Source organism: Arachis ipaensis, chromosome B3 (assembly GCF_059453495.1).
Source record: "Arachis ipaensis isolate K30076 ecotype BB chromosome B3, ASM5945349v1, whole genome shotgun sequence".
In the NCBI taxonomy this organism is placed as follows: domain Eukaryota; kingdom Viridiplantae; phylum Streptophyta; class Magnoliopsida; order Fabales; family Fabaceae; genus Arachis; species Arachis ipaensis.
This window is the reverse complement of record NC_142438.1, coordinates 60908927-60981015: the sequence shown is the minus strand read 5'-3', so window position 1 is coordinate 60981015 and position 72089 is coordinate 60908927. Positions and strand designations below refer to the sequence as shown.

General features: G+C 39.0%; 2 non-coding genes across 2 annotated transcripts; one reads left to right on the top strand and one right to left on the bottom strand.

Moving 5' to 3' along the window:
- Window positions 1-23254: 23254 nt before the first annotated feature.
- LOC148570817 (small nucleolar RNA R71) lies at window positions 23255-23358 on the top strand. The gene has a single exon (XR_015908729.1). It is a non-coding gene; the product is annotated as a small nucleolar RNA R71 (small nucleolar RNA).
- Window positions 23359-62470: 39112 nt separating this feature from the next.
- On the bottom strand, window positions 62471-62578 carry LOC148570816 (small nucleolar RNA R71). The gene has a single exon (XR_015907956.1). It is a non-coding gene; the product is annotated as a small nucleolar RNA R71 (small nucleolar RNA).
- Window positions 62579-72089: the final 9511 nt, after the last annotated feature.

The window sequence follows — 72089 nt, the reverse complement described above, 5'->3', positions numbered from 1 at the left end:
ATGGAACTTGCAGTTCTGTTGCATCAGAGAAACTAATTGAGGTTTAAGCTCAAAGTTGTTTGCTCCAATGGCAGGAATTGAGATGCTTCTTCCATGTAAATTGGAATTTGGTGCAGTAAAGTCACCAAGCATCTTCCTTGCGTTGTTATTATTTTCGGCCATGTCTCCTTCTTTTTCGAAAATTTCTGTTAGATTTTCTCCAGAGAGTTAGGCTTAAGCTTCCCTTAGCTTCCTCTTCAGAGTCCTTTCAGGTTCAGGATCAGCTTCAACAAGAATGTTCTTATCCTTGTTCCTGCTCATATAAAAAAGAAGAGAACAGAAAATATGGAATCCTCTATGTCACAGTATAGAGATTTCTTATGCAAGTATAAGAAGAGAAAAATGTAAGAAGGAGAAAAGGAAAAACTCGAACACAGAGAGGAAGATGGGGTTCAAATTTTTGGGTGGAAGAGAAGTGTTAGTAGATGAATAAATAAATAGAAGGAGATGAGAGAGAGGGAATTTCGAAAATCAATTAAAATAAAAATAAAATTTAAAGTTAAATTTCGAAAATTGAAATTGAAATCAAATTAAATTGAAATTAAAATAATTAGTTAATTAAAAAGGAAATTTGAAACAGAGGGAAGGGATTTTCAAAAAATTAGAGAGGGAGTTAGTTAGGTAGTTTTGAAAAAGATAAGAATCAAACAAAAAGTAAAGTGGTTAATTGAAAAAGATTTGAAAATCAAATTTGAAAAGATAAAAAGTTAGAAAAGATTTTGAAATTAAATTTTTGAAAAAGATGTGATTGAAATTTATTTTGAAAAAGATTTGAAAAAGAATTTTAAAAGGATTTGATTTTGAAAATTAAAGTTGATTACTTGACTAACAAGAAACAAAAAGATTTGATTTTAAAATTTAAAGATTGAACCTTTCTTATTAGGCAAGTAACAAACTTAATATTTTTGAATCAATCACATTAATGGCTAGCATTGAATTCGAAAATATGGAATAAAAATAAGAAAAAGATTTTTGAAAATCAATTTGAAATTTTCGAAAATCATAAAAGAAAAATGAAAAAGATTTGATTTTTGAAAAAGATTTAAAAAAGATAGAATTTTTAAATTGAAAATTTGATTTGACTCATAAGAAACACCAAGAACACTTTGAATGTCAAGATGAATACCAAGAACTTATTTTTGAAAAATTTTTAAGAAAAGAAAACATACAAGACACCAAACTTAGAAATTTTTAATATTTAGACTCTAAGAATTCAAGAATGCATATTAAAAACAAGAAAAGACACAAAACAAGAAAATATGAAGATCAAACAAGAAGACTTGTCAAGAACAACTTGAAGATAATGAAGAATGCAATGCATGAATTTTTTGAAAAAAAATGCACAAATTTTAAAAACATGAAATTGACACCAAGTTTAAAAATTGACACTAGACTCAAACAAGAAACACAAAAATTATTTTTGATTTTATGATTTTATTCATTTTTTTCTTGGATTTTTCGAAAATTATTTTGGGAAGAACAAAAAAGAAGAAAATTTTTTTGTATTTTTCGAAAATAAGAAATAAAAGCTTAAAACTAAAATAAAATTACCTAATCTGAGCAACAAGATGAACCGTCAGTTGTCCAAACTCGAACAATCCCCGGCAACGGCGCCAAAAACTTGGTGCACGAAATTGTGATCATCAATGGCGCCAACAACTTGGTACGCACAATTGTAATCTCAACTCTTTATCACAACTTCGCACAACTAACCAGCAAGTGCACTGGGTCGTCCAAGTAATAAACCTTACGTGAGTAAGGGTCGATCCCACAGAGATTGTCGGCCTGAAGCAAGCTATGGTCACCTTGTAAATCTCAGTTAGGCGGATTCAAATGGGTATGGTGAATTGATAATAAAAGCATAAATAAAATATAAACTGCGATAGAGATACTTATGTAATTCATTGGTGAGAATTTTAGATAAGCGTATAGAGATGCTTTCGTTCCTCCTGAACCTCTGCTTTCCTGCTGTCTTCATCCAATCATTCCTACTCCTTTCCATGGCAAGCTTTATGTAGGGCATCACCGTTGTCAATGGCTACATCCCATCCTCTCTGTGAAAATGGTCCAATGCGCTGTCACTGGAATAGGATTTATTATCCTTTTGCGTCTGTCACTACGCCCAGCACTCACGTGTTTGAAGCTCGTCACAGCCATCCCTTCCCAAATCCTACTCGAAATACTGCAGACAAGGTTTAGACTTTCCGGATCTTAGGAATGGCCGTCCATGGGTTCTAACTTATACCACGAAGATTCTAATATCTCGGACTCGGTCCTCTGTATTAGATATCTAAGAGATATTCATTCTAGCTTGTTTGCATGTAGAACGGAAGTGTTTGTCAGGCACGCATTCATAAGTGAGAATGATGATGAGCGTCACATATTCATCACATTCATCATGTTCTTGGGTGCGAATGGATATCTTAGAATAGGAACAAGCTTGAATTGAATAGAAAAACAATAGTACTTTGTATTAATTCATGAGGAACAGCAGAGCTCCACACCTTAATTTATGGTGTGTAGAAAATCTACCGTTGAAAATACATAAGTGATGAAGGTCCAGGCATGGCCAAATGGCCAGCCCCCATAAAGGTCTAAGATAGCATAAAACTGATCAAAGATCTGATCCGAAGATGTAAATACAATAGTAAAAAGTCCTATTTATACTAAACTAGTTACTAGGGTTTACAGAAATGAGTAAATGATGCAGAAAACCACTTTTGGGGCCCACTTGGTGTGTGCTTGGGCTGAGCATTGAGCTTTACATGTGTAGAGGCTTCTCTTGGAATTGAACGCCAGTTTGTAACCTGTTTCTGGCGTTTAACTCCACTTTGCAACCTGTTTCTGGCGTTGAACGCCAGTTTGCACGCCATTTGGAGTTCTGTAGCTCCAGAAAATCCACTTTGAGTGCAGGGAGGTCAGAATCCAACAGCATCTGCAGTCCTTCTTCAACCTCTGAATTTGATTTTTGCTCAAGTCCCTCAATTTCAGCCAGAAATTACCTGAAATCACAGAAAAACACACAAACTCATAGTAAAGTCCAGAAATGTGAATTTTATTTAAAAACTAATAAAATATACTAAAAACTAACTAAATCATACTAAAAATTATGTAAAAATAATTCCAAAAAGTGTATAAATTATCCGCTCATCAATACACACCCTCACTAGCCTAAGCTAATCAAAGATCCAAATTAAGGACGTTTATTGTTTTTCACTTAGGGGTAGTGATGTGCTATAATTAAGAACAAAAGGGATTCAATAGGCTCAAATTTGGCTACCAATGGTTGATGAAGGGTATGCTATTTGGGTAAGTGAGCTAAATGAAATGATGGCCTCAATCATATAAATGCATGTATACATGGAACAATGGACATAACGAATCAAACAAATCAAATATTACAATTATAGAAAAAGAATAATGCACACAAGAATGAAAATAAGTGGTTATATGATGTAACCACACAATTGGGCTCAAAACTCACATGCTTGTGTTCTTAACTCAAAAACCATGTTCCAAAATAAATTCTTCAAGCAAGTTCAACAAGAAAAAAAATTTTCAAATTGGTAGGGTGCCCTAAAAACAGTTTCTTGGAAAAGAAATCATCACCCTAACCAAGTAGTCCTAACATAAAAAGAAGTGGTAAAATATATACAAATTCTAACTAGCATGCAACCTATCATGCAATGCAAAAACTAACTAACAAGGACAAAATTTGAAAAATTGGTGTTGGAAAAGAAAATGGTTACCCATGGAGATCGGTCGGACGACCTCCCCACACTTAGAAATTTGCACCGTCCTCGGTGCATGCAAAGAATAGCAAGGTGGATGGGTTGCTACAATTGATGACCTCCTTCAAAAGGTTGTGTGTATGGACTTGTTTGTTGCCCCATTTGAAGCTTATCCTTTCCCTCTTGGTGGCCAACCTAAAAGGAAAGAAAAAAGAAAGAGAATTACGCTTACAACAAAGATATCAAGGCAATAAAACATAGGCGGGGGCTAATGCCAAATAAGAGTGAGGTTCTCAACTATATGGTAGCTACAACATATAAGTGAGAAGGCAATATAAGCTAAGGCATATTAACTAATACTTGATGCAAGAGTAAAGTCAAAGCATGAAGAGAACACTCAAAAGCATCACGTTCAAATAAGAAAGAGTTGACACAAACAAGATTAGTGATAAGCATGAGAGCAATTGGTCCTATCCCAACTCAATGATAATGAGGTACAAAAACAAAGAATAATGAGTTAGGAAGGACTAAAGCACTAATCTTGTGTGTGGAACAATTATTACAATTAATGCTAAACAAGTCACGAAGCACCAAAATAATCCAAGGAATTCTAAACAATTGAGTAAGAGTAATCTAACACCAATGTTAAAACAAGAAACCTAGAAAAGAAAATAAGAACAAGCTATGAAAACAAAATTAAAATGCAAGGAATGAAAATAAGCAAATGCAATAAAAGAAAATGGAAGAAAAGAAAATTTGTTTTTTTTGTTTTTGGTGCGACGCGGACGCGCACAGTGCGCGGGCGTTTGTCTGATGAAGGTGGCGATCGGCGCGGACGCATGAAATGCGCTTGCGCGTCAGGTCACGGACACAGAGTAGGCACAACTTTGGCACAACTCTCTGGAACATGTACCAGGAAGGCAGGTGGTGCTATCGGCGCGCGCGCGCACAGCGTGCGTGCGCGTGCATTGCGCAATTAGCTTCAGCGGCGCGTACGCGCCAGGTGCGTGCACGCGCGGGTGATTTTTGCTTCAGGCATGATGCTGGCACAGTGTAGGCGCAATTCTCGGGTCAATGTATAGAGGGGTGAGATTTTTCAATCCATGCGTCCGCGCACATGGCGCGCCCGCGTGGATGGTCGAAAATGCTTAAGGCGCGCCCGCGTGGATGGTCGAAAATGCTTAAGGCGCGCGTATGCGCCAGGTGCGCACACGCGCGTGTTGGTGCTTTGTTTTTCAAAATTTTTCCATGTTCTTGCACCAATCCAAGCATTCCAAACCTCCAAACATCTACCCAAACACCAATAAACCTTATTTAACATATTAGACTACCAAATGGACTCAACAAACTACTCTAAATCTGAATTTAAACTAATTTTATCAATATTTACAAAAGAGAAAATGAAAAGATATTACCATGGTGGGGTGTCTCCCACCTAGCACTTTTGTTTATTGTCCTTAAGTTGGACTTATGGGGAGCTCCTCATCAAGGTGGCTTGTGCTTGTATCCATCTTGGAACAATCACCAATGCTTGAATCTCCAATAAGCTCCATTCTTCAATGTTAATACCTTCAAGCGTTGATGGAGTTCTTCACAAACCATGAGCTCCCAAAGTTGATTTTCCTTGTGCGATCCGGGATCCCACACGTTGTTTTGACACCCATCTTTAAATTGATCATCATGATTCCAATTAGGTGGCAGAAACTTAGAATTCTCAATTAAGCACCCAAACATTCTCCTAGACCCATGTAATTTGGTTCTACACCAACCATTGCCATTCAACTTTAAGCATGCAACCATCATGAATTTAGAGTGATGCTTCCAATCACTACACAACTCTCTCTTACTCTTAATTCCACAAAGAGCTCTAAGTTGACCATCATTTTAAATCAAACCATATTCAAGTGGGAAAGTAAAGAATAGAGATAAGAGTTTTACCCACTTGAATGTTGTGTAGGATGGTGACTTAGAAAGGGGTGGTCCCAATGATCTTGTAAGCTCCACTCCCTTGTGCTCTTCCTTGATTACCTCCACCTCTTTACAACTTTCCTCAACTTCAACCTCTTCCTCTTGGTGGCTCACTTCCAATTCAATTTCTTCTTCATTACTCATCAAGGGCATGAGAGATTGTGCATCTTCCTCTTTGATCTCCATGTCAAGCCCAATGGGAGGGGATTCAATTGTAGATAGGAACTCCTCAATGATTGAATCCATCTTTTGATCAACCTCTTCAAAGTCTTCAATCAAGATATGCCTTGGAGGTTGTACACCCTCCTCAACATCAACATCAAGCATCTTGGAAGAGGGCTCTATAATGCTACATTCCCATGGACTTCCTACATCTCCTAGGTCTTCAACCACTCCTTCCGGCTCAATTGTTTCAACTTTCCCCCCTTGTGGCAATCCTTGTTTCAACCCTTCTTCTACACCTTGAAGCTCTAAACTCACTCCCTCACTATGCTCCTTGATTGCTTCTCCACATTCGTCAATGGGAGTGCCTTGGTTACTTTGGCTTAGTCGGGAGGAGGCCATATTGCTAACGGCTTCCACTAGGATAGCCATCTTGGCTCCTAGCTCTTTAAACTTCTTTTTATCCTCCTCGTGTCACCTTAGGATATGAGATTCAAGATCTCTCAATTCCTGCGTGGGGGCTTCATCGGGAGGTGATGGTGGAAGAGAAGGTCTATTATTTAGGAGGGAAGTTTCATAATTGGAAGGTGGTTCATCTTGGTAAGGGTATGGAGGTGGTGTATATTGAGGTGGTTCTTGAGAGTAATTATGTTGGAATTGTGGTGGTTCTATGTATGGTTCATATGGCTCATAAGGTGGTTGGTAGGGTGGATAAGGATTAGGGTCATATGGAGGTGTTTGGTGGTATGGGGCTTGTGAGTAAGGTGGTTCAAAATTATATTGAGGAGGTGGTTCATAGGCATATGGTGGTGGTTTTTGACAATCATAATAAGGGTCACCATATCCATTAGATTGATATGCATTAGGATTGGAAATATACCCATAAGAATCCGGAGGGGGTTGTTGCCAATAAGGTTGATCAATCCTTTGAGGCTCCTCCCACTTTTGATTGTTCCATCCTTGATGCATATTGTCATTGTAGCTTCCATTCCCTACAACATAATTTGAGCAAAACTCATAGCCAAAGGGGTGAAAATTCATAGTAACAAACAAAAACAAAAACTAACAAAAATAAGCAACAAAGTTCTAAGACTAACAAAAACTAACAAATAAGCAAAAAGCAAACATATTCACAATATTCACAATAGCCTACAATATATAACACCATTGCAACTCCCCGGCAACAGCGCCATTTTGACGAACGAATTCTTGACGGTTTAGAATTTAGCTAATGGAGTCTCATTGTAAAGTATAGTTTCCAAACCAATCAATAATCCTTTCATGCAAAAATATTGGTTGTCACAAGTAACAAACCCCAAATAAGAATTAACCGAAGTATTTGAACTCCGGGTCGTCTCACAAGGAATTGCAATGAAATGCTCAATTATTGGCTATAAAGAGGTTTTGATTTTTTTGTTTTGGCAAGAAAATAAATGGCAAGAAAAGTAAATGAACGATAAACTAACAAAAGAAATGGAAAAGAACTCTTGGCTAGACATAGGTAAATTAAGATCACCATTCTTGTCCACAAACCATATATTGACAACTATGAGAGGCCAAGCTCATTAAGTCTACCTCCAAAAGTCTTAAGTACATAATATCTACTCTTAGACTTGAAGTACGTCAAATGGCTTTGATCACATCAACCCATAAGTCCCAACCTACCTACTAATTAGATTAGTAGTGGGTTGGCATCAATGAGTATCAAATTGATCACCAAGGGTTCTCAAACCACCAATTCAATGAGACCCAATGACTCAAGGTCACTCAATTCCCTTAGCCTAGGCCAAGAGTCAAGAGAACTACTCAAAAAGTAGAGGAAACATTTTATCAAACACCTAGAATGCAAGAAAAATAAACATAACAAAATGCAAGAATGAAAGGAAACCCATAACTATCAATAGCAAGAAATCAATAATAGTAAGCAAGATTAACATAAAAGAACATGGAAACATAAAATTGCATTAAAGAAAATTAAGATCCAACAATTGTTCATAAACATAAAAATGGCAAAATAAAGGAAATGACAAGTAAAACTAGAAGAATAGAGATGTAATAACAAGAAATTAAAAGGAAGAACTAAATCAAAACAAGAATTATAACTTGGATCCAAGAGGAAATTAAACCTAAACTACCCTAAATTCTAGAGAGAAGAGAGAGCTTCTCTCTCTAGAATTCTAACCTAAAACATGGTGAAAACTAAACTATGACTACTTGGTTCATTCCCCCCTGAATCCTTGGGTTCAATAGCATCAGAAATGAGTTGGATTGGGCCCAAAATGCTTCAGAAATCGCTGGGGGCGATTTCACTAAAGTGGACCCACGAGCAGCATCGGCGCGCACGCGTACATGGCGTGTGCGCGCCCCTGAACGCAAAGTAACGTATAGAAAATTTTATATCATTTCGAAGCCCCAGATGTTAGCTTTCCAACGCAACTGGAACCGCCTCATTTGGACTTTTGTAGCTCAAGTTATGGTCATTTGAGTGCGAAGAGGTCAGGCTTGACAGCTTTACGGTTCCTTCATTTCTTCATGAGTTCTCCCACTTGCATGCTTTTCTCCTCACTTCTTCCACCCAATACTTGCCTTATGAACCTGAAATCACTTAACAAACATATCAAGGTATCGAATGGAATTAAAGTGAATTAAAATCACCAATTTTAGGGCCTAAAAAGCATGTTTTCACATTTAAGCACAATTCAAGGGAGAATTACAAAAGCATGCTATTTCATTGAATAAATATGGGAAAAGGTGATAAAATCCCCCAAAATAAGCACAAGATAAACCACAAAATTGGGGTTTATCACTTATCAATAAGAAAAGGAGTTGGAAGGAGAAAGAGACAGTGATCTTAACCCAAGAATGTAGTGCAGTGATTCAAGAAGGCCTCCCACCATAACTTAAAGACCCGGGGAGCTTCTACTTGCCTTGTACCATTGGTAACACAGTCATTGACAAGGCACTGTGTGATTTGGGTTCCAGTATCAACCTCATGACTCTATCTACGATGAGAAGGCTATCTATGGAAGAAGTGAAGCCTACATAGATGTCATTGGAGCTAGTGGATAAATCTCTGGTAATTCCCGAGGGGGTGATTGAAATTCTCTTGGTTAGAGTGGGAAAATTCATATTTCCAGTAGACTTTGTAATTTTGGACTTAGGAGAAGAGGGGAATAACTCTCTGATATTAGGAAGACCTTTCCTGGCCACAACAAAGGCCATTATTGATGTGGAACAAGGAGAATTGACTTTGAGAGTAAATGATGAGAATATCACTTTGAATGTTTTCCAAGAAGTACAGCATACTGTTGAGGAGAAAAGCTACATGAGGGTTGAAGAAGAAGAAGATTTACAATGGAAAGAAAAACCCAATTAAGAGATCATCAGCTCACCTGTAGAGCTAGAAATGAAGAGTGGAGAAGAAAAAAGGGTAAGGAACATGTGAAGGTTGAAGAGAGAAGGCAGAAAGGGATTGAAGAATTGATTATTGAGAAGGAGGCCCCTAACATAAAACATGCTGCAAAGAAAGAAGGACAAGTGAAGAAAGGAAAGAAGAGTAAGAAAAAGGTTCCAAAAGGGTGGAAGAACAAGAAGATACCAACTGAAGGATTCTCAAACGGGGACAGAGTAAGATTGATATAAAAGTAGTTGGAGACAGATCCACAAACTGATGATTACTACACCATCAACAAGATACTCTCACTGGAGCATGTGGAGATTGACCATCAATGTACAGGAAGAAGGCTTACAGTAAGAGGAGACAAACTGAGGCACCACAATCATCAGCCACCCTAACAAGGGACCAATGTCAAGCTAGTGACAATAAAAGAGCGCTCCATGGGAGGCAGCCCATGATTTAATATTCTTACTGTTATTTTAATTTTAATAATTAATGGTTTTTCTAGCATAAGTTTGAGCTCTCATGAGTGAATTTGATAACTGCACACATCATTTTGAAGCATATGTTTGACTCCTAAGTTTGGTGTGCCTAAAGGCACTTCAAATTAGCCTTTCATGCATAAATGGTCATAAAACCAACTTAGGATATATACTCATCCATTTTGTTTAAGTATATAGCCAAACCTTAAGTTTGGTGTCTATATATGCTATGAACTTCAAGAAAATCATTTTTACTCAAAGGGTCAAATTCATGAATAGATAAACCATACACTGCATCATTTTATGAGTTTATGGTAGCATGGTAGCAAATAAAGTGTTCCTTACAATGAATACACTAATCATGATAGATATTCATTAGATTTCATATAAAGCATATAGCAGAGAGAAAGTTTGGTGTTCACCAAAATTAGGTTCAATTCTTAAGAAGCATAGTTAGTTTTTCATAAATAAGGAACCTATAGAAGATTTTGTTTTTCTTTATTACGTTCTACTTAACAAACACCACCGTACCAAATTTTATTTTTGGCTTACCATTTCCTTGGTTTACGTGGTCAAGTATGAAGAAGGTTGAGAGAAGGACAAAATTCATTGATGCATGATTGTCCCAAAGGGAAAAGCAAGTCACATGTGCATGCTTGGAAAGCTCAATGCTGCAGAAATCAGCACCTAGGAGGCCAAGCCATGCACCCAATGGAGAAGCAATCCTTGTCTTCGACCATCTCGACATGCACACCGTCCACTTCATGGATCCTCAACAATAATTTGTTCAATCCTCACCCTTCATTGCCACATAACCGAACCAATACTTCTCTCCAACAATACCTCCCCTCCTATAAATTGGCAGTAGCACTTCTCAATCTCACATAACCATTGCTTTCTTTATATATTCATCCCACACACGTTATATCATCCTTCTCCAACTCAAAGACACAGCTTACTTCCCATTCCTTCCATTATAACCGTGCCCCAACCTAATTTCATCCTTATTTCTCCTTTCTTCCTTCTTTCCTAACCCATGGCTTCATCAACCTCCAAAAGAAGGAAAGGAAAAGAACCAGCTGTAGCTGAACCACCAACCTATGATACCAAGAGATTTAAATCTCAATTTCATGAATCAAGGTATTATAGGCTAATGGAATCAAAGAAAGTCATTCCAGAGATGGGGTTCAGACTGAAAGATGGAGAGTATCCCATCATGAAAAGAATCACCGCAGAGAGGAGATGGAAATTTTTGTATGAGCCTCTCACAGACATTAGTGCAGTCATGATAAGAGAGTTTTATGCAAATGCTGTGAGGTCAAGCAAGGACAACCCTCCCTATAAGAGTTATGTTAGGGGAGTTGAGGTAGATTTTAGCCCATCATCCATCATGAGAGTCTTGCAGATAAGAGTGACAACTTATGGAGAACTCAGCTTTGATGACAGAATGGAGGATGAAAATGACCCTGATGAGATACTAAGTGGTTTGTGCTTTGAAGGCAAAGACTGAAAAAGGGACTCAGAAGGAAATCCAAGCTGCTTGAAGAGAATGGATGTCATACCTGATGCTAAAGGGTGGTACGAGATAGTGACAAGATCCATCCTCCCCGCTGCAAATACATCTGAGGTTACAATCAAGAGGGCAATTCTGACATATTGCATACTTAGGAGAGGAGAAATCAATATCCCACAGCTCATTGCAGATAGCATTCAAGAGATAGCTGAGGATACCGGTAAATCAAGTAGACTTGGTCATCCAAGCACTATTTTGAGGCTGTGCAAGAGGGCAGGAGTACTCTTTGAGGATGAAGATACAGAGAAGGTAAAAGGAAGCAGAGGGGTCACCAAGCAAAGCATGGAAGGTATCACTGATGACACTGACAATTAGCAAGAGAGAGAGAGCTCAAGGAAGAAGGAGAAGACCACAAGTGGAGGGGGAACAAGCTCCTGGTGCAATGGACCTGAGCCAAATGCAACAAGCCAATGAAGAAATGTCTCAACAATACATGAGAGCATAAGAGCAACAACAGGAGCAATACTAGAGACAACAAGAGCAGTACTTGAAAGCCCAAGAGCAACAAGAGCATTGGCAGCATCAAATGATGGAGAAGCAAGAAAATTTCCAGCTCAAGATGTTGGAACAACAGAGAGACTTTCAACCAAAAATTTTTGAGGGGCAAGGGGAACAATCAGCAAACTTTTAAGAATCATTTAATAGATTGTCCCTACGACAATCCAAGTTTGGGGAGTACACCCAAAATCTCTACCAATGGAAGAATATATATCATACAATTGGAGAGCATAGGAACTTGGACAGAATGGAGTATGATATAGAAACTCAATCAAAGTTGGACTATGTAGTCCATAGCATGCCAGCATTGAACCAACAGATCAAGCCATTTGCTTAATACCAAGAATTGGTAGACCATCAGAGAGCAAAAGCCCAGAAAAATAAAGCACATATGCAACAAGGATTAAAGGATGCTAGGCTCTGGGGTCAAGTAGACCAAATTTGGGATCGTAGGTGCCCTGTTGAAGAACCCCAAGAAAAAAACAAGAAGAAGAAGAAGAAAGGAGAATCAAGCAGAGGGAAAGAGCACGACAACTAGAGGTGGTGGAGTCCCTTTTATAGTTCTAATTAAATAAGGATGATGCATATCTGAAACATGATATGCCTCCAAATGTTTTATGTTCTGCATTTTCATATCTTGGTAGATTATTATTAGGATTTGCATTATGCTTGTTATCACTCATCTACTTTAAAACCATGTCTTGTTTCCCTTTTACATCAATAAGAGAAAATGTTTAAAATAGAAAGTGATTGTCCAATGTTGTAGGAATTAGAATAAAGACTTGTGGTGATAATTGCTTGATTGGATGATAAGCTCAATAATAAAAGCTGCATAATAGAATGTTCTATGTAGTGTGAACTTAGTTGCTGTCATAAAACCTGTTATTAATGAACATCCCTGGGAAATGATGCAAAGTAAGAAAGAAAAAGAAAAGAAAAGCCAAGAATTGGCAAAGAAACAAACAATAAGGCTAGACACCAATAGCTTGGACCTTAGGACATATGTCTATGGTGCTTTTTGTACTAGGATATGCTTGGACAATTAGGTTCTAAGGAGTCTTTTAAAACTTGGTAACTTGGATTAACTAATCCGGGATTACCAACCGAAAGTCCATTATCAAGAGCAACCTAGCTACAAAGCATTTAGTGACCCAAAGAGGTGCTGGGCATCAATGTTCCTAAGAAGAATTGTGAGCCAAGTGTCTGTAGTGAAGAAGTGTTGAGCAAAAATTGAGCCAAAAAGCTGCTGCAACACTTGACACTGAGTTATGATTAAGAAATAAGCTTTCCAAGCAAAAGAAAGAAGGAAAAACCAAAAAGGGATCAATCAAAAAGCAAAGCCATATGACAGCAACTCTAGTGAATCATATAAAAAGGGCATTTCTTATTTATTAGCAAAGAATAATTGAGCTGCATTTTTGTCTGCATAAAATCCCATGGTTCAAATTCTATTATCTGCTAAATAAGGACCTATATACTTCTCTGTTTTATTTCATTTCTTCTCATGTTTAATGCTTGCTTGAGGACAAGCAATGTTTAAGTTTGGTGTTGTGATGACAAGTCATCTTATGCTAGTTTTACAAGCATTTTTCAATTGTTTTATTAGGTTTTATGCACTTTCTTACACAATAAGTAAGTAATTGGAGTGGATTTTCATGATTTTCTTAAATCAATAAAACATCATCTATTTTACACAAAATCATAGGTTTTATGTTAGAATTAATTGATTTTATAAATGATGCAAAGATCTAGTGATTTTGGTGGGACTTTGATTAGTTGTTTGGTTGCTTGTAGGTGAAGAAATGATGAAAAGAGGAAAGAAGAATTTTGGAGCACGCTTTATACCTTAGGCCACACTTTTAAAAGCGTGGCCCATGACAATAAAGCGTTGTGTTCAAAAGGGAGCAAAGGCCAGTGCTCAAAATTGCAAACGGAGTGCTCAACCAAGGAACCAAACTCGCGCACCAAGACATGCCCAGGAGGTAGCGTTCAAAGAAGTGAACGCTACGTTCACTATTTCCACCTTTTTCGAGCTTGGAACCAAGGAAAGCTGGGCACGCACGAAGCAAACCAAGGGAAGCATTCAAGAATTCAAACGCAGCGTTCACTTTTGTGAACTTTATCGCGACCAAGGACGCACCAAGGAGGCAGCGTTTGGAAATTAGAACGTAGCATTCTCTTGTGGCAACATTTTCGTGCTTCAAGCCTTGGGGAGGAATACTTAGCAAGAGCCCCGTTCAAAGAGTGAACGTAGCGTTCACTTATTGAATGCTAGAGAGGCCAAGCGCACACCAAAAATTGGCACAAAGAGAAGTAAACGCCAAGTTTACAAAACCCAACTGAACGCTCCCCTGGGAGCTAACCACATACACCATGACCCATGCCACTTGAACCAAAGCCAACCAGACTGACCTTTCTTCAAATCCAAAAATTAAAAGGCCCATTCCAAGTTTTGAAGACCAAAATAGAAAGTGTATAAATAGGAGTTAATTTGATTTGTAAAGGACCTTTAGCTCAATTTTAGTTTTTCACTTTTGAATTTTCATTTGAATTTGGGAATTGGGATTAGATCTAGATCTAGTTTGATTTCTGTTTTCATTTTCTTTCTTATGCAACTTCTAATTTCTGTTTTGGGTGTTTGGATTGAGATTGAAGAACTCCATTGAATTTCTTGATCTGAGAATCATCTTTGCTTTTCTTTTATATAGTTTTGAGAATTAGAGAATTAGATCTGAATTTCCTTTGGTGTTTTCAATTTTCATTTTTTCTGCAATTTCTTTTCTGATTGATCAAGGGAGTAATTGAGATCTAGATCTGCTTTTTGATCTCATTGCTTTTCTTTGATCTTCAATTTTTCTTTTAGAATTTCACAATTGAGCTAAGTTTTCTTGCTGTTGTTTGTTTCTTCAAGCATTTTCCATTTCTGTTTAGCTACTAAGCTGAATATCTTCATCTCATAGCTCTCTGATTCTTTTTAGCTTGCATTTTCTTATTCAATTCTGAATCCCAGTACCCAAATCCTTTTATTCTTTAAGCAATTTACATTTCTCAGCAATTTAGATTCAGCAATTTACATTTCTTGCACTTTAAGTTTCTGTAATTTACTTTTCTTATAATTTAAGTTTCAGCTCTTTTACTTTCTTGCACTTTAAGTTTTTGCAATTTATCCTTTCTGCACTTTACTTTTCTTCACAATTTACCTTCTGCACTTTTATTTACTTGCAATTTAGCTTCTGTTAATAAAAAATCACTCAAATCACCAAATATTCGCTTAAATAAATTCATCACCTAACTAAAATTGCTCAATCCATCAATCCCTGTGGGATCGACCTCACTCTTGTGAGTTATTACTACTTGATGCGACCCGGTACACTTGCCAGTGAGTTTCGTGTGGAATCGTTTTTCCCTTATCATGTACTTCCCGTATTTAACATTATTAGTTCGTGTGTTTTACTGCTCTTCTCTCTCTGTCTCTTTACTCAGATATGATTACTCTTTTATCTATATCTATATTACTCTTTTTCTCTTTACCACTTTACTCTGGTCTTGTTACTCTATTTTCTGCGTTTCTCTACTCTGCCCTAATTTTTCTGCTTAACGTATGTATTTAAAGCTTATGTAAATTTTGGTATGAATAGTTAGCATGTCTCAAGTATAGGTTCATTAAGTCTATATTGAAATAGTTTAACTTTTCATATTATTCTTAACCTAGGCGCAACTCAAGAACTAACTATGTTGCTCCTAGTTCGTTTACTAATCTCTGTTAGTTTCTGTCACTAAAACCTTACAAACTTTTTCTTCAATTTTTATCTTTTCTTCAACCTTTTATCTTTCCTTTATCTTTTCCTCACAAATATGTTATTACCACTTGATGCACCTCAAGAGACTATGTTGGTATAGAGTTTCTCAATAAAATTCCGTTGCAAGTATAGCTCTTCCCAACAACAATCATCGAGTATCAAATTTAGAAGGAATTTGGTTGTCACAAGTTCAACCCCAATAAAAGTAACCGAAGTATTCAAACCTTGGGTCGTCTCACAAAGAATGGACAAACATGTGCTTCAACATTGGTTAGAAATCCGGGGTTGCAAGTCATGAGCGAGAAATTAAACTAGGTGTCTTAACAAGCAAGTAATCTTGAAATGCAAGAAACTAATTCAATTCACTAAAGCAAGATGTAATCAATCCCAAACTAGTAAAATAACATCTAATGTAATTCTATTCTAAACGAAACAAGTAACTATTACTAAGACAAGCAATTAAGATTTTTGGGTTTTCAAATATGAATGATAAAAACAACTCTTGGCTAGGCACGGGAATTGAGGTCACTATCCTTGTCTAATAACCATATCTTGATAATTATGAGGAACCAAACTCATTAAGTCTACTTCTATACTTGAAATATGTTAAATGGTTTGGTCAACATCAACCCATAAGGTCCAACCTAACTACCAATTAGCTTGGTAGTAGGCTAGTGTCAATGCTATCAAATTGACCACTAAGGGTTCCCAAATAATCAAATCTATTAGACCCAATGACTCAAGCTTATCCAATTCCTTTAGCCTAGGTTAAGAGTAAAGAGAGCTACTCTATAATCAAAGGAAACATTTCATCAAACACATGGTAAGCATCAATAAAAGACCTATTCAAATTTCAATTAAATTGGAACTAACAAGTACCCACTAACAATTATCAACATATAATCACTCAAACAATACAATTAATCATGAAAATCATCAATGCAACAATAACAAATCAAGATCTACAAGATTCATGAAATAGGTATAAAATGACAAACAACAAGGAAATATAAAACTAACACAAAATCTAAACAAAATTATACTAGAGAATTCAAATAAAATAATTAAAACTAGTAATTAACAAGGTCCAATTCATAATTCAACAAGGGAAAATCAAATAAAAGCTAGATCTAGAGAAGAACAAGGGTTTTTCTCTGTAGAAAAACAAAAAACCAAAAACTAGCTAAAATTGTGTCTAAGTGTAAAATGATTGATCCCCCCTTTCCCCCTAGCATCCTTGGGCCTTTTCCATGCAGAAACAGCTTGAATTTGGGCCTGATGAGCCTCAGAAATCGCCAGGCACGATTTCCTTTAATGAGGTCACGTGCAGCTTTCCGCGCGTGCGCGCCATGCGTGCGTGCGCACCATGTACGCTTGCGTACCGGTGGGATTTCTCTGATCTGCGCGGATGCGTCCATCCTTGCGCGCCACTTCTAGCTGCCCTCATCCACGCGTGCGCATGAAGTGTGTGTGCGCGTCGATGCTGAAGTTCCCAAAATCCAAATCTTCATGTTCCTTCCTTTTGTGCATGCTTTCTTTCTCTCTTCTAGGCCATCCTTGCCCTTTAAATTCTGAAATCACTCAACAAATACGTCACGGCATCGAATGGCAATAAAAGAGGATTAAAATATAGCAATTTTAAGGCAAAATAAGCATATTTTTCATCATGAAGCAATATTGGGAAGAAAACACAAAACCATGCAATTCGAGTGAATAAGTGTGAGAAATATTGACAAACCCCCCCCCCCCCAAATTCTACACAATATAAACCACAAAATTGGGTTTTATCAAATCTCCCCACACTTAAACCAAGCATGTCCTCATGCTTAAAATAAAAAGCCCAAAGATCATGGTAAGAAAGGGTTTATGAAATGCAAATTCCTAAATGAATGCATGCAACTAAGGTAAAATCATCTATCTACTTGGTCAAGGGCAAATCTATCCTCCAAGAACACATATAAACATACGGGGTGAAAATGCTATGTAGTTCTTTGGTGCACGAAATTGTGATGTCAGGCAACGGCGCCAAATACTCTGTACGCACGTCTTAATAAATTGTTTTTCATTCACAACTTCGATACAACTAACTAGCAAGTGCACTGGGTCGTCCAAGTAATAAAACCTTACGTGAGTAAGGGTCGATCCCACGGAGATTGTTGGTATGAAGCAAGCTATGGTCATCTTGTAAATCTCAGTCAGGCGGATAATAATTGATTATGGAGTTTTCGAAAATAAATAATAAATAGATAGAAAATAAAAATAGAAATACTTATGTATATCATTGGTGAGAATTTCAGATAAAGGTATAGAGATGCTTTCGTCCCTCTGAACTTCTGCTTTCCTGCTGTCTTCATCCAATCAGTCCTACTCCTTTCTATGGCTGGCTTTATGTAAGGACATCACCATTGTCAATGGCTACTTTTCATCCTCTCTGTGAAAATGATCCGATGCGCTGTCACTGCATGGCTAATCATCTGGAGGCATCACCGTGGTCAATGGCTGCATCCTATCCTCTTGTGAAAATGGTCCAAATGCTCTGTCACAGAACGGCTAATCATCTGAGGTTCTCGATCATACTGGAATAGGATTCACCCTCCTTTTGCGTCTGTCACTACGCCCAGCACTCGCGAGTTTGAAGTTCGTCACAGTCATTCAATCCCAGAATCCTACTTGGAATACCACAGACAAGGTTTAGACTTTCCGGATTCTCATGAATGCCGCCATCAATCTAGCTTACACCACGAAGATTCTGATTAAGAGATCCAAGAGATAATCATTCAATCTAAGGTGGAACGGAAGTGGTTGTCAGGCACACGTTCGTGGGGGAATGATGATGATTGTCACGTTCATCACATTCATATTGAAGCACGAATGAATATCTTAGAAGCGGAATAAGTTGAATTGAATAGAAAAACAGTAGTACTTTGCATTAATTCATGAGGAACAGCAGAGCTCCACATCTTAATCTATGGAGTGTAGAAACTCTACCGTTGAAAAATACATAAGTGAAAGGTTCAGGCATGGCCGAATGGCTAGCCCCCATGATCTAAGAACTAGACATCCCAAGATGTCTAATACAATAGTAAAAAGTCCTATTTATACTAAACTAATTACTAGGGTTTACAGAAGTAAGTAATTGATGCATAAATCCACTTCTGGGGCCCACTTGGTGTGTGCTTGAGCTGAGCTTTAGCTTTCTACGTACAGAGGCTTCTTTTGGAGTTGAACTCCAGTTTGTAACGTATTTCTGGCGTTCAACTCTGGCTTGTGACGTGTTTCTGGCGTTTAACTCCAGACTGCAGCGTAGAACTGGCGTTCAACGCCCATTTACGTCATCTAAACTCGGCCAAAGTATGGACTATTATATATTTCTGGAAAGCCCTGGATGTCTACTTTCCAACGCAATTAGAAGCGCGCCATGTTGAGTTCTTTAACTCCAGAAAATCCACTTTGAGTGCAGGGAGGTCAGAATCCAACAGCATCAGCAGTCCTTCTTCAACCTCTGCATCTGATTTTTGCTCAAGTCCCTCAATTTCAGCCAGAAAATACCTGAAATCACAGAAAAACACACAAACTCATAGTAAAGTCCAGAAATGTGAATTTAACATAAAAACTAATAAAAACATCCCTAAAAGTAACTAGATTCTACTAAAAACATACTAAAAATAATGCCAAAAAGCGTATAAATTATCCGCTCATCACAACACCAAACTTAAATTATTGCTTGTCCCCAAGCAACTGAAAATCAAATAGGATAAAAAGAAGAGAATATACTATAAATTCCAAACTATCAATGAAACATAGCTCCAATCAGATGAGCGGGACTTGTAGCTTTTTGCCTCTTGAATAGTTTTGGCATCTCACTTTATCCATTGAAGTTCAGAATGATTGGCATCTATAGGAACTCAGAGTTCAGATAGTGTTAGTGATTCTCCTAGTTCAGTATGATGATTCTTGAACACAGCTACTTTATGAGTCTTGGCCGTGGCCCTAAGCACTTTGTTTTCCAGTATTACCACCGGATACATAAATGCCACAGACACATAACTGGGTGAACCTTTTCAGATTGTGACTCAGCTTTGCTAAAGTCCCCAATTAGAGGTGTCCAGGGTTCTTAAGCACACTCTTCTTTTGCTTTGGACCTTTACTTTAACCGCTCAGTCTCAAGTTTTCACTTGACACCTTCACGCCACAAGCACATGGTTAGGAACAGCTTGGTTTAGCCGCTTAGGCTAGGATTTTATTCCTTTAGGCCCTCTTATCCACTGATGCTCAAAGCCTTGGGATCCTTTTTATTTACCCTTGCCTCTTGGTTTTAAGGGTTATTGGCTTTTTGCTCTTGCCTTTTGGTTTTAAGAGCTTTTGGCTTTTTCTACTTGCTTTTTCTTTTTCTATTTTTTTTGCTATTTTTTTTCTGCAAGCTTTGTTCTTTGCTGCTTTTTCTTGCTTTAAGAATCATTTTTATGATTTTTCAGATTATCAAATAACATGTCTCCTTATCATCATTCTTTCAAGAACCAACATATTTAACATTCTAAAATAACAACTTCAAAAAAATATGCACTGTTCAAGCATTCATTCAGAAAACAAGAAGCATTGTCACCACATCAATATAATTAAACTAAGTTCAAGGATAAATTCGAAACTCATGTACTTCTTGTTCTTTTGAATTAAAACATTTTTTATTTCAGAGAGGTGATGGATTCATATTCACTTACTTTAACGTATAGACACTTAGACACTAATGATCATGTAATAAGACACAAATATAGATAAGCACTTAACATAAAGAAAATGAAAAACAGAGAAAGTAAGAACAAGGAATGAGTCCACCTTAGTGATGGTGGCGTTTCCTTCTTGAGGAACCAATGATGTCCTTGAGCTCTTCTATGTCTCTTCCTTGCCTTTGTGGCTTGATCCCTAGTGATTTTTGGTATTCCTATCCTCAATTGCTTCCAATAATTATGTGGAGGGAAGTGCATCCCCTGAGGTATCTCAGGGATCTCTTGATTTGCAGCCACATGTTCTACCACTGAGCTATAGACCCTTGAGATGAATCTTTCCATCTCCCATGACTCGGAGGTGGAAGCCTTTGTCTTTCCTTCCCCTTTTCTAGAGGTTTCTCCGGTCTTAGGTGCCATCAATGGTAATGGAAAAACAAAAAGCTTATGCTTTTACCACACCAAACTTAGAATGTTGCTCGCCCTCGAGTAAAAGAAGAAAGAATAGAAGAAGAAGAAGAAGAAGGTATGGAGGAGATGGAGGGATGTGTGTATAGATGTGAGTGGTGAATGGAAAATAGAAGGGATGACCATGAATGGAGAGAGAGAGGGTGAGGTGGGTTGGGATCCTGTAAGATTCACAGATCCTGAGATGATCCTGTGGTGTCCACAGATCCTGAGGTGTCAAGGATTTACATCCCTGCACCCATTGGGCATGTAAAACGCCCTTGCATACAATTCTGGCGTTTAAACGCCGAATTGATGCTTGTTCTGGGCATTCAGCGCCCATAAGCAGCATATATCTGGCGTTGAACGCCAGTTCTATGCTTGTTTCTGGCCTTCAGCTCCAGCTTTCCTCACTGTGCATTTCTGGCGTTTGAACGCCAGGATGCTGCTTGTTTCTGGCGTTCAACGCCAGAAACATGCTCTGTTCTGGCGTTGAATGCCAGACAGATGCTCTTTACTGGTGTTTAAACGCCAGTAAGATCCTCCTCCAGGGTGTGATTTTTCTTCTGCTGTTTTTGATTCCGTTTTCAATTTTTATATTTATTTTGTGACTCCACATGATCATGAACCTAATAAAACATGAAAGAACAATAAAAATAAAATTAGATAAATAAAAATTGGGTTGCCTTCCAACAAGCACTTCTTTAATGTCAATAGCTTGACAGTGGGCTCTCATAGAGCCTCACAGATATTCAGAGCATTGTTGAGACTCCCCAACACCAAACTTAGAGTTTGGATATGGGAGTTCAACACCAAACTTAGAGTTTGGTTGGGGCCTCACAACACCAAATTTAGAGTTTGACTGTGGGGGTTCTGGTTGACTCTGTTTTGAGAGAAGCTTACTGTGCCTCTTTTTCATGTTCACAGAAAGATAACCTTGAGATTGAAACACAAGGGAGTCCTTATTCACTTGAAGGACTAGTTCACCTCTGTCAACATCAATCACAGCTCTTGCTGTGGCTAGGAAGGGTCTTCCAAGGATGATGGATTCATCGTCATCCTTTCCAGTATCTAGGATTATGAAATCAGCAGGGATGTAAAGGCCTTCAACCTTTACTAACATGTCCTCTACTTGTCCATAAGCCTCTTTTCTTGAGTTATCTGCCATCTCTAGTGAGATTCTAGCAGCTTGTACCTCAAAGATTCCCAGCTTCTCCATTACAGAGAGTGGCATGAGGTTTATCCCTGACCCAAGGTCACATAGAGCCTTCTCAAAGGTCATGTGCCTATGGTACAAGGTATTAGGAACTTTCCAGGATCCTATTTCTTCTGAGGCAATCTCAGTTGATCCAATGCATTTAATTCATTGGTAAACAGGGGAGGTTCATTTCCCCAAGTCTCATTACCAAATAAATTGGCATTCAGCTTCATGATAGCACCAAGGAACTTGGCAACTTGCTCTTCAGTAACATCCTCATTCTCTTTAGAAGAAGAATACTCATCAGAGCTCATGAATGGCATAAGGAGGTTCAATGGAATCTCTATGGTCTCTAGATGAGCCTCAGATTCCTTTGGTTCCTCAAAGGGAAACTCTTTATTGATCACTGGACGTCCCAGGAGGTCTTCCTCCTTGGGATTCACATCCTCCCCTTCCTCTTTGGATTCGGCCATGATGGTTATATCAATGGCCTTGCACTCTCCTTTTGGATTTTCTTCTGTATTGCTTGGGAGAGTACTAGGGGGGTTTCAGTGATTCTTTTACTCAGCTGGCCCACTTGTGCTTCCAAATTTCTAATAGAGGACCTTGTTTCATTCATGAAACTCACAGTGGCCTTAGATAGATCAGAGACTAAATTTGCTAAATTAGAGGTATTTTGTTCAGAGTTCTCTGTCTGTTGCTGAGTGGATGATGGAAAAGGCTTCCTATTGCTAAACCTGTTTCTTCCACCATTATTAAAGCCTTGTTGAGGCTTTTGTTGATCCTACCATGAGAGATTTGGGTGATTTCTCCATGAGGGGTTATAGGTATTTCCATAAGGTTCACACATATAATTTACCTCTGCTATTGCAGGGTTCTCAGGATCATAAGCTTCTTCTTCAGCAGATGCCTCTTGAGTACTGTTGGATGCAGCTTGCATTCCATTCAGACTCTGAAAAATCATATTGACTTGCTGAGTCAATATTTTGTTCTGAGACAATATGGCATTCAGAGTATCAATTTCAAGAACTCCCTTCTTTTGAGGCGTCCCATTACTCACAGGATTCCTCTCAGAAGTGTACATGAACTGGTTATTAGCAACCATGTCAATGAGTTCTTGAGCTTCTGCAGGCGTTTTCTTTAGGTGAATGGATCCACCTGCAGAAGTATCCAATGACATCTTAGCTAATTCAGACAGACCATCATAGAATATATCTAGGATGGTCCATTCTGAAAGCATGCCAGAAGGACACTTTTTGGTCAGTTACTTGTATCTCTCCCAAGCTTCATAGAGGGATTCACCTTCTTTCTGTCTGAAGGTTTGAACATCCACTCTAAACTTGCTCAGCTTTTGAGGAGGAAAGAACTTGGCTAAGAAAGCCGTGACCAGCTTATCCCAAGAGTTCAGGCTATCTTTGGGTTGAGAGTCCAACCACACTCTAGCTCTGTTTCTTACAGCAAAAGGGAAAAGCATGAGCCTGTAGACTTCAGGATCTACTCCATTATTCTTAACAGTATCACAGATCTGCAAGAATTCAGTTAAGAACTGAAAAGGATCTTCAGATGGAAGTCCATGAAATTTGCAGTTTTGTTGCATCAGAGAAACTAATTGAGGTTTCAGCTCAAAATTGTTTGCTCCAATGGTAGGGATGGAGATGCTTCTTCCATGTAAATTGGAATTAGGTGCAGTAAAGTCACCAAGCATCCTCCTTGCATTATTATTTTCGGCTGCCATCTCCTCTTCCTGTTTGAAAATTTCTGAAAGGTGCGTACTGCATTGTTGTAATTTAGCTTCTCTTAATTTCCTCTTCAGAGTCCTTTCAGGTTCTGGATCTGCTTCAGCAAGAATATTCTTGTCCTTGCTCCTGCTCATATGAAAAAGAGGGAACAGAAAAATAATAATAATAGGGATCCTTTTTACCCAGGTATAGAGGTTCCCCTGTGTGAGTAGAAGAAGAAAAGAATGTAATGTAAAGAAGGGAGGAAGAAAAACTCGAACACAGAGAGGGAGGTAGTGTTCGAATTTTTGGATGGGAGAGAAGTGTTAGTAGATGAATAAATAAATAGAAGGAGATGAGAGAGAAAGAGGAATTTCGAAAATTACTTTTGAAAAATGGTTAGTGATTTTCGAAAATTAAAATTAAAATTAAAATTTGAAACAATTAGTTAATTAAAAAGAATTTTTGAAAAAGAGGGAAGATATTTTCGAAAATTAGAGAGAGAGTTAGTTAGGTAGTTTTGAAAAAGATAAGAAACAAACAAAAAGTTAGTTAGTTAGTTGAAACAAATTTTGAAAATCAATTTTTGAAAAGATAAGAAGATAATAAGTTGGAAAAGATATTTTAAAATCAAATTTTTGAAAAAGATAAGATAAGAAGATATTTTTGAAAAGATATGATTGAAATTAATTTTTGAAAAAGATTTGATTTTTAGAATCACAATTAATGACTTGATTCACAAGAAATCACAAGATATGATTCTAGAACTTAAAGTTTGAATCTTTCTTAGCAAGCAAGTAACAAACTTGAAATTTTTGAATCAAAACATTAATTGATGATGTTATTTTTGAAAATTAGGAGGTAACGATAAGAAAAAGATTTTTGAAAAATATTTTAAAAATTTTTGAAAATAAATAAGAAAAGTGAAAAAGATATGATTTTTGAAAAAGATTTTGAAAAAGATAAGATTTTTAAATTGAAAATTTGATTTGACTCATAAGAAACAACTAAGTTTTAAAAAGTTTTGAAAAAGTCAACTCAAATTTTCGAAATTTATGACTGAAAAAAGGAAAGATATTTTTTTTTTTGAATTTTTGAATTTTTAATGATGAGAGAGAAAAACATGAAAAATGATGCAATGCATGAAAATTTTGGATCTAAACATGTGATGCATGCAAGAACACTATGAATGTCAAGATGAACACCAAGAACACTTTGAAGATCATGATGAACATCAAGAACATATTTTTGAAAAATTTTTGATGCAAAGAAAACATGCAAGACACCAAACTTAGAAATTTTTTATGTATAGACACTATGAATGCAAGAATGCATATGAAAAACAAGAAAAGACACAAAACAAGAAAATATGAAGATCAAATAAGAAGACTGGCCAAGAACAACTTGAAGATCATGATGAATACTATGAATGCATGAATTTTTTGAAAATTTTATGCAAACTTTAGAACATGCAATTGGCACCAAACTTAAAATTGACTCAAGACTCAAACAAGAAACACAAAATATTTTTTTTTGATTTTTATGATTTTATGATTTTTTTTTGGATTTTTCGAAAATTAATGTGAAAAAGAAAAATAAGGATTCCAAAATTTTTAATATGAATTCCAGGAATCTTGTACTCTTAGTCTAAAGCTCCAATCTGAGGGTTAGGCATGGCTTAATAGCCAACCAAGCTTTAGAATGTAACTCAGATATACTGCTCATTAATTATCAAATTAACTTGCCTCTATGCTGATAGTTGCAAGCCCCTATCCAAAAGAATTAGACCTGGCTTTACAGCCAGCCAGGCTTCAACATGCTTCATAAAACACTAGAATTTCTTAAAGATTCTGAAGAAAAAAAATATTTTTATTTATTTTTTTTTGAAAATATTTATTTTGGAAAAAAACGAAAAAGAGGAAAATTTTTTGAAAAATTTTTGAAAACTTTTTGAAAATAAAATAAGAAGAAAATTACCTAATCTGAGCAACAAGATGAACCGTCAGTTGTCCAAACTCGAACAATCCCCGGAAAAGGTGCCAAAAACTTGGTGCACGAAATTGTGATCTCAGGCAACGGCGCCAAAAACTCTGTACGCACGTCTTAATAAATTGTTTTTCATTCACAACTTCGATACAACTAACCAGCAAGTGCACTGGGTCGTCCAAGTAATAAAACCTTACGTGAGTAAGGGTCGATCCCACAGAGATTGTTGGTATGAAACAAGCTATGATCATCTTGTAAATCTCAGTCAGGCGGATAATAATTGATTATGGAGTTTTCGAAAATAAATAATAAATAGACAGAAAATAAAAATAGAAATACTTATGTATATCATTGGTGAGAATTTCAGATAAAGGTATAGAGATGCTTTCGTCCCTCTGAACTTCTGCTTTCCTGCTGTCTTCATCCAATCAGTCCTACTCCTTTCTATGGCTGGCTTTATGTAAGGACATCACCATTGTCAATGGCTACTTTTCATCCTCTCTGTGAAAATGATCCGATGCGCTGTCACTGCATGGCTAATCATCTGGAGGCATCACCGTGGTCAATGGCTGCATCCTATCCTCTTGTGAAAATGGTCCAAATGCTCTATCACAGAACGGCTAATCATCTGAGGTTCTCGATCATACTGGAATAGGATTCACCCTCCTTTTGCGTCTGTCACTACGCCCAGCACTCGCGAGTTTGAAGTTCGTCACAGTCATTCAATCCCAGAATCCTACTCGGAATACCACAGACAAGGTTTAGACTTTCCGGATTCTCATGAATGCCGCCATCAATCTAGCTTACACCACGAAGATTCTGATTAAGAGATCCAAGAGATAATCATTCAATCTAAGGTGGAACGGAAGTGGTTGTCAGGCATACGTTCGTGGGGGAATGATGATGATTGTCATGTTCATCACATTCATATTGAAGCACGAATGAATATCTTAGAAGCGGAATAAGTTGAATTGAATAGAAAAACAGTAGTACTTTGCATTAATTCATGAGGAACAGCAGAGCTCCACATCTTAATCTATGGAGTGTAGAAACTCTACCGTTGAAAAATACATAAGTGAAAGGTTCAGGCATGGCCGAATGGCCAGCCCCCATGATCTAAGAACTAGACGTCCCAAGATGCCTAATACAATAGTAAAAAGTCCTATTTATACTAAACTAGTTACTAGGGTTTACAGAAGTAAGTAATTGATGCATAAATCCACTTCCGGGGCCCACTTGGTGTGTTCTTGGACTGAGCTTTAGCTTTCTACGTGCAGAGGCTTCTTTTGGAGTTGAATGCCAGTTTGTAACGTATTTCTGGCGTTCAACTCTGGCTTGTGACATGTTTCTGGCGTTTAACTCCAGACTGCAGCGTAGAACTGGCGTTCAACGCCCATTTACGTCATCTAAACTCGGCCAAAGTATGGACTATTATATATTTCTGAAAAGCCCTGGATGTCTACTTTCCAACGCAATTAGAAGCGCACCATGTTGAGTTCTGTAGCTCCAGAAAAGCCACTTTGAGTGCAGGGAGGTCAGAATCCAACAGCATCAGCAGTCCTTCTTCAACCTCTGAATCTGATTTTTGCTCAAGTCCCTCAATTTCAGCCAGAAAATACCTGAAATCACATAAAAACACACAAACTCATAGTAAAGTCCAGAAATGTTAATTTAACATAAAAACTAATAAAAACATCCCTAAAAGTAACTAGATTCTACGAAAAACATACTAAAAACAATGCCAAAAAGCGTATAAATTATCCGCTCAACATTCCTGAATCCTACCAATTTGAACATCAACATGAAGTGCATATACCTTGCTAGATAAATGCTTGTGAGAGCCGAGAACAAAGAGTTGAGCATCAAACGCTCACCGGAAGTGTATCCGCTCTATTCGCTCGAGTGTATAGGGTTCATCGCTCAATCCTCTCCTACTCATGCTTTCCAAGATTTGTCTTTCATCTAACAATCAACAATTACTTAATGCATGCTTACAAGTATCATGAGGTCTTATTCATGGGTTGTAATGGGACTAGGGTGAAGGTAGGGATGTATATGGTCAAGTGAGCTTAAAATTTGAGTCCTTGATTAACTTAGGATCCCATTGGACACATAGAACAACCTATACAACTATAGTATAATACCTAGCTACCCGTACGTTTCACTTTTTGCATACTCATGCATTCTTTTCAATTCACATCCTATATGCATTGTTATTATTACTTTGTCTTGGGGCATTTTTTTGTCCCCTTTCATTGCTTTCTCTTTTTCTATTTATTTATTTATTTATTTGGTCCCCTTTTTCTTGGGGTTTCATGTACAAAAGTTCCAATGCATATGGCTTAATCATTCAATACATGAGTATGTTCCCAGTTCCCAAAATTTCCAATTACAATTACAAATACACACCTTTATATCTACCCAAGTTCCCAAGTACACCCTCCCATTTGAATGACACACACCCTAACTTACCTAAGCTAATCAAGGATCCAAATCTAGGGACATTTATTGTTTTTCACTTAGGGTTGTTGATGTGCTCTATTTAAGAACAAAAATGGTTTATCATAGGCTCAAAATTAGTTAGCAATGGTACATAAAAGGGTTAAGGCCGTTTGGGAAAAGTGCCTATTGGAATGATGGCCTCAATCATGTAAATGCACTCATACACAAAGTAATAGACATATAGAATCAGACAAAGCAAGGATTACAATCATAGAGAGAGAAAAATGCACACAAGAATGGGAAATAGTGGTTAGAAGAGGTAACCACACAATTAGGCTCAAAACTTACATGCTTGTGTTCTTAGCTCAATCACTATGTTCGAAATTTTTTCGCAATTGGTAGGGTACCCCGAAATTATAGTTTCATGGGGAAGAAGTCATTATTTTCACCAAGTAACTCTATAGGGACTAACTATCATGCAAGGAGTATTTACAAGCAAGACTAACTACACATGCAATATACTAATTACTAAGCAAAAGATAAATCCATGGGTGTTGAAAGGAAGAGACTGTTACCCATGAAGATCGGTCGAACGACCTCCCCACACTTAGAAATTAGCACGGTCCTCCGTGCTACTAACAATGTGAAAAGGACGGTCGGGATCGGAACCTTCATTATCCCCTCCATCAGAGCTCCCATCACTTGGGTTTGAGGTAGATGTGAATATTTCGGGTTCCTCTATGCTAGGGTAACACAACGTAGAAGCTTCTTGATATAAGTGTATCGGCGTTGGTTGCGCCGCTCATATCTATCAATCTTCCAGTGTAGATCTTCTATCCTTTGACCGGTGGATCTTTGCGGTGGTGGTGATGATGAGGTAGAAAGAATAGTCGATGGAAGGGCTATGTCAAGGCTTGGGTTGTTCATGGGGAGATGTAAGTATTTTCCACTTGGGACCACATCGCCCTTAGCCGGAATTATGGCCTTCGTGTCCATATCTTCCCTAGGAACACCCGCAGCAGCAACTAAATCAGATACCAAAGTTGGAAATGGCAAATTGCCCCGGGCATGCACTTGACCCGTCGCTTGCTTGACAAGAGGTGGAATGTTCACCGGTCTCTCCATGAGAACACACCAAACAAGCAAAGCAAGATCCGCTGTGAAGAACGACTTGTGAGTGCTAGGTAGCACATAGTGGGATAGGATCTGGCCCAAGCTCTAGCTTCTACCGTGAGGAAGCGAGCGTCAATGCACTTGGGTCTCATCCTGAGTCGACCATGGGTCCAAAAAGCCTTTGGTTCAGCAATGATTCGAAAGATCGAGTCCCAATCAAATCCAAACTTTTCTCGCTGACGTAAGACCTCTTGGTAGCCATCCATGTCACTTGGTACTGGTAAGACATTAAGCACTTGCTGAATAGCCTCTTCTGAAACTGAGACTTGCTTTCGGCGCACGTATACTGATTGAAGAGAGGAAAGACAGTAGTTAGTGTAGAATTCTACCACCCATGAGAGGTTAACCTCTTGTGGTTTTCTCATAAGAAACTTCCATCCTCACCGTTCAATGCGGGGTAGAATACAAGGAGCAACCTTATCCGGCAGAGCGAGTAAATGCTCAGCATGGTAGTTCCTCTCAACCATGGCGGGGAACACAAGTTCACAGAAGCGGTTGGGGAATCTTGAAGAATCCTTTGCCAGTTTGCTCTTCTCATTTTCATCAATAGGAGTGGGTGCATTCGCTTTCTTAGATAGGGGTTTGGCTCCTAATGAAGAGTGCGCCTTAGAGTTTGACCATTGGGGTGCCCTTCTTGCGGCCGATTTCCTTGAAGCTTTCTCCTTGCCTTTCTTGGTGGCCATCCTGAAAAAGGAAGGGAAAAAGGAAAGCATTAAACCCAAAGAATTATCTCAACAAAAACATGCAAGTGAAAGATAGTGCCCAAAAGAAGTATTGTAACAAAGTAATCATAGAGACATAGGTCACAACACTTGGCATGGGATGCAAGAGGGGGTGAAGCATGCAAAATGGTATGAGAAGAATAATCTCAAGAATCCATAACAAAGAGCAAGTCATGTTCAATGAGTATCTAATTAGCAAGTGAGAAGCAAAGTGGACTCAATGCATTTAGAAGACAACAAGTGAGTGAGGAGGAAGCACCATATTGAAGATACATGATTTAAAATAAACCAAAATGGCATTCGTGCATTTCCTCGAACACTTGGTGGGAAATTATCAAGCAATGAGCAATTATGAGATACTCAACCAATTAGAAGCTCAAAATGAAACATCGATCATCACTTAACATTACTCACAAGACAAAGATAATAAAAAACAATCAAGAAGATCTATTGAAGCAAATGAAAACTCAAATTCAGCATCCATGGAAGAACAAGAAAAAGGAAAAGTAAGCAAACAGAAAGCAAGTAGTATAATCATGTAACTAAAAGAGAAAATAAGTAAACAAACAAGAAAAATCCAACTAGAAGAAGAGATTATACAAAGAAAGTAATAGATGAGTCATGGAAGAAGTAGAACCTTGAGAAGTGTAAAAGAATAAGGTAGAGTTTTCTTTGTGAAGATGAGAAAGAGATAGAAGAGATGTAGGGCCACCGGAAGCGGTGGTAGTCGCCGGTAAGTAACCGGAGACGGTGGTGGTGGATTGTGGAAGAAGAAGAGAAGAGAGGTGATGGAGTGGGAAGAAGAAGAAAGAAATAGGAAAGAGAGGTGGGAGAGGGGCAGAACAGGGTGCACCATTTTTAAAACTGGTTCGCGCAACCGGCGCACGTGCACACGGTGTGCTGCCGCGTCGGTGAGGGTTGGGCAAGGGACGCGTACGCGTCAATGGCGCTGACACGCGAGTACATCTATTCCCCTAGCATAGGATTGGCACAAAGTTGGCCTAAGTCTCGGGTAATTTGTACCAGAGTTGGCATGCAGCACAAGCGCACGGACGCGCACAGTGCGCGGACGCGTGCCTGAGTGGATTGGCGACCGGCGCGGACGCGCGCAGTGCGCGGACGCATCTGTATAGGCACAGGCTGGGCACAAGTGTGGCACAACTCTCTGGTCTTTGTACCAGGGAGTTTATGTAGCACCATCAGCGCGCGCACGCGGCACGTACGGTGACGCGTGGGTGCCTAGCACGAAATGGGCACAAGATGGGCATGAGTCTCGGGTTTTTGACCCAAGAGTAAGAAATGCACCACCGGCACGCGTGTGCACAGTGCGCTTGCGCGCGGATGCCCTGTTTTCCTTGTTTCTTTTTTTTTAAACATAGGGAAAAGCTATTCTAACACATCTTTGGCAAGTGTTCAAGCTAGGAGTCAAGAAAACACTCATAAATTCATGCACCATTCAAGACAAGGCATTTTCTCTAACTTCAATAATTCATCCATACCAAAATGATGAAAATATATGAACATCCTATCTATCCAATAAGAACAACAAAACTAGCATTTCTAAGCAATCAACAACATCAAGAAGTCACAAAATTCACAAAAATCTAGAGCTAAAAGCAAGAAGTTATACACAAGGAAGATCTTACCACGGTGGGGTGCCTCCCACCAAGCACTTTTCTTTAACGTCCTTAAGTTGGACGCTCAGTAGCTTAAGCTTTTCCTCCTCTAGGTGCATCCGTTAGCAGGAACACCTCTAGCTCTTTTGGGAGCTTGTAGCCATGGTACTTCTTCACTCTATGTCCATTCACCTTGAAAGTTGCTTCACTTTTAGGATCAAACAATTTCACCACTCCATAGGGCTTTATGTCCTTCACCTTGAAGGGTCCTTCCCATCTAGAACGGAGCTTGCCAGGCATGAATCTAAGCCTCGAGTAGTAGAGGAGAACGTCATCACCTTCTTGAAAATCCTTCCTCCGGATGTGATGGTCATGGAATGCCTTAGTCTTTTCCTTGTAAATCCGAGATTCTCGTATGCTTCGTTCCTCAAACACTCGAGCTCCTCTAACTGTAATTTTCTGGCTACACCCGCCATGGTTGGATCCATGTTGCACTGCTTCATCGCCCAATTGGCTCTATGCTCAATTTCCACCAGAAGGTGGCATGCCTTACCATAGACGATCCGGAAGGGACTCATCCCTAATGGAGTCTTGTAGGCCGTCCTATACTCCTACAGTGCATCTCCAAATCGGAGGCTCCAATCCTTCCTTTGCGGATTGACCACTTTCTCCAAGATTCTCTTGATCTCCCGGTTGGACACTTCCGCTTGTCCATTGGTTTGCGGATGATAAGCAGTGGCAACCTTATACAATACCCATAGCGCTTGAGCAGTGCCTGATGCCAAGGCATCTTAGGCTAGTTTCACTAGCCTTTTTTCTTTTATTTTTAGTTGTTTTATGCATTTTCTTGAGCCTTAAGTAATCATTTGGGCCAAATAGTCATGCTTGTCTTAAATCATTCAAACATGAAGATTTTGATGCAAATTCCATGAGTTTTTAGTTATATTCCTTGAATGCTATGAATGGAAGAATTCTCATGAATTTTAGCAAGACTTTGATGCAGTTGTTTGGATGATTTCAGGGAAGTAGGCAAGGAAGCAACAAAATCAATAAAGGAAGCTTGAATATCACATGTGGAGTTTAAACTCCAGTTTAAGCTTAAACTGGAGCTTAAACGCCAAAATCATGAAAGCTGAAAGTGGCGTTTAACTTCCAGTTTAACCTTAAACTGGAAGTTAAACGCCAGAATTGAGAAATGAACCAGGATGGCTTTCCTCCGTTTCCACGTTTAAGCTTCAGTTTAACCTTAAACTGAAGCTTAAACGTGTTCGACAATTCCACACTCCAGGGTTGCCTTCTTCCATTTCCACGTTTAAGCTTCAGTTTAACCTTAAACTGAAGCTTAAACGTGCTCGAGCTAGTGCCTCCAGGGAGTGCCAGCGTTTAAGCTCCAGTTTAAGCTTAAACTGGAGCTTAAACGTGTTATATGGAACAGCTTGACCATGCCTTCTTCAAACATAAATAACTTGAGCTACAAAACTCCAAATGAGGTGATTCAAAATGCATTGGAAAGAAGACATCTAGAGCTTTCCAAGAATATATGGCATGCATGGTGGATACTAAAAATTGAGGGAGAAAACAGCCCCGTAATGTGCATAGAAGAGCATAGTACCAACATGCAATCAGGCCAGCTGACCTCTTCACCTTCCATGGAGTATAACTCGAGTTGTAGAACTCCAAATGAGGTGCTTCCAGTTGCCTTAGAAAGCTGACATCCATAGCTTTCCAACAAGGTATAATAGTCTATATTTGGCATCAAATTGGCAAGGTTGACAAGAGAACAAAGTGACGACTCAAGAAAGGGGGGTGCAACGTTTGAGTGTAGTTTAATGGATCATTATCCTTTTTGGATCAATTATGTCACTCTACCCTTCAAGCAAGCAAGGCCCATCAACAACACCAAATCAAGGCCACAAGAATCATCTAGAATAGTTTATTTTCATTTGATTGTAATTTGCTTTGAATTTCATTTTCATTTTGTAATTTAGGGAGCCTATTTAAAGGCCTTAGTTTCTGCATTTGAGACACGGGGGGGATTGAGGGGGAATCCAGCCCCTGAGGGGGAAGTTTTTTACACACAGAGAACTTGGGATCATTTTCTTTTAGTTTTGTAATTGAATTCAGAGCTATGACTCACTAAACCCCTTTCATTGGGTTAGGGAGCTCTATTGTAATTCAATGAATCAATAATAGTTTTATCTTCTTCTTCAATCTTTTCTCTTGAATTTTGTTAGAAAGCTTCTCGATCTAATTCCATTGGGTAGTTGTCTTGGGAAAGAAACTACCCATAATTGGAATCCTTCGGAACCTTGGGAAAGGAATGGAGGATTCATGCTAGAGAAGCTTTCTCACAGTGAATTGGATTGGGGTTTGGATGGATATTGTGACATGTAATCCTACCAAATTGTGGTTCATGAAACTGTGTGGTATAATCAGTGATCGAGCATCATCTCTTCTTATGAACATTTAAACCAAGGGATTGGGAATTTGTTCGTTTTTAGAGAGAATTGGTGAGCCAAGGGATTGGGATCCAATCATATAAGATTGCCAAGCAAAATTCAATGAATGCATTGGTTGAGGAAGGAATAAAAATGTTTTGATTCGGAGATCTCAATATCTCCTAACACCCAATGAATTCCCCATTTCTGATCTACCACTTTCTCTTTACATTCTGCAATTAAATTCATGCAATCACCCCATCCCTTTTAATTTCAGCAATTTAGCTTCTCGCTCTTTAATTCATGCAATTTTACATTCCGCAATTCTCATCTAAATTTTGATTCCGCTCAACTAGAACATACTTCTAATCCGAATTGCTCACTCAACCAATCCTTGTGGGATTCGACCTCACTCTATTGTGAGTTTTTACTTGACGATAACCGGTGCACTTGCCGGAAGGAATTTTGCCGATCGTGCAATTTCCTAAATCGTAGCATAACAAGTTTATGCGCATCAGTGCCTCTACTTTCCTGTTACAAAAGTGGGATCCTTGGTCGCTCACGATTGCTCGTGGCAACCCATAACGGCATACAATGTGATTTCTAATAAAAGAAACAACGGTATTGGAATCGTCAAGGCGGGTAGGTATTGCTTCTATCCACTTTGACACGTAGTCAACTGCTAGCAGAATATATAGATACCCACTTGAATTGGGAAACGGTCTCATAAAGTCAATGCCCCATACATCAAATATCTCACAGAACAACATATGTTGTTGAGGCATCTCATCCCTTTGGGACGTGTTTCCCGACTTCTGATACTGATGGCAAGACACACAGAACCGGTTAGCATCCTTGAATAAGGTTGGCCACCAAAATCCACAATCCAACACCTTTTTAGCTGTCCTTTGTGGGCTAAAGTGGCCACCACATTCAGACGAGTGGCAAGCTTCAAGAATGGGTTGAATTTCAGATTCCGGTACACATCTTCGAATTACTTGGTCCACGCCCCTCTTCCACAAGTGAGGGTCATTCCAAATGTAGTATTTGGAATCACTCCTCAACTTGTCCCTTTGGTTTTTAGAAAAGTTGGGAGGAAATATTTTTGCAACCAAGTAGTTCGCCATTGGGGCAAACCAAGGAAAGCTATCCGACACAGCATGCAAACTATCCAATGGGAATGAGTCATTGATCGGAAATGGGTCAAATTTTAAATTTTCAAGGCGGCTTAAATGATCCGCAACCAAGTTTTGAGACCCACTCCGGTCCCTAATCTTAATGTCGAATTCTTGCAAAAGCAAGATCCAACGTATGAATCTAGGCTTTGACTCATTCTTTGTCAATAAGTACTTTAAAGCTACATGATCCATGTATACCACTATCTTGGACCCTATCAGATAAGATCTAAATTTATCTAAAGCGTGAACAATGGCTAGGAGTTCCTTTTCTGTAGTGGTATAGTTGGATTGTGCTGCGTCCAGTGTTTTAAAAGAGTAAGCAATGACATAAGGGAGTTCACCATCGCGCTGTGCAAGCGCGGCACCTACAGCATGGTTTGACGCATCGCACATTATCTCGAATGGTAACGTCCAGTTGGGGCCTCGGACAATCGGTGCTGTGGTAAGAACTCTCCTTAGCTCTTCAAATTCTTTCACACATGCACTGTCAAACTCAAAGTCCACATCTTTTTGGAGTAGGCGCGACAATGGCAAAGCAAAATCGAGCGAACCAAAAACGAGCGAACCTCCTTCACAGATGAAGGGTGAGGTAAAGTGGTGATAACATCGACCTTGGCCGGGTCTACAGAAATGCCTTCACTAGATACCACATGTCCTAATACTATACCTTGCCTTACCATAAAGTGACATTTTTCAAAATTTAAGACAAGGTTAGTGTCAACACATCTAGCTAGGACCTTAGCCAAGTTCTCTAAGCAACGATCAAATGAAGTTCCATAAACACTGAAGTCATCCATAAAGACTTCCAGACAATTCTCCATTAGATCGAAAAAGACATTGGTCATACACCGCTGAAAGGTAGCAGGTGGATTACATAGTCCAAATGGCATCCTTTTGTAGGCAAAGGTGCCAAAAGGGTAAGTAAATGTGGTCTTTTCCTGATCTTCAAGAGCAATGTGAATTTGGAAGTAACCAGTGAATCCATCAAGAAAGCAATAATAGGATTTACCCACTAAACGGTCTAATATCTGATCGATAAAGGGCAAAGGGTAGTGGTCCTTTCTTGTAGCGGCGTTCAACCTCCTATAATCGATGCACACTCGCCACGCATTTTGTGCTCTTTTGGTGACCACTTCTCCATCATCCTTTTTGACCGCAGTGATGCCCGATTTCTTAGGAACAACCTGGACCGGGCTCACCCATTCACTGTTAGAAATTGGGTATATGATACCCGCATCAAGTAGCCTAATGACCTCCTTCTTTACCACATAGAGATGGTCGGGTTGAGCCTCCTTTGCGGTTGCCTAACCGGCCTAGCTCCCTCCTGGAGAAATATATGATGCATGCACTTGCGAGGGTCAATCCCCACAATATCAGCTACGCTCCAACCAATTGCCTTCTTGTACCTTCTTAGAACATCTAGGAGCTTTTCTTCTTCTTCACTAGAATGCTCACTAGCAATAATAACTAGAATGTTCACCTTTTGTCTCAAGCTGAGGTTCCTTTTCATCAAGCTCACGGAGTTCATTCTCAATAACTTTCTCATGTTCATCTTCTTGGTCATTGATGAATAAGTTTTGTTGTGTCGGTTTAGATTTTCTTCTTATAGAAAGAATAACTTCGTTGCAAGCATAGCTCCAAACCAGCAAACAACTCTCACATCAAAAATTTGAGTTGTCACAAGTAACAAACCCCAAATAAGAATTAACCGAAGTATTTAGACTCCGGGTCGTCTCACAAGGACTTGCAATGAAGTGGTCAATTATTGGCTATGAGGAACAAAGGGGGGTTTGATTGATAAGGGACAAGAAAGTAAAGGGGCAAGAATTTAAATGACAAGAAGAATAAATCAAGCAAGTAACTAAAGAAAGTAAGTAATAAAGAGAGACATTCATGGCAAGGTTTGAGATCATAGACTTTCTATCCTAGTCACTAATCATAATAATAATCAACAAGAATTTATCTTATTTCGTCATCTACAACCATGAAAGAAGGTGTGAGTTATCTTCCATGAGAGAAAGTCAAACAAGACTAGCTAACTTCAATCCAAATGTCCTAATCAACTCACTAATGGAATTAGCAAAAGATTAGAGTCATTGAAAATCATATTAACTAACAACTCTAGATCACCAATCTAAATTGGGTATTAATGACTCAAGATTGCCCAATTACCCTTCCCAAGCCAAGAATGCTCAAAATCTACTCTAAAACCCAACCAAGCATTTTATCAAACACTTGGTGGGTAATAAAGGAAAGCATAATAAATGTACAAGAATAATAAATCTACCAACTACCAATTGCAAAAAAAGTAAATCAACAACTCAAATCATCAATAAAAGAAACATCATCATTAAATTTCATCAAATGTAAACAAGATCCAACATGAGTGTTCATAGACATAAAAGAGACATAAAAGTAAAATTGACAAAAGAACTAAGAAGAATAGAGTAGTAGAAACAAGAAATTATAAAGGAAACAAGATGAAATCAAGAAATCATGCCTAGATCTAAGATGGATTAACCTAACCTAATTCTAGAGAGAAAAGGGAGCTTCTCTCTCTAGAAACTAACTTACATGATGCTAAGCTACCAAACAATTGCTCCCCCCTTGCCCAAGCTTTAATTCTGCATAAAATAGCATTGGAAATGAGTTGGATTGGGCCCAAAATGCTCTAGAAATCACTGGCCACGATTTCACTTTAGTGAACCACGTGCTCAATCAGCGCGCACACGTACATGGCAAGTGCGTGCCCCTATACATCAGGCAACTATGGAAAATTTTATGTTATTTCGAAGCCCTAGATGTTATATTTCCAACGCAACTGAAACCACCTTATTTGGACCTTTGTAGCTCAAGTTATGGTCGATTGAGTGCGAAGAGGTCAGGCTTGAGAGCTGATAAACTACTATTTTATGGTTTATATTGTGTTTAATTGTGTGGTTTTATCATGATCTATACCCACTTATTCGTTAAATAAGCATGCATTTATAATTGCTTCCTAAAGTTATTGCATGATTGAAAACTTACTTCCTAGAGACTTTTAATTATGTATTTTATTTCTCCTTTATTCCATTCGATGCCGTGATCTGTGTGTTAAGTGTTTCAGGCTTTATAGGGCATGAATGAGTTGGAGATTGGAGAGGAAGCTTGCAAAAATGGGAGGAACACAAGGAATTGAGGAGATGACCAGCGAGAAGTGACGCGGCCGCATGGATGATGCGACCGCGCGAAAGAGAGGAAATCGCAGTGACGCAGACGTATGGATGACGCGACCGCGTGGCATGGAATAGCACGAGTGACGCGGCCGCATGGATGACGCGACCGCGTGGCAAAGCAGAAAGCCGAATGACGCGGCCGCATGGATGACGCGACCGCGTGACATGCGCGATCTACATAATCTGCAGAATCGCTTGGGGCGATTTCGGGCCTTATTTTGACCCAGTTTTAGGCCCAGAAAAGCAGACTAGAGCCAGAGAACATGCAGAAACCAACAACAACATTCATTCCGCGTAGTTTTAGTTTTTAGATCTAGTTTTCCTCCCCTCTAGGTTTTCTCTCTACACATTCATAGTTTTTAGGATTTGTTATGTTCATTGTTTTTGCATTGGGATATTGAGAAGAGTTATTGCCTCATCAAGACTTTGACATTCTAGTTCGTTCTCTTTACTTGTCTCATACTCTTCCATGTTCCTTAATTTACTTAATTTTACCATTGGATTATTTTAGCATTTATCAATACAAGAACTACTTTTATTTTTAATTAATCGTTTGATCATTATTTATCATGTCTTTCTTTAATTCCCTCTTTTATGTTATGAATTTTATATTTACAATGAATGAGTAGTTCCCTAACTTGATGGGGAGTTGATTGAAAGAAACCCTTGAAGTTGGGATGCTCAAGAGAAAGGTTGTAGTTGGGTTTATTGTTGGATTGCTCTCTAGTCACTAACACCAATCCTCCCAAGAGCGGATTGGAACTTGTGGATAGAGATAGCATTCCAACTTGTTTAACTTTTCCTTACTTAGTGAGGGACAACTAAACAGAATAATCCCCAATTATCAATTAGTCTTGAGAGTACTGCAACAAGAATAGGGCTTCCAACTAATCAACTCCCAGTCAAGGCTTTTATTTAAATTTATATACATTCTCTAATTTAATTTTCTGCCACTCAACTCAAACCTTTTTTAAAACATCTGATTAATAAAATAGCACACCTTTCTGCAACTCATTGGGAGACGACCTGGGATTCTTACTCCCAGTACTTTCATTTTAATTTCTGTGACACCTTTCTAAATTGATAAGCGGATTTCTGGTTGGTTGAAAACTATACTTGCAACGCATATTTTATAATCATTCTTAACTCGCCAATTTCTGCTCGCATCAATTTTTGGCGCCGTTGTCGGGGAGTTGCAATAGAGTGCTAAAGTTATTAATTGGAATTTATTTATTTGCATTTTATTTTATTTTTCTACTATGAGCTGCTTGTTTTTTTCGTTAGATGACACGTTCGCTTCCTGATCCAAGCTTGCTAATATTCGATCCTGATATTGAAAGAACTATTTCACGAATAAGGCAAGCTCGGCGTCGGTTAGTCCTCTCTGAGGACGGATCTGAAACGTCATCTGAGAAAGAAACCAGCCCCCGTTCTACTGATTTGGTTGTTTCACGCGCAGGTAACATGGCAGCAGCCAGGAGAGTTACTATCCAGGAGGCTAGAGCCCCTGATTTTACAATGCAACCATTTCAAGCGCATCACCCAACGGTAGCTGCAGACTTTGAAATAAAGACCGCACTGCTCAATTTGATGCCCAAGTTTCATGGCTTACCTGCTCAAGAGCCTATCAAGCACCTGAGAGATTTTCAGGCAGCCTGTTCTACTGTCAAGCGTGATGGTGCAGATGAAACTTCAATTTTGCTGAAAGCTTTCCCGTTTTCTCTTGAGGGAAAGGCAAGAGAGTGGTACTACACTCAACCAGCAGCAATTGTATCCAACTGGGATACACTGAGGAGAAAATTCTTGGAAAAGTTCTTTCAGCTGAAGTTACTGATAAACTGAGGAAAGATATTTCCATGATTGTTCAGGGTGATTCTGAGACACTTTATGAGTACTGGGAGCGCTTCAATAATCTTCTGGAAGCTTGCCCCTACCATATGATTGACAAGATAGAGTTACTCGGTTATATCACACAGGGAATGAGGCCCCAAGATAAGACCACATTGGAAAGTGCTAGCAATGGGTCTATGAAAAAGTACAAGACCACTAATGAGGCATAGCAATTGATCAGTGACTTAGCTGAATCTACTAGGAATCACAGGTAGAAACAAGGCCGTTCAAAAGCCATTGCAGAAGTATCCTCTAGCAGAGAGACTACTGCTTTAACTCAGAGTATCTGTGAAATGACCAACTTGCTGAAGCAAATGCAATTGAATCAACAACAAGTTTAGCAAGCTCAACCTTCTCCAGCACAACAAAATCAACAGTTAGTCCCACAGAGAGTTTGCGGAATCTGTGCCGATTATAGCCATTATACTGATGAATGTCCGTAGCTCCAGCATGAAGACAACACCGTGGCAGCCACACATAACTTCTATGACCGCCCCAACCAAGGGTACAATCAAGGTGGCAATTACAACCACGGATGGCAAGACAATTCTAACCAGAATTGGAGGGACAGCAACAGCAGAGGAGGTAGAAATAATCAGGGAAATCAGAGGTGGAATAACAACAACAACAGGCAGCAGAATCAGAATCAGCCTTACAGAGCACCTCACCTAAGGCAATCCCAAGGACCACAGAATACCCAACAGTAGACCTCTCAATTTACCTATCCTTCTGCATCTGCCAATGATGACTTACTACAATCTATTGATCGGAGACAGCAGACCATGGAAAATAACATTAATGCCACTCTGAATGGTCTGACCGCTACTTTGCAGGCTCTTGTCTCCCAGATAGGATCAATGAATAACTCCAATAACCAACCTTTGAGCTCCAATGGGATTCCCTCTCAACCATTACCCAATCCCAAGGGTGGTATTAATGCCATCACCCTGAGGTCCGGAACCACACTGCAGGAGAGGAACCAGGAGGAGCCAAACCCACCAGAACACGCCTCAGCTGAAGAGGTAGTGGAAATAGAAGATGTTGAAGAAGAAGAGGACATACAGGACGTGGCTGAAGAAGAAGAAGTGCAACCACAGGAGGAAGCACTAAAAGGCGCAGACACTGCAGAAAATGCCACTCCCATCCCATTTCCACAACTTGCAAGCAAGCCCAGGAAGCAGCTGGAACCTGATCCAAAAATGGTAGAGATATTCAAAAAGGTTGAGGTAACTGTTCCTCTATTTGATGTTATTCAACAGGTACCTAAGTATGCAAAGTTTCTAAAACATTTATGTATACATAAAGACAAAATTAATGAATTAGAAACTATTCCTTTAGGCAGTTTCATATCTGCTTTAATGGGAGGTTTACCTGAAAAGTGTAGTGGCCCAGGTCCTTGTATAGTTAATTATACTATTGGTGGTGTGATAATTTTTGAATGCATGTGTGATTTAGGAGTATGTGTAAGTATAATGCCTTTGTCTATATATGATGTTTTGAGGCTCCCTCCCTTAAAAAGGTTTGCAGCTCGTTTTGTGTTAGCAGATAAAAGCATTATTACAGTGGTTGGAGTTACTGAAGATGTACAAGTAGGCATTAAGGGACTCACGTTCCCCACTGATTTTTATATCCTGGAAATGCCCCAAAATGACTCAGACAAGCCATCATCAATCCTACTCGGAAGGCCATTCTTGAATACCTCAAAGTTTAAATTAGATGCTTTCTCAGGAACATACTCTTTTGAAATAGATGGTAGAGTAATGATCTTCAATCTGAACAGAGTTATGAAGCATCCTCCGGAGGATCACTCTATCCTCAAGTGTGACATTATAGATGAAACCGTGGCTGAAATTCATCAGGAGGAATTTGAAGAGAAGCACACAGGACAAGGTCCAAGTGTGGGGACATTCTCAGAGGACAATGACAGTGCCTTACCACTGTTACTAGCTCCAGACATCCCAGAGCCTGAACATGATCAGAAATTAGAATTAAAAACCCTTCCTCCATACCTCAAATATGCTTACCTTGAAGATAGGCAGAAGTTTTCGGTTATCATTGCAAGGGAATTCACTTCTCAACAGGAAGAGCAGCTACTTGGTGTGCTGAGGAGGCACAAGAAGGCAATTGGTTGGAGTTTGGCAGACATAGTAGGCATCAACCCTCAAGTTTTTGAGCATAGGATATTTTTAGAAGAGGGAGCAAGACCTGTCCATCAACCCCAGAGAAGACTGAACCCCACTATCCTAGAAGTTGTCAAAATGGAAGTGACCAGACTACTAGAGGCAAATATCATCTATCCCATCTCAGATAGTGAAAGGGTAAGCCCAGTACAAGTGGTGCCAAAGAAGTCTAGAGTCACTGTAGTAAAGACTGAGCATGGAGAGCTCCTGACAACCAGAGTTCAGAACACTTGGAGGGTCTGTATTGACTACAGACGCCTCAACCAAGCAACCCGTAAGGATCACTATCCTCTTCCATTCATTGATCAAATGCTGGATCGCCTGTCAGGTAAATCGCATTATTATTTTCTAGATGGTTACACAAGTTATTTCCAGATTCATATAGCTCCTGAGGATCAGGAAAAGACCACTTTTACATGTCCTTTTGGGACTTATGCTTACAAGAGGATGCCCTTTGGCTTGTGCAATGCACCAGCTACTTTCCAGAGGTGCATGATGAGTCTTTTCTCTGATCTTATTGAGGACTGTATGGAGCTTTTTATGGATGATTTTAGTGTTTATGGCGATTCCTTTAGCCTTTGCTTAGATGGATTATCTAGAGTGTTAGATAGATGTGTCAGTACAAACCTGGTATTAAATTTTGAAAAATGTCACTTTATGGTTAAACAAGAGATTGTACTAGGACATGTTGTATCTAATACTGGCATTTCTGTAGATCCAGCAAAGGTGGATGTTATTTCTAGTTTACCTTACCCCTCTTCTGTGAGGGAGGTCCGTTCTTTCCTTGGCCATGCAGGTTTTTACAGGAGATTCATTAAGGACTTCAGTAAGGTAGCACTTCCCTTATCCAAATTACTGCAGAAAGATATTGAGTTTGAGTTTAGTGAAAATTGCAAACAAGCGTTTGATAAGCTGAAGACCGCACTGATCAAGCCCCAATTGTGAGAGGACCAGATTGGAGCCAACCATTTGAAATAATGTGTGATGCTTCCAACCATGCAGTAGGAGCAGCACTGGCTCAGCGTGAAGGTAAGGATCCTTTTGTTATTGCTTACGCGTCTAAAACTTTAGATGCCACCCAGTCGAATTACACTACTACTGAGAAAGAGCTTCTTGCTATTATTTTTGCTCTAGATAAATTCCGAGCCTATTTACTTGGTACTAAAGTAGTAGTGTATTCAGACCACGCAGCTCTAAAGTATTTATTATCTAAAAAGGAGTCCAACCCAAGGCTTATATGTTGGATACTGCTATTACAAGAATTTGATTTAGAAATTAAGGATAGGAGTGGTAACCAGAATTTAGTGGCAGACCACTTGAGTCGCCTTGAACATATTACAGATGACTCTACTCCTATATCTGATAATTTTCCATTTGATAACCTGCAAGTAGTATCTGAGATAGTCCCTTGGTATGCACCTGTAGCTAATTATCTAGTTAGCCGCACCTTTCCTCCAAACTTTTCTAAGCATCAAAGAGACAAGCTGAAAAGTGAGTCTAAATATTATATATGGGATGACCTATATTTATGGAGATGTGGCGCTGACCAGATAATTAGACGGTGTGTGCCTCAATCAGAATTCCAGTCCATCTTAGAGGCCTGTCACTCATCTGAGAGTGGAGGACATTTTGGCCCTTAAAGAACTGCTAGAAAAATCTTAGACTGTGGATTCTGGTGGCCTACTCTTTTTAGGGACGCCGCTGAATTTTGTAGATCTTGTTTCCCATGCCAGAAATTTGGTAATATATCCAGGAGGGATGAGATGCCTCAATAGATTATGCTTTTCTGTGAAATTTTTTATGTTTGGGGCATTGACTTCATGGGTCCATTTCCGAATTCTAATGGTTATTTCTATATATTGTTAGCTGTGGATTACGTTTCCAAATGGGTGGAAGCAATTCCTACCCGCAATGATGATGCTAACACTGTTGTTTCCTTTGCGAGAAACCATATTATTTGTCGCTTTGGATCACCACGAGCAATCGTGAGCGATCAAGGCACCCATTTTCGTAACAGGAGACTAACAGGACTAATGAAGAAGCATGGGATAATTCATAAAGTTGTAACAGCCTACTATCCTCAGACTAATGGGCAAGCCAAGGTGTCAAATAGAGAGATAAAGTGTATCTTGCAGAAGATAGTCAAACCTCATAGAAGAGACTGGAGCACCAGGCTACAAGATGCACTCTGGGTATACAGAACAGCATACAAAACACCCATTGGGATGAGTCCTTTTCGCTTAGTTTATGGAAAAGGTTGTCATCTCCCTATTGAAATAGAGCATAAAGCCTTTTGGGCAGTAAAGGAATGCAACATGGAAATTGAGAGAGCCGGAGCTGAAAGGAAGTTGCAACTACAGGAACTGGAAAGCCTTCGCCTAGAAGCTTATGAGAACTCAAGACTATACAAGGAGAAGATGAAGGTTGTACATGATCAGCACATCAAGAGGAAAGAGTTCTAACCTGGGGACTTAGTCCTCCTCTATAAATCTCGACTAAGGCTCATGCCAGGCAAGTTGAGATCAAGATGGGAAGGTCCATACAAAGTAGAGAAAGCCGAACCGTACGGAGTCTATCACCTGAGTCATCCTTCAAGCTCTAAACCTATCAAAGTTAATGGACATCGTTTAAAGCTGTACCATGGCGAGAAGCTGAAGAAAAACAAGGAGCTCGAGATCTTCCTCTTGGAAGATCCCCACATAGCTGAAGACTGAGCTAGTAGAGCGTCCAACTTACAGACGTTAAAGCAAAGTGCTAGGTGGGAGACAACCCACCATGGTATGATCATTCTTTTCCTTATTTTTAATTTTCTTATTCAATAACTCTTCTCTTCATTATTACATTTCGTGCATCTGCATTCACATATTTTTAATTAAAAAAAAATCACGCGACGCGACTGCCTCATTGAGGCGTCCGAGTCGCAGGGAGTTGGGAGACAATATTAATATGAACAGAGAGTTACGCAGGAGCAGGGCTGGAGGCGTGCCAATGGCACAAATCGTCCCATGCGACCGCGTCGCTGATGCGACCACGTCATATGGAAATAATGGCCTCCCACGCGACCGCGTGCCCCACGCGGCCGCGTGACCTGGATTTCGACGTAACAAGGGTGCACAGCCGAAAGTTGTGCTAGAGTGGTGCTAGACTGGTGCTGGACGCGCAGTCGCTCTCACGCGATCGCGTGCCCCACACGACCGCGTCATTTCCCAATAATTGCCCACTCACGCGATCGCATGCCCCACGCGATCGCGTCACCCAAAATTTGGCACTAATATGATTTTGAACAGAGAGTTGTGCGAGTGAGAGGCTACCCTCGCGCCATTAGCCTAAAACGGGTCACGCGGACGCGATCGCGTTATTGAGTTTAAGCGCAAGGCGCGTGACCGCATGCCCCACGCGACCGCGTCGCTTGCGCCACACAGTTTTCCTAATTTGCCAATTATCATATCTTTTTCTCCCCAAATCCAATTTTCTTTTCCCTCCTTATTTCTTCTCCCTCCCTTCTTCCCTTCTTCCTTCTTTCTCACCTTTTACTCTCTCTCACCCCCATTAACAAGATTTTTCTTTCTCCTTCCCTCCTTACTTTTCTATTATTCTTCTTATTTTTTCTATGTTATCTTCTTTTCTTTTCTTTTTACCTTCATTATTCATATTTTCTTTTTTCTTTCTTTTTCCTTTTTACTTGGTGTTATCAATTTATGTGAGTCTTTATTTATTTTTTTTATGCTTGTGGATTATTGTAAATTTGTTTGACAATTATATATTACTTTTTAAGGGATTACTTGCATGTTCAAATTCTTATTTTCAAGAGCCTCTTCTACATGCATACTATGTGTTTGTGAAAAAGCCCATATGGCATTATGAACTTCTCTACATCTTTCTACTCTAATATTCAATGCTTGCTTTTCACAAATTCCCTTTACTATTTTATTCATTGAATTTCAATGTCAATATAAACGTGATGGTTTGTTACGAGTGATGCTTGATCTATGCTACTCATGCCCTTTGCCGGCATGCTAATAAACACCTTGCATTCACTTGCCATCATATGCACTAGTTATTTTCCATTAATGAGTTTTCACATGTACTCATGAGCGTGTGTTAATATCATTTACCTTTTTATGTGCATTTATAACCATCCTTTCCGTTCCCTTCCTTGCTCTATCTCTTTAAATTTAATTTACTTTCTCTTCCCTTTTTTTCAGGATGGCCACCAAGAAAGGAAAAGAGAAAGCTACTCCCAAACAACCAGCAAGGAGAGGAACGAAGAGAGAATTAGTGGCAGAGCCTTTTTCAACTGCGGTAAAGCCCTCAACAAAGAAAATTAAGAGGATCATAAAGGTTGATGATAAAGAAAGAGCTTTCCCTGCAAAGGACACTGCGCGATTCCCCAATCGCTACTGTGAGCAGATGTTCCCCATCCTGGTAGAAAGGAGTTACAACAACGAATACCTTCTTCTCCTCCCAAACCACATTGCTACCTTTGTTGAGCCGCAAATTGCCCGAAGACAATGGGGTTTCCTACAGAGACAGCCAAGGCAGGTCAATCTTTCTTGGGTAGTCGAGTTCTACTCCAACTACCACCTACCAACCCTGCAGTCTGTCTACGTCCGTAAGAAGCAAGTCCCCATTACAGAAGAGGCCATTCAAAAAGTTCTAAGTCTTCTCCCTATTCCAGAAGGATTGGATGCCTTTCAAGAAGCCGCACTCAAGCGCCATTTCTACCAATTTGACTGGGACGCCGTTCTCAGAGTTATCGCACTACCTGGCAGCCGATGGATCTATGGATACCATCGTACCCGCCCTAAGGGAATTTTGGCTTCAGCACTTACCTTGGAGGCTCGCGTATGGGCAGAGATTATGTCCCATTACGTCTTTCCGAGCACTCACGAGTCCTCCTTCACTGCGGACATGGCCGTTCTACTATGGTGCATCCTTACAGACCAACCTCTGAATCTACCAAGACATATCCGGAATGCCATGGGACACGTACAAATTGTGGGCAACTTACCTTTTCCTGCCTTGGTCTCAGATCTTGTCTCAGCAGCCGGAGTCTCCTACAGAGCTGGGGACACCAAAGCCATGCTTCCACGGGATGATCAGTATGTCCCTAACGGGAAGTACCTTAGACTTCCAGCAGCCACTATCAGCCAGCCCACTGAACCAGTTGAAGATATTCCTTCTTCAACACCACAAGCACCTACAATAGCCCAACTGCTCCAGCAGATACTTGAAAAGTTGGATCGGCAAGAACACAAAGCTAAGATGAGAGAGCGCCGTAATAAGCGCCGATTCACATACCTCAAGGAGCTGATCATGGGAAAATTCAAGGACTCAGATACCCCAGACTCCACTTCCTTTACCAGCACAGGGAGCCATGATGGTCCCAACTGTGGAGATATTGCTACCAGCCCACCTTTGTTCTTGACAAATGGCACCGAGGACGGTGCAAAGCCTTAAGTGTGGGGAGGTCGGTCAGTACCTGATTTCCGAAGGTAATTTCTCTTCCCTAGCACCAATAAATTAGGATATTTAGTTAGATTTTTCTTTTATAGAATAGGATAAATTGCATAGTAATAGGTTAGTTGCATGCATATTCTGCTTGATTAAAAAGACAATAAGTTTCTTCTAAGACCCTATCTTTGGAACAAAATTTCACTAATTTTAATTAAAACTTTTATGTTAAATTTGCTTGAAGTTGTATTTGGAACATGATTTTTGAGCTAAAGAACACACAACATGTGAGAATTGAGCCTTTATGAATGGTTACATTATTTAACCATAATTATTTTGTTCTTGTGTGTTTACTTCTCTATGATTGTAATCTATATTTTGTTTCATCCTATATGTCCAATGTTTATTATATTTATATGTTTGCATATGATTGAGGCCATTATTTGTTTAGCTCACTTATCCAAATAAAGCCTACCCTTTCAATTACCTTTTTTAGCCACTTTTAGCGTTTAAATCCCATTTGTTCTATATTTTACCACATTACTAGCCTTAAGCGGAAAAACAATTATATATCCCAAATTGAATCTTTGGTTAGCTTAAGATAGAATTGTGTGAGTCAATCAAGTATGGGAAATTATGGGAACAAAGGATAATAAGGGAATGAGTCATGATAATATTATGGGAATTTGGATACCTACTCATGTGAAACTATAAGAATTAAAAATCTATGTGCATTGATAAGCTGTGTTATTTTTATGTTTCTATGTTTATAAAAAAAAATCCAAAAATACTCAATAAATAAATAAGGGGACAAAATTACCCCAATGCTAAGTCAAGCATTCAAAGATCAATGCATGTATGATAAAATCAAAATAAAAGGTTGATACATGAGTATGGATGTGAAAGGGATTTCTGGGTAGCTAGGTATGAATTTTAAAAGTTATATAGAATATATATATATATATATATATATATATATATATATATATATGTTATGTTAAAGCTTGAGTTAATTAAAGATTCAATTTATAAGCTTACTTAGCCATATATATATCATCACCCTTACCTTGGCCCCATTACAACCTTGAAAAGACCTCATGATGTATGCATTGGTATATTAAATGTTGTTGATTGGTTAGGAGAAGAACAAAAAAAAATTAGAGAGCATGATTAGAGAAAGATAGAGTGATTACCTTATACACTAGAGAGACTAGAGTGTACATACATCATCAGTGAGGGTTCCATGCTTGAATTTCTATGTTCCCTGCTTTCATGAGCTATCTTCTTGCATTTTTATTTGTTCTTACTGTATAAGAATTGAGTTAGTGGAATTTGATTTGTAATTGTCTTGAAGAGCTTACTTACTTTTGATCAAGTGGACAAAAATCATATAGTTGCATTCATATATATAGGTTGCATTGCATTTCATAGGTTTTACATGTTCTTACTCATTCATTTTATCTCCTTCAACTAAGCATGAGGACATGCTAATGTTTAAGTGTGGGGAGGTTGATAAACCACTATTTTATGGTTTATATTGTGTTTAATTGTGTGGTTTTATCATGATCTTTACCCACTTATTCGTTAAATAAGCATGCATTTATAATTCCTTCCTAAAGTTATTGCATGATTGAAAACTTGCTTCCTAGAGACTTTTAATTATGTATTTTATTTCTCCTTTATTCCATTCGATGCCGTGATATGTGTGTTAAGAGTTTCAGGCTTTATAGGGCATGAATGAGTTGGAGATTGGAGAGGAAGCTTGCAAAAATGGGAGGAACACAAGGAATTAAGGAGATGACCAGCGAGAAGTGACGCGGCCGCATGGATGACGCGACCGCGCAAAAGAGAGGAAATCGCAGTGACGCGGACGCATGGATGACACGACCGCACGGCATGGAATAGCACGAGTGACGCGGCCGCATGGATGACGCGACCACGTGGCAAAGCAGAAAGCCGAATGACGCGGCCTCATGGATGACGCGACCGCGTGACATGCGCGATCTGCATAATCTGCAGAATCGCTGGGGGCGATTTCGGGCCTTATTTTGACCCAGTTTTCGGCCCAGAAAAGCAAACTAGAGCCAGAGAACATGCAGAAACCAACAACAACATTCATTCCGCGTAGTTTTAGTTTTTAGATCTAGTTTTTCTCTCCTCTAGGTTTTCTCTCTACACATTCATAGTTTTTAAGATTTGTTATGTTCATTGTTTTTGCATTGGGATATTGAGAAGAGTTATTGCCTCATCAAGACTTCGACATTCTAGTTCGTTCTCTTTACTTGTCTCTTACTCTTCCATGTTCCTTAATTTACTTAATTTTACCATTGGATTATTTTAGCATTTATCAATACAAGAACTACTTTTATTTTTAATTAATCGTTTGATCATTATTTATCATGTCTTTCTTTAATTCCCTCTTTTATGTTATGAATTTTATATTTACAATAAGCGAGTAGTTTTCTAACTTGATGGGGAGTTGATTGAAAGAAATCCTTGAAGTTGGGATGCTCAAGAGAAAGGTTGTAGTTGGGTTTATTGTTGGATTGCTCTCTAGTCACTAACACCAATCCTCCCAAGAGCGGATTGGAACTTGTGGATAGAGATAGCATTCCAACTTGTTTAACTTTCCCTTACTTAGTGAGGGACAACTAAACAGAATAATCCCCAATTATCAATTAGTCTTGAGAGTACTGCAACAAGAATAGGGCTTCCAACTAATCAACTCCCAGTCAAGGCTTTCATTTAAATTTATATACATTATCTAATTTAATTTTCTGCCATTCAACTCAAACCTTTTTGAAAACATCTGATTAATAAAATAGCACACTTTTCTACAACTCGTTGGGAGACGACCTGGGATTCATACTCCTAGTATTTTCATTTTAATTTCTGTGACACCTTTCTAAATTGATAAGCGGATTTCTGGTTGGTTGAGAACTATACATGCAACGCATATTTTATAATCATTCTTAACTCGCCGATTTCCGCTCGCATCAACAGCTTTACGGTTCCTTCATTTCTTCATGAGTTCTCCTACTATGCATGCTTTTCTCCTCACTTCTTCCATCCAATACTTGCCTTCTAAACCTGAAATTACTCAACAAACATATCGAGGCATCAAATGGAATTAAAGTGAATTAAAATCACCAATTTTAGGGCCTAAAAAACATGTTTTCATATTTAAGCACAAATCAAGGGAGAATTGCAAAACCATGCTATTTCATTGAATAAATGTGAGAAAAGGTTATAAAATTTCCCAAATTAAGCACAAGATAAACCACAAAATCGAGGTTTATCAAATCTCCCCACACTTAAACCAAGCATGTCCTCATGCTAAGAATAAAGAAGGACAAGAAAAGGGATATGAACATTTATTCAATGCAAATAAACTATATACATCTATCTATATGAATGTAACTAAATGCAAACTGATTCTACCTACTTGGTTAAAAATGAATCAATCTCCAAAAACATATATATGCAAGTAGGGCAAAGGTCATATGACGACTCACAAACTCTACCAATTCAAATATCAAAATGAAGTTCAAATAGACTTGCAAGAAGAACGCTCATGAAATCCGGGAACAAGGAATTGAGCATGGAACCCTCACCGGAAGTGTATCCGCTCTAGTCGCTCAAGTGTATAGGGTCGATTCACTCAATTCTCCTCTAATCATGCATTCCAAGATTTGTTTTTCTTCTAACAATCAACAATTATTCAATGCATGCATACATTCATCATGAGGACTTATTCATAGGTTGTATGGGGCTAGGGTAAAGGTAAAGATGCATATGGTCAAGTGAGCTTGAAATTTGTATATTTTATTAGCCTAAGCTCTCACCTAACACATGTAACAACCTATACAATTCTAGCTGCCCATGATTCCCACTTTTTTTCACATACTCATGGGGCATTTTTGTCCCCTTTTTATTTCTTATATATATATATATATATGTGTGTGTGTTCTTTTTTTTTCTTTTTCTTTATCATTTTTTTTCTAAAGTATATACAAACGTATCAATGCATATGGTTTTACATATAGTGCATGAATATGTACCCAATTCCCAATATTTTCAAAAAAATAAAAATTACACTTTTACCTCAACCATTGTCCCAAGTTTCCCATACCCAAATGATACACACCCTCACTAGCCTAAGCTAATCAAAAATCCAAATCAAGGACATTTATTATTTTTCACTTAGGGGTAGTGATGTGCTAAAATTAAGAATAAAAGGGATTAAATAGGCTCAAATTTGGCTAACAATGGTTGATGAAAGGTAGGCTATTTGGGTAAGTGAGCTAAATGAAATGATGGCCTCAATCATACAAATGCATATATACATGGAATAATGGACATATAGAATCAAACAAATCAAAGATTACAATCATAGAAAGAGAATAATGCACACAAGAATGAAAATAAGTGGTTATAAGATGTAACCACACAATTGGGCTCAAAACTCACATGCTTGTGTTCTTAGCTCAAAAACCATGTTCCAAAACACATACTTCAAGGAAGTTTGTCACATAATTTTTTTTCAAATTGGTAGGGTGCCCTAAAAATAATTTTTCTTGGAAAAGAAATCATCACCCTAACCAAGTAGTCCTAACATAAAAAGAAATGGTGAAATATGTACAAATTCTAACTAACATGCAACCTATCATGCAATGAAACAACTAACTGACAAAGACAAAAATTGAAAAAAATTGGTGTTGAAAGGGAAATTGTTACCCATGGAGATCGGTCGAACGACCTCCCCACACTTAGAAATTTGCACCGTCCTCGGTGCATGCAAAGAAGAGTAAGGTAGACGGGTTGCTACAATTAATGAGCTCCTTCAAAAGGTTGTGCGGGTGAACTTGTTTGTTGCCCCCATTGAGAAGCTTTTTCAATCCTTTCCTTCTTGGTGGCCAACCTAAAAGGAAAGAAAGAGAAAGAAAATTGAGCCTATAACAAAGATACGAAAGCAATTAGAACATAGGCGGGGGCTAATGCCAAATAAAAGTAAAATTTTCACTACATGTTAGCTACGCAAGCAAGTGAGAAACCAATATAGGCACAGGGCATATTAACTAATACTTGATGCAAGAACAAGTTAAAGCATGAAGAGCACTCAAAAGCATCAAGTTCAACATGAAAGAGTGGGTCATGAAGGACATGCAAGTTCATATCAATGCACAAAGAATATAAGAGTCATACAAGATTAAGCATTGATTTAAGAGTTTCATCACCCAACAATATCAAACAAGTCAAGAAGCACCAAGATTAACTAAGAAATTGAGTAAGAGAATTCAACACTATTATTGAAAGAAGAGACTTAGAAAAAAATCGAAAATAGGCTATAGAAACAAAATTGAAATGTAAAGAATAGAAGTATACGAACGCGATAAACAAAAGAAATTGGCAGAGTGAGAAAAAAATCTTTTTTTTGCGACGCGGACGCGTGAAGTGCGCCTGTGCGTCAGTCGCAGGCACGAAATAGGCACGAAATTGGCATAACTTTCTGGTTTTTGTACTAGAGGGGTAGGTGGCACCATCGGCGCGTGCGCGCGCAGCATGCGTGCGCGTGCATTGTGCAAATAGGGTCAACGGCGCATACGCGCCAGGTGCACGTACGCGCGGGTTGGTTCGTGCCTTAGGCCCAATGTTCACGTAGTGCAGGCCTAACTCTCGGGTTTTTGGATGGAGGTTGAATTTTTGCATCCATGCGTACGCGTACATGGCGCCTCCACGTGGATGGTCGAAAATGCTTGAGGCTCGCGTACACGCAGGTTGGTGCTCTGTTTTCAAAAATTTTTCCAAGTTCTTGCACCAAACCAAGCCTTCCAAACCTCCAAACAGCTACCAAAACACCCTAAAACCTTATTTAACATATTATACTACCAAATATACTCAACAAACTAAACAAAATATGAAATCAAACCTATTCTACCAATATTTACAAACGAGAAATTAAAAAGAGTTTACCATGGTGGGGTGTCTCCCACCTAGCACTTTTAGTTTAAGTCCTTAAGTTGGACCATCGGTGGGGTCCTTGCTATGGTGGCTTACGCTTGAATTCATCTTTGAATCCCCACCATTGTTTGCATCTCCAATGTCCACCGGGATCCCAAACTAGGCGCACAAGGCCTTCAAGTAAGCTTAGGTAGATGACAAGGTCCCAAGAATATGGAATGTTGAAATGGATTCTGGGGTCCCAAACCTTGTTCTTGCACCCATCTTCTCGTTGACTACCATAGTTAAATTTGGGTGACAAGGCTTGTGAATTCTCATATGAGCACCAAAGCATTCTCCTAGACCCATGCAATTTGGTTCTACACCAACCATTGCTATTCAACTTTGAGCATGCAACCATCATGAACTTAAAGTGATGTTTCCAACCACTACACAACTCTCTCCTACTCTTAACTCCACAAAGAACTCTAAGTTGACCATCATTTTCAATCAAACCATATTCAAGTGCGAAAGTGAAGCTTAAGGATAGAAATTTTACCCACTTGAATGTTGTGTTGGATGATGGTGACTTAGGAAGGGGGACCTCCCCATGCTTAGCCAATGTAAGGTCTACGCCCTTGTGCTCTTTCTTGACTATCTCCACCTCTTTACAACTTTCCTCAACTTCAACCTCTTCCTCTTGGTGGCTTGCTTCCAATTTAATTTCTTCTTCATTGCTCACCAAGGGCATGAGAGGTTGTTCATCTTCTTCTTCGACCCCAATTTCAAGCCCAATGGGAGAGGATTCAATTGTAGATAGGAACTCCTCAATGATTGAATCCATCTCTTGATCAACCTCTTCAAAGTCTTCAATCAAGATATGCTTTGGAGGTTGTACACCCTCCTCAACATCAACATCAAGCATCTTTGAAGAGGGCTCTCTAATTCCTCATTCCCATGGACTTCCAACATCTCCTAGGTCTTCAACAACTCCTTCCTGCTCAATTATCTTATTTTCCTCCTCTTGTGGCAATTCTTGTTTCAACTTCTCTTCTTCACCTTGAAGCTCTAAACTCACTCCCTCACTAAGCTCCTTGATTGCTTCTCCGCATTCAATAATGGGAGTGCCCTGATCACATAAGCTTAGGTGGGATGAGGCCATATTACTAACGGCTTTCGCTATGATAGCCATCTTGGCTCCTACCTCCTTAAACTCCTTTTCTGTCCCCTCTTGTTGCCTTAGGATATGAGATTCAAGGTCCCTTAGTTCTTGCATGAGGGCTTCATCGGGGGGCAGTGGTGGAAGAGAGGGTTCATTGTTTGAGGAGAAGGCATTATAGTTGGAAGGTGGTTCATGTTGGTGAGGGTATGGAGATGACGTATATTAAGGTGGTTCTTGAGAGTAATTGTGTTGGAATGGTGGTGGTTCCATGTATGGTTCATATAGTTCATAAGGTGGTTGATGTGGTGAATAAGGATTAGGATCATAATAAGGTGTTTGGTGGTAGGGGGCTTGTGAGTAAGGTGGTTCAAAGTCATGTTGAGGGGGTGGTTCATAGGCATGTGGTGGTGGTTGTTGACAATCACAATAAGCGTTACCACATCCATTAGATTGATATGCATTGTGATTAGAATTATACCCATAAGAAACCGGAGGTTGTTGTTGCCAAGAAGGGTGATCAATCCTTTGAGTCTCCCTCCATCTTTGATTGTTCCATCCTTGATGCATATTGTCATTATAGCTCTCATTCCCTACAACATAATTTGAGCCAAACTCATAGCCAAAGTGAGGATGAGAATTCATAATAGCAAAAGAGAATAAAAACTAATACTAATAAGAACTAATAAAAACTAACCCCTAAAGCAAGAAAAACTAACAAAGAGACCTATTAACATATATACAATAGCAAATAACATAACACCATTGCAACTCTCCGGCAACGGCGCCATTTTGATTAATGAGTTTTGTCGTGTCGGTTTAGATTTTCTTCTTATAGAAAGAATAACTTTGTTGCGAGCATAGCTCCAAACCAACAAACAACTCTCACATAAAAAATTTGAGTTGTCACAAGTAACAAACCCCAAATAAGAATTAACCGAAGTATTTAGACTCCGGGTCGTCTCACAAGGAATTGCAATGAAGTGGTCAATTATTGGCTATGAGGAATAAATGGGGGTTTGATTGATAAGGGACAAGAAAGTAAAGGGGCAAGAATTTAAATGACAAGAAGAATAAATCAAGCAAGTAACTAAAGAAAGCAAGTAATAAAGAGAGACATTCATGGCAAGGTTTGAGATCGTAGGCTTTCTATCCTAGTCACTAATCATAACAATAATCAACAAGAATTTATCTTATTTCGTCATCTCCAACATTGGAAGAAGGTGTGAGTTATCTTCCATGAGAGAAAGTCAAACAAGACTAGCTAACCTCAATCCAAATGTCCTAATCAACTCACTAATGGAATTAGCAAAAGATTAGAGTCAATGGAAATCATATTAACTAACAACTCTAGATCACCAATCTAAATTGGGTATTAATGACTCAAGATTACCCAATTACCCTTCCCAAGCCAAGAATGCTCAAAATCTACTCTAAATCCCAACCAAGCATTTTATCAAACACTTGGTGGGTAATAAAGGAAAGCATAATAAATGTGCAAGAAAAATAAATCTACCAACTACCAATTGCAAGAAAAGTAAATTAACAACTCAAATCATCAATAAAAGAAACATCATCATTAAATTTCATCAAATGTAAACAAGATCCAACATGAGTGTTCATAGACATAAAAAAGACATAAAAGTAAAAATGACAAAAGAACTAAGAAGAATAGAGTAGTAAAAACAAGAAGTTGTAAAGGAAATAAGATGAAATCAAGAAATCATGCCTAGATCTAAGATGGATTAACCTAACCTAATTCTAGAGAGAAGAGGGAGCTTCTCTCTCTAGAAACTAACCTACATGATGCTAAGCTACCAAACAATTGCTCCCCCCTTGCCCAAGCTTGAATTCTTCATGAAATAGCATTGGAAAAGAGTTGGATTGGGCCCAAAATGCTCTAGAAATCGCTGGCCACGATTTCACTTTAGCGAACCACGTGCTCAATCGGCGCGCACATGTACATGGCACGTGTGCGCCCCTATACGTCAGGCAACTATGGCAAATTTTATATCATTTTGAATCCCCGGATGTTAGCTTTCCAACGCAATTAGAACTGCCTCATTTGGACCTCTGTAGCTCATGTTATGGTCGATTGAGTGTGAAAAGGTCAGGCTTGACAGCTTTACGGTTCCTTCATTTCTTCATGAGTTCTCCCACTTTGCATGCTTTTCTCCTCACTTCTTCTATCCAATACTTGCCATCTAAACCTAAAATTACTCAACAAACATATCAAGGCATCGAATGGAATTAAAGTGAATTAAAATCACCAATTTTAGGGTCTAAAAAACATGTTTTTACATTTAAGCACAAATCATGGGAGAATTGCAAAACCATGCTATTTCATTGAATAAATGTGAGAAAAGGTGATAAAATCTCCCAAATTAAGCACAAGATAAACCATAAAATCGAGGTTTATCAGTCATCTGTCTCTTCAACAACATGGTAGCACTCTTCTTGCACTTCCGCTACCACTTCATCGATTACATCATATCGGAGAATGGAATGCTCTTCGGGAGGATGCTTCATGGCCTCTTCTAAATTGAACTTGATATTCTTGTCTCTAACCTCAAAAGAATATGTGCCGGTGAAGGCATCTAATTTATAGGTCTTGAAGAAGGGTCTACGAAGTAGAACAGAGGATGAGCTTCTATTTTCTGTTGAAGGCATTTCAAGGATGTAAAAGACAATCGGAAAGACCAAATCCTTGATCACCACAAGTACATCTTCTGCTATTCCCATCACAATGATCACACTTTTATTGGCTAAGGAAAACTTCACCGTCGACTTCTTTAATAGAGCTAAATTCAACCGCACAAAAATAGAAAGTGGCATGATGCTTACACAAGCTCCTAGATCACACATGCAGTCATGAAAAGTGCGTCCACCAATACAACAAGACACCAAACAAGGTCCAGGGACACCACATTTCTTTGGAATAGGTTCCATCAAGGAAGAAATTGAACTACCCAAGGATAATATCTCCAACTCTCCTATCCTATCCTTATGTGTGCACAAGTCTTTCAGAAATTTTGCATACTTCGGAATTTGTTAGATAGCATCAAGAAGTGGTATGGTTACCTCAACTTTCTTGAATACTTAAAGCATGTTTAAATCGAATTTCAGCGTCTTCTTTGCTTTCTTCACCAAGGAAGGAAATGGGATAGGAATTGACTCATCAACTATAGCTTTCCTCTTCGGTTCCTTAAGGCTTACACCTTCTTCATCATGCTTTTTGTCTACCTCCTCCTCTTCATGTGGGGCTTCAACAACCACTTCTTCCTCATGAAAGTCTTCCATGACCCTAGGAGGTATCTCCTCCAATGTAGTCTCCGACCGTAGAGTGATGGCGTTGAGACCGTGATGAGTGGATAATTTATACGCTTTTTGGCATTGTTTTTAGTATGTTTTTAGTATGATTTAATTAATTTTCATTATATTTTTATTAGTTTTTAATTAAAAATCACATTTATGGACTTTACTATGAGTTTGTGTGTTTTTCTGTGATTTCAGGTATTTTCTGGCAGAAATTGAGGGACTTGAGCAAAAATCAGATTCAGAGGTTGAAGAAGGACTGCAGATGCTGTTAGATTCTGACCTCCCTGCACTCAAAGTGGATTTTCTGTAGCTACAAAACTCCAAATGGCGGGCTTCCAATTGCGTTGGAAAGTAGACATCCAGGGATTTCCTGAAATATATAATAGTTCATACTTTGCCCGAGTTTAGATGACGCAAACTGGCATTAAACGCCAGTTCCATGTTGCAGTCTGGCGTTCAACGCTAGAAACAAGTTGCAAAGTGGAGTTCAACGCCAGAAACACGTTACAAACTGGCGTTCAACTCCAAGAATGACCTCTCCACGTGTAAACTTCAAGCTCAGCCCAAGCACATATCAAGTGGGCCCCGGAAGTGGATTTCTACATCAATTACTTACTTCTGTAAACCCTAGTAGCTAGTCTAGTATAAATAGGACTTTTTACTATTGTATTTACATCTTCGGAACATCTTTGGATTATCTTTTGATCCTTTGATCATGTTTTGGGGGCTGGCCATTCGGCCATGCCTGGACCTTTCACTTATGTATTTTTCAATGGTAGAGTTTTTACACACCATAGACTAAGGTGTGGAGCTCTGCTGTTCCTCAAAGATCAATGCAAAGTACTACTGTTTTTCTATTCAATTCAACTTATTCCGCTTCTAAGATATTCATTTGCACTTCAACATGAATGTGATGATCGTGACAAAGTCATCATCATTCCCCTATGAACGCGTGCCTGACAACCACTTCCGTTCTACCTTTGATTGAATGGATATCTCTTGGATATCTAATACAGGGGACCGAGTCCGAGTTATTAGCATCTTCGTGCTATAAATTAGAACCCATGGATGGCCATTCCTGAGATCCAGAAAGTCTAAACCTTGTCTGTGGTATTCCGAGTAGGATCTGGGAAGGGATGGCTGTGACGAGCTTCAAACTCGCGAGTGTTGGGCGTAGTGACAGACGCAAAAGGATAGTAAATCCTATTCCGATATGATCAAGAACCGACAGATGATTAGCCATGCAGTGACAGCGCATTGGACCATTTTCACAGGAGGATGGGATGTGGCCATTGACAACGGTGATGACCTACATAAAGCTTGCCATGGAAAGGAGTAGGATTGATTGGATGAAGACAGCAGAAAAGCAGAGATCAGAGGAACGAAAGCGTCTCTATATGCTTATCTGAAATTCTCACCAATGATTTACATAAGTATTTCTATCTTTATTTTCTGTTTGTTTATTATTATTATTCGAAAACTCCATAACCATTTGATATCCGCCTGACTGAGATTTACAAGATGACCATAGCTTGCTTCAAGCCGACAATCTCCGTGGGATCGACCCTTACTCACGTAAGGTTTATTACTTGGACGACCCAGTGCACTTGCTGGTTAGTTGTACGAAGTTGGGAAACAGATATAAGATCATGAACGTGCGTATTGAGTTTTTAGCGCCGTTACCAAGGAATGGAATGATCACGATTTCGCACACCAAGTTTTTAGCGCCGTTGCTGGGGATTGTTCGAGTTTGGACAACTGACGGTTCATCTTGTTGCTCAGATTAGGTAATTTTCTTTTTGTTTTATTTTCAAAAAAATTCTTCAAAAATCTTTCAAAAAAAATTTTCCCTTTGTTTTCGAAAATTATTTTAAAATTTTTAAGAATGAATTCTAAATTTTCAAAATGGTATGCTGAAGTTTGGCTGGCCATCAGGCTTTAGACTAACCTGGTATGATTCCTGGAATCTTGATTGAGGACTTTGAATTCATTGCTTCCTTTTCCCTATAGGTTTTAAAAAAAATAAAAATATACAAAAATCCAAAAAAAAATAATAAAATCATAAAATCAAAAATATTTTTTGTTTCTTGTTGGAGTCTAGAGTCAATTTTTAAGTTTGGTGTCAATTGCATTTTTTCTAAAAATTTATGCATTTTTCAAAAATCCATGCATTCATAGTATTCTTCATGATCTTCAAGTTGTTCTTGGTAAGTCTTCTTGTTTGATCTTCATATTTTCTTGTTTTGTGTCTTTTCTAGTTTTTCATATGCATTTTTAATTTGTTAGTGTCTAATTATTGAAAATTTCTATGTTTGGTGTCTTGCATGTTTTTTTTTTCTTAAAATTTTTCAAAAATAAGTTCTTGGTGTTCATCTTGAAACTCATAGTGTTCTTGCATGCATCATTGGTTTTGATCCAAAATTTTCATGTGTTTGGGTCATAATTGCGTTTTTCTCTCTCATCATTAAAAATTCAAAAATAAAAAAATATATTTTCTTTATTTTACTCAAAATTTTCGAAAATATGATTTGATTTAGTCAAAAAGTTTTTAAATTTAATTGTTTCTTATGAATCAAATCAAATTTTCAATTTAAAAATCTTATCTTTTCAAAATCTTTTTCAAAAATCAAATATTTTTCAAAATTTCTTTCTAATATTTTCAAAAATTTTTTGCAAATTAATTTTCAAAAATCTTTTTTTTTTTTAATTTTAGTTCATGATTTTCGAATTTAATGTGATTGATTCAAAAATATTAAGTTGTTACTTGCCTAGTAAGAAAGGTTCAATCTTTAAACTCTAGAATCTTATCTTTTTAGTTTCTTGTTAGTCAAGTAATCAACTTTAGTTTTCAAAATCAAATCTTTTTAATTTTCTTTTCAAATCTTTTTCAAATTAAAATTTCAATCATATCTTTTTCAAATTCAATTTCAAAGTCTTTTCTAACTTCTTATCTTCTTAAAAATTGATTTTCAAATCTTATCTTTTTGTTTCAATCATATCTTTTAAAATTTCAATCATATCTTTTTCAAAAACAAATTTCAAAACTTTTTCAATCAATCTTATCTTTTTGTTTCAATCATATCTTTTTCAAAACTACCAAACTAATCCTCTCTCTCTTATTTTTGAAAATTCCCTCTCTCCTTTTTCAAAATTTCTTTTTAACTGTTTTAAATTTTAATTTTAGTTTTATTCTTCCTTTAATTTTCGAAAATCATCAACTCCTTTTTAAAATTTATTTTTGAAATCTAACTTTCAAATTTAATTTTAATTAAATTTCGAAATTCTCTCTCTCATCTCCTTCTATTTATTTATTCATCTACTAACACTTCTCTCCCATCCAAAAATTCGAACACCACCTTCCTCTCTGTGTTCGAGTTTTTCCTCTTCTCTTCTTTACATTACGTTCTTTTCTTCTTCTACTCACACAAAGGAATCTCTATACTGTGACATAGAGGATTCCATATTTTCTTTGTTATTCCCTTCTTTGTCATATGAGCAGGAGCAAGGACAAGAACATTATTGTTGAAGCAAATCCTGAACCTGAAAGGACTCTAAAAAGGAAACTAAGAGAAGTTAAAATACAACAATCCAGAGACAACCTTACAGGAATTTTCAAACAAGAAGAGGAGATGGCAGCCGAAAATAATAATAATGCAAGGAGGATGCTTGGTGACTTTACTGCACCTAATTCCAATTTACATGGAAGAAGCATCTCCATTCCTGCCATTGGAGCAAACAATTTTAAGCTGAAACCTCAATTAGTTTCTCTGATGCAACAAAACTGCAAGTTTCATAGACTTCCATCTGAAGATCATTTTCAGTTCTTAACTAAATTATTGCAGATCTGTGATACTGTTAAGACTAATGGAGTAGATCCTGAAGTCTACAGGCTCATGCTTTTCGCGTTTGCTGTAAGAGACAGAGCTAGAGTATGGTTGGACTCTCAACCCAAAAATAGCCTGAACTCTTGGGATAAGCTGGTCACGGCTTTCTTAGCCAAGTTCTTTCCTCCTCAAAAGCTGAGTAAGCTTAGAGTGGATGTTCAAACCTTCAGACAGAAAGAAGGTGAATCCCTCTATGAAGCTTGGGAGAGATATAAGAAACTGACCAAAAAGTGTCCTTCTGACATGCTTTCAGAATGGACCATCCTGGATATATTCTATGATGGTCTATCTGAATTAGCCAAGATGTCATTGGATACTTCTGCAGGTGGATCCATTCACCTAAAGAAAATGCCTGCAGAAGCTCAAGAACTCATTGACATGGTTGCTAATAACTAGTTCATGTACACTTCTGATAAGAATCCTATGAGTAATGGGATGCCTCAGAAGAAGGGAGTTCTTGAAATTGATACTCTGAATGCTATATTGGCTCAGAATAAAATATTGACTCAGCAAGTCAATATGATTTCCCAGAGTTTGAATGGAATGCAAGCTGCATCCAACAGTACTCAAGAGGCATCTTCTGAAGAAGAAGCTTATGATCCTGAGAACCCTACAATAGCAGAGGTGAATTACATGGGTGAACCATATGGAAACACCTATAATCCCTCATGGAGAAATCACCCAAATCTCTCATGGAAGGATCAACAAAAGCGTCAACAAGGCTTTAATAATGGAAGAAACAGGTTTAGCAATAGCAAGCCTTTTCCATCATCCACTCAGCAAAAGACAGAGAATTCTGAGCAGAATCCATCTAGCTTAGCAAATTTAGTCTCTGATCTATCTAAGGCCACTCTAAGTTTCATGAATGAAACAAGGTCTTCCATTAGAAATCTGGAAGCACAAGTGGGCCAGCTGAGTAAAAGGATCACTGAAACCCCTCCTAGTACTCTCCCAAGCAATATAGAAGAAAATCCAAAAGGAGAGTGCAAGGCCATTGAAATGACCATCATGGCCGAAACCACAAAAGAGCAGGAGGACATGAATCCCAGTGAGGAAGACCTCCTGGGACGTCGAGAGATCAATAAGGAGTTTCCCTCTGAGGAACCAAAGGACTCTGAGGCTCATCTTGAGACCATAGAGATTCCATTAAACCTCCTTATGCCATTCATGAGCTCTGATGAATATTCTTCTTCTGAAGAAAATGAAGATGTTACTGAAGAGCAAGTTGCCAAGTATCTCGGTGCTATCATGAAGCTGAATACCAAATTATTTGGTAATGAGACTTGGAAAGATGAACCTCCCTTGCTCACCAATGAACTGAGTGATCTGGATCAACTGAGATTGCCTCAGAAGAAACAGGATCCTGGAAAGTTCTTAATACCTTGTACCATAGGCACCATGACCTTTGAGAAAGCTCTATGTGACCTTGGGTCAGGGATAAACCTCATGCCACTCTCTGTAATGGAGAAATTGGGAATCTTTGAGGTGCAAGCTGCTAGAATCTCATTAGAGATGGCAGACAACTCAAGAAAACAGGCTTATGGACAAGTAGAAGACATGTTAGTAAAGGTTGAAGGCCTTTACATCCCTGCTGATTTCATAATCCTAGACACTGTGAAGGATGAGGATGAATCCATCATCCTTGGAAGACCCTTCCTAGCCATAGCAAAAGCTGTGATTGATGTGGACAGAGGAGAGTTAGTCCTTCAACTGAATGTGGACAGCCTTGTGTTTAAAACTCAAGGATCTCCTTCTGTAACCATGGAGAGGAAGCATGAAAAGCTTCTCTCACTGCAGATTCAACCAAAGCCCCCACATTCAAACTCTAAGTTTGGTGATGGGAGGCCTCAGCCAAACTCTAAGTTTGGTGTTAAACTCCCATATCCAAACTCTAAGTTTGGTGTTGGGAGTCTATAAAATTGACCTGATCATCTGTGTGGCTCCATGAGAGCCCACTGTCAAGCTATTGACATTAAAGAAGCGCTTGTTAGGAAGTAACCCAATTTTTATTTATTTAATTCTATTTTTATTTTTATTGTTCTTTTATGTTTTATTAGGTTCGTGATCATGTGGAGTCACAAAATAAATACAAAAATAAAAAATAGAATAAAAAACAGCAGACAAAAAATCACACCCTGGAGGAAGGACTTACTAGCGTTTAAACGCCAGTAAGGAGCATCTGGCTGGCATTCAATGCCAGAACAGAGCATGGATCTGGCGTTGAATGCCAGAAACAAGCAGCATCCTGGCGTTTAGATGCCAGGAATGCACACTGAGGAAAGCTAGCGCTGAACGCCAGAAACAAGCATAGAACTGGCGTTCAACGCCAGAAACATGCTGCATCTGTGCGTTGAACGCCCAGAACAAGCATCAATTCGGCGTTTAAACACCAGAATTGCATGCAAAGGCGTTTTACATGCCTAATTGGTGCAGGAATGCAAATCCTTGACACCTCATGATCTGTGGACCCCACAGGATCATCTCAGCATCTGTGGACCCCACAGGATCCCCACCTACCTCTACTCATACTCTCCCCTCTTCTCATTCATCCTCTCTTCCCAATAAACACCCTTCCCCAAAACCCTTCACCATTCACCTCAATCTCTCTTCCCTATCACCACCTATCACCACTCACATCCATCCACTCTACCCCATAAACCCCACCTACCTTCAAAATTCAAAATCACTTTCCCACCCAAACCCACCCCATATGGCCGAACCTTAACCCCTCTCCCTCCACTATATAAACCTCTCCATTCTTCTTCATTCTCACACAACACAACCCTCTCATCCCCTTCTTGGCCGAAACACAACCCTCTCTCCCTCTCTTCTATATCTTCTTCTTCTTCTTTCCTTTATTCTCTTGCTCGAGGGCGAGCAATATTCTAAGTTTGGTGTGGTAAAAGCATAAGCTTTTTGTTTTTCCATTACCATTGATTGCACCTAAGACCGAAGAATCCTCTAGAAAAGGGAAAGGGAAGACAAAAGCTTCCACCTCCGAGTCATGGGAGATGGAAAGATTCATCTCCAAAGCCCATCAAGACCACTTCTATGCTGTTGTGGCCAAGAAGAAGGTGATCCCCGAGGTCCCTTTCAAACTCAAGAAAAATGAGTATCCAGAGATCCGACATGAGATCCAAATAAGAGGTTGGGAAGTTCTAACAAACTTCATTCAACAAGTTGGGATCTTAATGGTTCAAGAGTTCTATGCAAATGCATGGGTTACTAGGAACCATGATCAAAGTGTGAACCCAAACCCAAAGAATTGGTTCACTATGGTTCGGGGGAAATACTTAGATTTCAGTCCGGAGAATATGAGGCTGGCGTTTAACTTGCCAATGATGGAAGAGAACGCACGCCCCTACACAAGAAGGGTCAACTTTGATCAAAGGTTGGACCAAGTCCTCATGGACATATGTGTGGAAGGAGCTCAATGGAAAATTGACTCAAAAGGCAAGCCGGTTCAACTAAGAAGGCTTGACCTCAAACCAATAGCTAGAGGATGGTTGGAGTTCATTCAACGCTCAATCATTCCTACTAGCAACCGGTCTGAAGTTACTATAGACCGGGCCATCATGATCCATAGTATCATGATTGGGGAGGAAGTGGAAGTTCATGAGATTATACCTCAAGAACTCTACAAGGTAGCTGACAATCCTCCACTATGGCAAGGTTAGCCTTTCCTCACCTCATTTGCCACCTATGCAATTCGGCTGGGATTGACATAGAGGGAGACATCCTCATTGAAGAGGACAAGCCCATCATTAAGAAAAGGATGGAGCAAACAAGAGAGCCTATTCATGGATCTCAAGAGACGCATGAAGAAGCTCATCACCAAGAAATCCCTGAGATGCCTCAAGGGATACACTTCCCTCCACAGAATTTTTGGGAGCAAATCAACACATCCCTAGGAGAATTAAGTTCCAACATGGGACAATTAAGGGTGGAACATCAAGAGCACTCCATCATCCTTCATGAAATTAGAGAAGATCAAAGAGCAATGAGGGAGGAGCAACAAAGACAAGGAAGAGACATAGAAGAGCTCAAGGACATCATTGGTTCCTCAAGAAGGAAACGCCACCATCACTAAGGTGGACTCATTCCTTGTTCTTAAATTTTCTGTTTTTCGTTTTCTTATGTTAAATGTTTATCTATGTTTGTGTCTTTATTACATGATCATTAGTGTCTAAGTGGCTATGCCTTAAAGTAGTGAATATGAATCCATCACCTCTCTCAAATGAAAAATGTTTTAAAAACAAAAGAACAAGAAGTACATGGTTTCAAATTCATCCTTGAAACTAGTTTAATTATTTTGATGTGGTGACAATACTTTTTGTTTTCTGAATGAATGCTTGAACAGTGCATATGTCTTTTGAAGTTGTTGTTTATGAATGTTAAATATGTTGGCTCTTGAAGAATAAGGAAAAAGGAGACATGTTATTTGATAATCTGAAAAATCATAAAAATGATTCTTGAAGCAAGAAAAAGCAGTGAATACAAAAGCTTGCAGAAAAAAATGGCGAAAAAAATTGAAAGAAAAAGAAAAAGCAAGCAGAAAAAGCCAAAAGCTCTTAAAACCAAAAGGCAAGAGCAAAAAGCCAGTAACCCATAAAACCAAAAGGCAAGGGTAATAAAAAAGGATCCAAGGCTTTGAGCATCAGTGGATAGGAGGGCCTAAAGGAATAAAATCCTGGCCTAAGTGGCTAAACCAAGCTGTCCCTAACCATGTGCTTGTGGCGTGAAGGTGTCAAGTGAAAACTTGAGACTGAGCGGTTAAAGTCAAGGTCCAAAGCAAAAGAAGAGTGTGCTTAAGAACCCTGGACACCTCTAATTGGGGACTTTAGCAAAGCTGAGTCACAATCTGAAAAGGTTCACCCAGTTATGTGTCTGTGGCATTTATGTATCCGGTGGTAATACTGGAAAACAAAGTGCTTAGGGCCACAGCTAAGACTCATAAAGTAGCTGTGTTCAAGAATCAACATACTGAACTAGGAGAATTAATAACACTATCTGAATTCTGAGTTCCTATAGATTCCAATCATTCTGAACCTCAATGGATAGAGCGAGATGCCAAAACTATTCAAGAGGCAAAAAGCTACAAGTCCCGCTCATCTGATTGGAGCTAAGTTTCATTGATATTTTGGAATTTATAGTATATTCTCTTCTTTTTATCCTATTTGATTTTCAGTTGCTTGGGGACAAGCAACAATTTAAGTTTGGTGTTGTGATGAGCGGATAATTTATACGCTTTTTGGCATTGTTTTTAGTATGTTTTTAGTATGATTTAATTAATTTTCATTATATTTTTATTAGTTTTTAATTAAAAATCACATTTCTGGACTTTACTATGAGTTTGTGTGTTTTTCTGTGATTTCAGGTATTTTCTGGGTGAAATTGAGGGACTTGAGCAAAAATCAGATTCAGAGGTTGAAGAAGGACTGCAGATGTTGTTAGATTCTGACCTCCCTGCACTCAAAGTGGATTTTCTGGAGCTACAGAACTCCAAATGGCGCGCTTCTAATTGCGTTGGAAAGTAGACATCCAGGACTTTCTAGAAATATATAATAGTTTATACTTTGCCCGCGTTTAGACGACAAAAACTGGCGTTGAACGCCAGTTCCATGTTGCAGTCTGGCGTTCAGCGCCAGAAACAAGTTGCAAAGTGGAGTTCAACGCTCGAAACACGTTACAAACTGGCGTTCAACTCCAAGAATGACCTCTCCACGTGCAAACTTCAAGCTCAGCCCAAGCACATACCAAGTGGGCCCCGGAAGTGGATTTCTACATCAATTACTTACTTCTGTAAACCCTAGTAGCTAGTCTAGTATAAATAGGACTTTTTACTATTGTATTTACATCTTCGGAACATCTTTGGATTATCTTTTGATCCTTTGATCATGTTTTGGAGGCTGGCCATTCAGCCATGCCTGGACCTTTCGCTTATGTATTTTTCAACGGTAGAGTTTCTATACACCATAGATTAAGGTGTGAAGCTCTGCTATTCCTCAAAGATCAATGCAAAGTACTACTATTTTTCTATTCAATTCATCTTATTCCGCTTTTAAGATATTCATTCGCACTTCAACATGAATGTGATGATCGTGACAAAGTCATCATGATTCCCCTATGAACGCGTGCCTTACAACCACTTCCGTTCTACCTTCGATTGAATGGATATCTCTTGGATATCTAATATAGGGGACCGAGTCTGAGTTATTAGCGTCTTCGTGGTATAAGTTGGAACCCATGGATGGCCATTCCTAAGATCCGGAAAGTCTAAACCTTGTCTGTGGTATTCCGAGTAGCATCTGGGAAGGGATAGCTGTGACGAGCTTCAAACTCGCGAGTGCTGGGCGTAGTGACAGAAGCAAAAGGATAGTAAATCCTATTCTAGTATGATCGAGAACCGACAGATGATTAGCCATGCAGTGACAGCGCATTGGACCATTTTCACAGGAGGATGGGATGTAGCCATTGACAATGGTGATGCCCTACATAAAGCTTGCCATGGAAAGGAGTAGGATTGATTGGATGAAGACAGTAGGAAAGCAGAGATCAGAGGAACGAAAGAATCTCTATATGCTTATCTGAAATTCTCACCAATGATTTACATAAGTATTTCTATCTTTATTTTATGTTTGTTTATTATTATTATTCGAAAACTCCATAACCATTTGATATCCGCCTGACTGAGATTTACAAGATGACCATAGCTTGCTTCAAGCCGACAATCTCCGTGGGATCGACCCTTACTCACGTAAGGTTTATTACTTGGACGACCCAGTGCACTTGCTGGTTAGTTGTAGGAAGTTTTGAAACAGATATAAAATCATGAACGTGCGTATTGAGTTTTTAGCGCCATTACCAAGGAATGGAATGATCACGATTTCGCACAGCAGACCGCCCTTGTGGTTTGGTTTGGGTTGGGAAGGAAGGCTAGAAGAGCTTGAGGGTTGTTGGTGTTGTTTGAGGACATGGACATCTTCGAGATCATGTCGGTGAGATTGGCTAATTGAGCGCCCATGGTATCGAATTGAGCCTTGTAGCTCTCGTCCCATTTTTCCATAGCGGTTCTAAGCTCATCAAATTGATTGGTGGAAGATGAAGAGGATTGGTTAGATTGTTGTCTATGGTGTGGTGCTTGGTACTTGGTGTAGTTGCTTTGGTTTTGGTTGTGGTAATTTTGGTTGGCTTGGTAGTTATTGTTGTTATGATGGTATTGAGATGAAGATTGGTTGTTATTGTAATGAGAAGAAGAGTTGTTCCACCTTTGGTTTTGATTTCTACCTTGTGAATTATCCCTCCACCCATGATTTTGATTACTACCATGAGAGTAGTTGTTTTGGCCTTGAGAAGGATAGGGTGGACGGTTGTTGTAATTCACATTGGCCACTACAAGAGCATGCTCCTCTTGAATTTAATGGCATTGATCGGTGTAATGCGTGGTGCTAGAGCACAAACCACAAATTCTAGGAGGGCCTTCAAGTTGAGCAACTTGAGGTGGGGCTTGGATGGCTTGGATGGAGTAGTATTCCTTTTGATCTTTTTGTATTTGAGTGAGGATAGTGGTCATGTCCCCAAGCGCCTTGGTTAAGCTTGCTTCAGGAGGGGATGGTTCTACCACACCCTTGAGAGGATTACTTCTCACCCATACATGTTGTGTAGCCTCGGCAACATCATTTATCAATTTCCAAGCTTCTCCTTCCGTCTTGTTCTTTGAAAGGGAACCGCCACTAGAAGCGGTGAGCAATCTTCTATCTTCTGCACAAAGACCTCCGGTGAAGTAACTAATGAGCAAGTGAGTGTTCAATCCATGGTGTGGACAAGATTCCAATAGCCTCTTGAATCGAGTCCAATACTCATACAAACTCTCTTGGTCTTTTTGCATTATGCCCGAAATCTCCTTCAGGATGTAGTCGGTCTTCTCCGGTGGGAAGAATTTATCTAAAAACTCTCTTCTCAAGAAATCCCAATTGGTCACAATCTCATCCGGTTGCGAATAAAACCACGTCTTTGCTTGCCCTTCAAGAGAGAAAGGGAAGGCAAAAACCATAATAGCCAACTCGTCCGCTCCATGCCTTCGAGCCGTAGAACAAGCAACTTGAAAATCTCTTAGATGTCAGATGGGGTCTTGGCCCGGCAACCCATGATACTTAGGAAGTAGATTTATCAAGCTACTCTTTAACTCAAAGTTTGGATCAAGGTTGGGATACCTTGCTTGCAAAGGTTGAAGTATGATATCCGGAGCTCCTTGCTCATGCAAAGTGATCCGGCGTGGCTCCGTCATGTATGGCTCACCTGTAGGATGCAAAAATGTATTAGTAGTTGGTGCACGAAATTGTGATGTCAATGTTCACATTACTCTCTTACAACTTCGCACAACTAACCAGCAAGTGCACTGGGTCGTCCAAGTAATACCTTACGTGAGTAAGGGTCGATCCCACAGAGATTGTGGGCTTAAAGCAAGCTATGGTTATCTCGTAACTCTTAGTCAGGATATAATATCAATAATAATTTTTAGTTTGAATTGTAAAAAGTAAAAAGGGCAGAACACAAATTATACTTGTATGCAGTAATGGAGAATATGTTGGAGTTTTGGAGATGCTTTGTCTTCTGAAATTCTGCTTTCCTCTGTCTTCTTGTTCACGCACGCACGTCCTCCTATGGCAAGCTGTGTGTTGGTGGATCACCATTGTCAATGGCTACCATCCTTCCTTTCAGTGAAAAGGGTCCAGGTCCGCTGTCACCGCACGGCTAATCATCTGCAGGTTCTCAATTGTACCGGAATAGGATTTACTATCCTTTTGCGTCTGTCACTACGCCCAGCACTCGCGAGTTTGAAGTTCGTCACAGCCATCCAATCCCAGAATCCTACTCGGAATACCACAGACAAGGTTTAGACTTTCCGGATTCTCATGAATGCCGCCATCAATCTAGCTTATACCACGGAGATTCTGATTAAGGAATCTAAGAGATACTCATTCAATCTGATGTAGAACGGAGGTGATTGTCAGACACACGTTCATGGATTGAGGAAGGTGATGAGTGTCACGAATCATCACCTTCTCCATAATTAAGCGTGAATGGATATCTTAGATAGGAACGCGCATGTTTGAATGGAAAATAGAAATACTTGCATTAATTCATTGAGACACAGCAGAACTCCTCAACCCCAACAATGGAGTTTAGAGACTCATGCCATCAAAAAGTACAAAGTTCAGATCTTAAAATGTCATGAGATGCAAAATAAATCTCTAAAAGTTGTTTAAATACTAAACTAGTAACCTAGGTTTACAGAAAATGAGTAAACTATGATAGATAGTGCAGAAATCCACTTCTGGGGCCCACTTGGTGTGTGCTGGGGCTGAGACTAAAGCTTCTCACGTGCCTGGGCTGTTTTGGGCATTCAACGCCAGGCTGTAACCTGTTTCTGTCATTGAACTCCAACTTGTAACGTGTTTCTGGCGCTGGACGCCAGACTGCAACATGGAACTGGCGTTGAACGCCAGTTTACGTCATTTATCCTTGAGCAAAATATAGATTATTATATATTGCTGGAAAGCCCTGGATGTCTACTTTCCAACGCAATTGGAAGCGCATCAATTGGACGTCTGTAGCTCCAGAAATTCCATTTCGAGTTTAGAGAAGTCAGGATCCAACAACATCAGCAGTCATTTTTCAGCCTGAAACAGATTTTTGTTCAGCTCCCTCAATTTTAGCCAGAAAATACCTGAAATTATAGAAAAACACACAAACTCAT